General features: G+C 44.0%; 3 pseudogenes; 2 read left to right on the forward strand and 1 right to left on the reverse strand.

The window, feature by feature from the left end:
• Positions 1-41,491: 41,491 nt before the first annotated feature.
• Positions 41,492-41,610, reverse strand: LOC148522842 (5S ribosomal RNA; annotated as a pseudogene).
• Positions 41,611-47,806: 6,196 nt separating this feature from the next.
• Positions 47,807-47,925, forward strand: LOC148522843 (5S ribosomal RNA; annotated as a pseudogene).
• An 884-nt stretch (positions 47,926-48,809) lies between these two features.
• Positions 48,810-48,928, forward strand: LOC148522844 (5S ribosomal RNA; annotated as a pseudogene).
• Positions 48,929-72,089: the final 23,161 nt, after the last annotated feature.

Consider the following 72,089-nt stretch of genomic DNA (forward strand, 5'->3'; position numbering starts at 1 on the left):
AAAGGAAAATGTTGCACTTTACCTGTTACACCCATTGTTGGTACTGTCTCGTTGGTCACCTGTAAACTAACGGGAGCTTTTATCACTGACCTGGTCGCCCCTGTGTCTACAAGAAAAGGATATTCAGTACAAGCTACATCAACCATCATGACCCGTTCTTCCCTAGTACTTCCCGTTAACCTGACTATCTGTAGACTACAGGTATGACCTGACCCCTAGCATTGGCTACCATTCTCCAATAAAGCATTAACGGCCACAATTGGAGCTGGTGCTTGCTGGATATTTGCTGGTCTCTGTGCATATCCCTTATGGGGATATCCAGGTACTCTCTGGTTTGGGGGTCATACCCTTTTTACTCTGCAGGTTCTACTTAAATGTCCTGGCTGGTTACAATTAAAACATTCATGGATCGGATGAAGACACGGGTTGTTGTGAGGTTTGAGCAGGGGGAAGAGGTGGTGGATATGGGTAGGGATATGGAGGATAAGGGTATTGTGGGGGATATGAAGTTTTTGAGTAGTGTGGGAACTGTAGTTGTGTAGGGTTAGTAGAAAAGAGCTGTGTTTGCAGTTGCGTGGGATTAGTGAGGGCATATAACTGTTCAGGTGTAGGTGTGTGTGTAGATGCAAGTGCGTCTGTTGGTTGTGATGTTACCATCATTTCTTCCAGAGCTTGAATACTGAAGGTATAGCCCAGGCGCTGAAGAGTTAATGTATACTAAACAGATTCAATGTGGTTGTGTGGGGTAGTCAATCCCACTAAATAGAAAATGCATAAAAGATAGAGCAACCACAAATTCTGTTAGTAAAAATCACTCAAACCAGTAGCAACAATGTATATAGTAAAATAAGTTGTATCTTTATTAAGACAAAGCGACCAATGCTTAATGATTCAATTAGAACAATGAAACACACATGTAAATAATGAAATTACATATAAATGGTGGTTCCTAGAATGTATGAATGATAAGTCCCGGACTGTTAAATAAACATTTAATGAAACCCTCTGAAGAGCTCCTCCATGGACAAATATAATTTTTGAACTGTTGTTAATTAGTTCATCATCTGGTAATGAGGTCAAAATGTAATGAATGTATGTTGGTATTACCTTCCGTGTAGTTGGATCAGACCCAGATCTTTGTGTTTAGCCACAGTGTAATGATGGTTGCCGTGGCCGAGGATGGCTGGCCTCCTGATCTCAACCCAGCTGACGATGGAGATGCAGAGGGGAGTGGGTGGTCGCTCTAGTAATCCAGGTCCGGCATAGGGAGAGAGAGACAATGAACTCCGTGCTCTGTGAATTGGTGGGCCATCTGACCAAGGTGCACGCGCTCTACCCGGCTAGCAGGGAGACTTTGGAAGGATTGTGTAACGCCGCTCTGAAGCTCCGTGGCAGGAGAATATGGAACAGAGGGCTCTGCGTCCCGGATGAATGTGGAGGATGTTACACTGCAAGCTGATGTAAATGGCCCAGAGCTTGCCAAGCGCAGTGTATAAAACGTGCAGAGGGAGCCAGTGGTGAAAATCCAGGGATCAAAAGCCGGGTAGGTGTAGCGGTATCAAGCACCAACGCATTTCAACGTCCTTCTGACGCCTTTTTCAAGGTGAATGAGGCATTGCAAGTTTGGACAATTTAAGTACCTTCAGCAATTAATCAGCATTAAATACATATGAGTATAGTTAATTACTGGTTTGAGTGAAAAAGCAACAATTTGATCCTATTAAAGGGACACGGGCAACTAATAAAGCAGGAACTTTATAAAATCTATATCTAATGTTAAATAAAATTTAGGATATTCCTCCTATGTTCTAGGAATCTCTCTTTTAAACCTCTACGTGTTACTGTGCAGTTGTAGTGATGTTAGATATGTTGGTAGAACCATTAGAGGGGATAAAAGAGAGATTCCTAGAACATAGGAGGAATATCATAAAGAAAAACCTTTTACATAGTGTCTCCCGACACTTTATGGATAAACATAAGGGTGATATATGCTCCCTAAGAGTTATAGGAATAGAATCAATACCGCCTACTTCTAGACAAGAAGACAGATTTAGAACTCTATGTAGACGAGAAGTTTACTGGATCTTCAATCTTAATAGTCTCTACCCTGATGGTCTTAATGAGCAAATTGAACTAAATACTATTGTTTGATTCCATCAAGTGATATTCTTATTTTATTTTATTTATTTTTTATTCATATTAATTTTATTTAACATTAGATATAGATTTTATAGATATAAATAAATCTGTTGTTGATTGTTTCAATTTGCTATTTGTTACATTAAGATACATGTAATTAAGTTACTATCAATATGCTTCTTTTTACGCGTGTATATATGGATATATATGTGTGTGTGCCCACTTATGCATGTATATGTATGTATACACATATCTTCTTGTCTGTTCTCTTTCAGAATTATTGTTTTTATGTTCTTGTCTTTATCATTTAATATATGTATGTGCATTTAAAAAGTTCCTGCTTTATTAGTTGCCTGTGTCCCTTTAATAGGATCAAATTGTTGCTTTTTCACTCAAACCAGTAATTAACCATACTCATATGTATTTAATGCCGATTAATTGCTGAAGGTACTTAAATTGTCCAAACTTGCAATGCCTCATTCACCTTGAAAAAGGCGTCAGAAGGACGTTGAAATGCGTTGGTGCTTGATACCGCTACACCTACCCGGCTTTTGATCCCTGGATTTTCACCACTGGCTCTCTCTGCACGTTTTATACACTGCGCTTGGCAAGCTCTGAGCCATTTACATCAGCTTGCAGTGTAACATCCTCCATATTCATCCGGGACGCAGAGCCCTCTGTTCCATACTCTCCTGCAACGGAGCTTCAGAGCGGCGTTACACAATCCTTCCAAAGTCTCCCCGCTAGCCGAGTAGAGCGCGTGCACCTTGGTCAGACGGCCCACCAATTCACAGAGCACGGAGTTCATTGTCTCTCTCTCCCTATGCCGGACCTGGATTACTAGAGTGACCACCCACTCCCCTCTGCATCTCCATCGTCAGCTGGGTTGAGATCGGGAGGCCAGCCATCCTCAGCCACGGCAACCATCATTACACTGTGGCTAAGCACAAAGATCTGGGTCTGATCCAACTACACGGAAGGTAATACCGACATCTATTCATTACATTTTGACCTCATTACCCGATGATGAACTAATTAACAACAGTTCAAAAATTATATTTGTCCATGGAGGAGCTCTTCAGAGGGTTTCATTAAATGTTTATTTAACAGTCCGGGATTTATCATTCATAAATTCTAGGAACCACCATTTATATGTAATTTCATTATTTACATGTGTGTTTCATTGTTCTAATTGAATCATTAAGCATTGGTCGCTTTGTCTTAATAAAGATACAACTTATTTTACTATATACATTGTTGCTACTGGTTTGAGCATTTTTAATAACAGAATCTGTGGTTGCTTTATCTTTTAGAGCTTGAATACTGACAGCCATTAGTTTTTTGCTCTTGATCTCTGTCTTCTTTGAGATGTTCTTATCATGTTCTATGGCAGATTCTATGAGTGTATCTATTGTGACTCCCCTCCAGCCAGGTTGTGAGGTCTGAACCCGAGTCTTTAAGTTTTCCTTAAGACCGTCCATGAGTACCATGACTATCATTCCCCTGTGGTGAGTGCTATCTTTAATATCTTCTATCCCAGTGATCTGGGTGATAGCCTGCAGAGCCCAGTCACAATACTCTTCTGCAGATTCACTCTCCTTTTGCTTTATTGTGAAAATTTTGTTCCAGTTAACTACTACCGGAAAATAAATACCCAATTGAGTTACAATGCGGGAAATGTTACCTTGGTTTACTTGGTCCGTTAAGGGAATGTCACCATCCAATACACAATCCATGATAAATTTTGTCACGTCGGTATTGCGTAGTAGACAGGCCCTTAACACCACACGCCAATCTTTATTAGTTGGCTCATGAGAACTACCCAAATTCCTCAAAAATCTCTGACATTTGGCTAGTTCCTTTTTAGGATCGGGGAAATCATTTATGATGGAATTTAGTTCTGCTCTTGTCCAAGGACAATGCATTACCACTTCCCTCATGGGCACTACACCATTCGCATCTGCATTCCCATTCGGAACAGTTATTGTCCGAATGGGATGCAGACCAGTAGCGCTGCTACCTTTGACCGTGTTACTTGGCAGGGGGTTTAATCTGTTGCTGCTATGTATGCTATTAACAACTTCCTCTACGGGTACAGAGGGTGTTAGCACTTCCCTTGCTGTTACCATGGAGATGGCGGCACCACTCGTGATTGTCATGGCGTATCATCTATCATTTGCACAGCATGGGAAATGGCAGACATTACAATAGGCTCATCATCCACATCATGAACATTTTCTTTATAGTTGCTTAAGAGAGGATACAAATTGCTTGTTACATTTTCATGGGTATTTTTGATAACTGTACTTGCACCCCCATCCACATAAGGTGGTGGTGGTGCGCGTGAACTGCTGGCAATACCTTCCACAACACTACCTTGCTGCATGTGCGTGCCATTTTGCAGCTCGCCCGCATTGCAATTCAGCGTCGCAGATGTATTCTCTGGCAATGCGCTCGCAACGCTAGTTTGCGTCGCTTGCGCATTATTAAGCCACGCATCCCCTTCATGCTTCCACAACTTTAAACATTCATAATATTTGACCTTATTCTCTCTGGAGCACATCAGACTGATGTGATCCCGGACATTATCTAATACATATTTATCAAAACTACCAATTCTGGGAAACGGTCTAACACTCTTCATCGTCATTTTAAACCATACATCACAATACCTTATTGAATAAGTACCGTACTTACGGTCTCATTCAGACCCACTCACAAGTGCAGGATGCTCGCAAGCGGGTCAATGTTACCCCAATGCACATGCGCACGATGGAGGGAGCTCTGTCATGCGCATGCGCGAGACTCGGGTCTCGCACCAAAGGTGGCTGACAGCACGCTGATGGTGAATGACAGCATGGTGGGTGTGCCGGGGGCGTGGCTGCCAGATGGAGGTGTTCCCATGGGAACGCCTACCGTCTTGGTCCAGCCCCACTGACATCACTAGTGATGTCAGTGGGAGTGAGTTTGGCTCTGATAGAGCCAAAATCACTCCAGGGCTTGAGGCCATGAGACCCTACCGCAGGGTCTCGTCGCAAGCCTGATGGTCGCGATGGTCTTGACCATCGCGACCATCATAATGGATGCTCGCATAAGCTGTGGGTGGTAACCCACAGCTATGCGAGCATCCAAAAGGCCGCTCCACATTTAAATAGGACAGCCCTGATTCAGAGCGAGCGCTCTGGTCAGAGCGTCCGGCTCTGAATCAGGGCCTTAGTATGCATAATACGATGGGTCAATCCAAACGGCACTTCCATTAGCAGCACATCATTGTCTAACATGTCTATTGTTTACATGGCCCCCACTCTGAGACAATTAATATGTTTTTCAATAAAGATTTAAACTGGTGAAAGACAGTCAAGATATTTTCACTTGTGGACAATTTAACGGCAGCACCCACACACCTTTGAAGATTTGAAGAAGGCTACTCCACCCACCCGGATAAGATTTAAGAAGGCATCTTCCACACCTATGGAAGTTTAAGTTGGCTACTTCCATGCACATCTCTACAACAAAGACAACATGTACACCTGCTACTGTGTATAGAACGGTAAGCTGCTTACCGAGCAGCTAGCACTTAGCCCTTAAAGGTCATACGGTACCTCTAACTTTAGGGAACAAGTTACCCCTACCAACAAATACTCACTGTTACACACTTTTTTCCTGCGCAGAAAAATACACGTTAACCGAGATATTGACAACAATTGAAAAGAATGTAAATCTCAACGGCTTTGTTTAAACATGTGGCAGCACGACCGGAAGTATGTATACGCTATTGTGCAACCAGTCGCATACACAATAATGCGACTACCACACAACCGTATGACAATCTTTAGCTGTGTACACAAAAGTGAGTCTTTACTGTGCGCAAAACTGCGACTCAGCCGTGTGTTCAATACTGTGGCAACCCTTTAATTGTTAGATTCTATCAACAAAGGAAAACAAACTTTTTCCTCTCTTGTCCCTGGATTCTAGTCAGCGTCCTTGGCTCACACGAAAACGGGTAGCGATCTCTCAGCACCGAGCGGTTGCAGGTGAACCCTGCATGTGGCCACTCCACCCTTTGGTGAGAAATCGATAACCGTAAGTGCCGTGTGAGCGGGTAAGTGACTTCACTACGAGCCCCCAACTAACGATACTGCCTTTGAACCTCTATATACCCCTGCCTATACCTTCTAATATCCTTCCTATAAACCTCTAAGAATGACGCTATTTTGCATACGCAGTCATACAGTAAATAAAGACTCCAGACCTAGAACCTAAGCACAAAATATTATTCAAGTAAAAGTACAGCAGTTACACGCTATGATCCTCATATAATCTTAGCGCAAAGAGATTATACAGACCCAAGTACAATTATACATATGCAGCAATCTCTGGTCCAGATGTTAGGCATCAGCAAGAAACCCCTCGTCAATCAGCATTCAGCATGAAGACTAGGAACCCAGGGTCAGAGCACACATATTTATACCCCCCAGGATTAAACAACACAATAGAGAAGTTTGTTGTTAATACCATTGGTCCTAAAGGAGAGGGCATATGTTACAATGAATTTAACAGGTTGGTTCTAATAGACACAGTCCAGTCTCTAACAACTGGAGGTCTCTGGTTTCCCGCCTCATGCAAATCCTAACAGTTGTTCATATAATGTACATTTTGTTGCTTGAAGTCTCTGCGGTCCATAAGTTGAGAATGCATGTTGCGATCTCTCCATCGATATTACTGGAATACTGTTGAGAGAGTATGCATCAGTACAATACCAAACATGGCTTACTTATCACGTATAAAACCTTAGTTACGAAATAATCTTTATTTCATAGCAATTATAGTAAATGTGCATACTTGAATCTTATACCTTAAAGCTTATGGAACCTTGTATGTGAATATGTAATGTGTGAGTATGTGGGGTTTGATGTAAAGACGCTAGTTAACTTGGGGCAGATGCATGTGCATGAAGCTAATATTCAGCGTTTTCATACAGGATCTTATGCATTCGCTAATATGCGACTAGTTAACAGCGCAATTGTGCTTATTAATGTGTGTATGAGAAATGGTGAAAGATGCAATCGCATGATGCTAATAGTAATATCGCCACATGTACTAAAGTGTGAGTTTATCTAAAAATGGCGCTTAGGTAGCCATTCGCAAAATGGCGTATTGCGATCTCATTTCCAAGATGGCGTCTTGCTGTGATCCAATTTTAAACTGATCTTGTGTCAGCCAATTATCCAGCTTCGACAATATATATATATATATATATAGAAATAACGCCGGCACTCCACAGTGTAGTCAGTACCTGCCTGGGTGCCCTCTAATGGTGAGTGAACCAAGTATATAGGGAAAAACAGCGGCACGCTCAGGACTTGAAATATAAATGAGACTCACGACTCCCAGAGATCAGCGTCCTGACGCTGATCTCTGGGAGTCGTGAGTCTCATTTATATTTCAAGTCCTGAGAGTGCCGCTGTTTTTCCCTATATATATATATATATCAAATTCTAATATGTAAAAATAATTTTATCATCACTAAAAAAAATTAATTTCCAGCTATATATAAATATATTTCATTTGCTTCAAATATATAAAAATTAGTCATATCTGCGTTGGCTGCCATTACTTATGAATTCCTCTGTACTTTAAAACAAGCATTGTACATGTGTGACTTTAATGCCCAATTTTCACTGCAGATATGCTGCCGGGTGGACTTTATGATATGGGCAGCACAGACAGGGTTAATACAAGATACCTTTGATTACCATTTCTTCAAAAATAGAGAAAAATGAACATAAGTAAGTTTATAATTAGTAATATGAGAATTCAATGCTGGAGTGATATTCTTATTGAGATGGCCACCTTATAACTTAAGTTAATCTATTGTAATTTAGAATCCCAATTTTGGTTAATACTAGATCAAAGTAAACCTCTTAGAAACAACAAAATAATCTACTGTCAAGACTTCTAAGTAGCTTCAAGGGAAAAAAAACTGTTCTTATTAGCATATAGTAACTATTCTGGATTGAATTCCCAATCTCAATATTAACTGTAAACAAAGACATCTTACTTTCCTGAAATGCTCAATGATTAATACTGTACATTCCAAAATCATGAATAACCACCTAAGTATCTAAAATGTTAATAAGTGCTCTTTTATAGCAATGGAAAATAATTTTGCTTAACAACACACATTTTTCCTTTAAACCATTACCTTTTACATTAATCTCATCAATTTCAGTTATGGCTGAATTTACAGTGGGGTTAATTTTTTCTTCTTCAGAAACTTTACCTTAAAATTCCTTAACACAGGAAAAAAAATATTACTTGTTACATTTTTATTATTATTTTTATCGGCTGTGCCTTAACCTTCCACCGCATAGTGTGATAGAAGTGCACCTGCGCTATCTTGCATCGCGTGCATGCTATCTTAAACATGTGTTCCCCTTGTGCTGCCACAACTTTAAACAGTCATTGTATATTACTCGTTTTTTAGAGATTTCACCACACAGAGGCTATCTCTAACATTATTCCACACCTCCTCATCTAAACTGCCAATTTTAGGAAAAGGTTTCACACATCTCTTGGTCATCTTAACTCATACATCACAGTAAGCTGTTGCATACGCACCATACTTTGTATACATTATATGCCTTGCCGAACCTGTCGGTCCTCCCACAAGCAGCGCATCGTCGACCATTCCCAGCGTCTGCTTAGCACCCATCTGGGAAAATGCTAAGCATCTTATCACTACAGAATGTGGACTGGTGAACGATTCCAATAGAGCTACGTTCATGCACTCCTATCCCATTGTGCACAACCGGGCCACTAAACGTTGTGGACAGCGTGCACAACGAGGAACAGAATAAAGTCTATACGATTATACTGTCTTTCCGGACACCTTTAAGCCCTTGTCCAGTAGCTTACCCTTTTTGAGTACTCTCCCCTGTTAGAAGTTAACTGTTCCAATAACACTTACCCTTTCCAGTGATTTCCTCCACTACACCCCAAGTCACAATCGCGGTCTACCCAACTATGCGGTCCAGTCACAGTGTCCAGAGAACCTTACTGATCAATGGGCTCTGCGACTACTATTGGGGGCCGAATTTCGAAAACCCCTTGTTTTCTTCGAGGTACAAAATCCCTGTCCTCGCTGCAATACACCTGCTATGTGTACACACTCAGTAGCTTTCTGCCTTGTCAGACACGTACCGAGTCTTTAGGACCGACACACGGTAGCTAGCATAGGCCCCACACACAGTAGTAGCCTATTCACATTACAATCACACATCTGCTTTCATACACCTTTAGTTTTCTCCACAGAAAATAGAATTTTAGCTAGTATGGCAGTATGATTCAGAGGCTTTAAACAATATAATCACGCTATCAATACAACAATACTATCAGGATGATTGTTTGAACACCTTGCAGCAATACAGGAAATACACATACGCTATTCTGCGACTCACACTCTAGCGCCAAGACAGACAATGAAAGAAACAAACTTTTCTCTCCTGCCCCAGGTCCTAGACAGCACTCCTTAAAATCACACAATAACGGATATCGGTTTCACAACACTAGATGATACAGGTTTTGAACACAGTGCGTTCTTTCCTGTACATGGCGCCTTATTCCTCCCTTTGTTGAGAAATCGAGATCCACACGCTATTGTGCGAATCTTGGTAGCGTGACCTCCAAAACTATGAGCCCCCAATTATTGATACCCCTTAATCGCTATACCTAAATGTTGCTATTTAGTATATATATATATATATTAGGGGTGAGCGGGTTCGGATTTCTGAAATCCGAACCCTCCCGAGCCCCCCCGATCCGAGGCCGATCCGAGTCAGGCTCGACTTTTCCAGCCTGACTCGGATCTGAAATAGAGGCAAAACGTCATCATCCTGCCTTCCGGGTCTTGCGGGTTTTGGATCCTATATAAGGTACCCACGTCAGCGCCATTATCTCACTCGGCTGTGGACAGTGAAGAGGGAGGGTGGGAGTTAGGGCTGGCTGGGCTGTGTAGTGTAGTGTAGTGTAGTGCAGAGTAGTGTTGTGCTGTGTTGTGCTGCGCTGTGCTGCTGTTGTCCATAGGGGCTGTGTCCACTACTTCAGAGTCCATAGGGGCTGGCTGGACTGTGTTGTGCAGTCAGTTGTCCATAGGGGCTGTGTCTACTCCAAAGTCCTGTGCAGTGTCCCAGTCCTAAAGGGGTGCTGTAGTGTTGTCCAGGGGGTGCTCTGTCCATCAGGTGTGCTCCCTCCAAGTGCTAAAAAAAAATATATTTTTTCTGTGTTTGTGAATTGTGTGCGCAGTAGCCGCACGTGCATCAACAAAGTAGTGCCAAGTGTGCGCCTGTGTCATAAGTAAAGGGCCGGCTGGCTTGACCGTTAAAAGGTGCTGTAACCCCCAAAGTACACTCCAAACCAAATAAAAAATATTTTCTGTGTTTGTGAATTGTATGCGCAGTAGCCGCACGTGCATCAACAAAGTAGTGCCAAGCGTGCGCCTGTGTCATAAGTAAAGGGCCAGCTGGCTTGACCATTAAAGGGTGCTGTAACCCCCAAAGTACACTCCAAACCAAATAAAAAAATATTTTCTGTGATTGTGAATTGTGTGCGCAGTAGCCGCACGTGCATCAACAAAGTAGTGACAAGCGTGCGCCTGTGTCATAAGAAAAGGGCCGGCTGGCTTGACCATTAAAGGGTGCTGTAACCCCCAAAGTACACTCCAAACCAAATAAAAAAATATTTTCTGTGTTTGTTAATTGTGTGCGCAGTAGCCGCACGTGCAGCAACAAAGTAGTGCCAAGCGTGCGCCTGTGTCATAAGTAAAGGGCCGGCTGGCTTGACCGTTAAAAGGTGCTGTAACCCCCAAAGTACACTCCAAACCAAATAAAAAATATTTTCTGTGTTTGTGAATTGTGTGCGCAGTAGCCGCACGTGCATCAACAAAGTAGTGCCAAGCGTGCGCCTGTGTCATAAGTAAAGGGCCGGCTGGCTTGACCGTTAAAGGGTGCTGTAACCCCCAAAGTACACTCCAAACCAAATAAAAAAATATTTTCTGTGTTTGTGAATTGTGTGCGCAGTAGCCGCACGTGCATCAACAAAGTAGTGCCAAGCGTGCGCCTGTGTCATAAGTAAAGGGCCGGCTGGCTTGACCGTTAAAGGGTGCTGTAATCCCCAAGGTACACTCCAAACCAAATAAAAAAATATTTTCTGTGTTTGTGAATTGTATGCGCAGTAGCCGCACGTGCATCAACAAAGTAGTGCCAAGCGTGCGCCTGTGTCATAAGTAAAGGGCCAGCTGGCTTGACCATTAAAGGGTGCTGTAACCCCCAAAGTACACTCCAAACCAAATAAAAAAATATTTTCTGTGATTGTGAATTGTGTGCGCAGTAGCCGCACGTGCATCAACAAAGTAGTGCCAAGCGTGCGCCTGTGTCATAAGTAAAGGGCCGGCTGGCTTGACTGTTAAAGGGTGCTGTAACCCCCAAAGTACACTCCAAACCAAATAAAAAAATATTTTCTGTGTTTGTTAATTGTGTGCGCAGTAGCCGCACGTGCAGCAACAAAGTAGTGCCAAGCGTGCGCCTGTGTCATTAGTAAAGGGCCGGCTGGCTTGACCGTTAAAAGGTGCTGTAACCCCCAAAGTACACTCCAAACCAAATAAAAAATATTTTCTGTGTTTGTGAATTGTGTGCACTGTGGCTGCACGTGTATCAACAAAGGATCAGCGCCAAGCATGCGCCTGTGTCCCATAAGTAAAGAACCGGCTGGCTCATTTCTTAAAGGGTGGTGTAACCCACAAAGTGCACTACTCTCCAGCAAAAATAAAAAAATATTTTCTGGGTTTGTGTGCGCCTTAGCCGCATGTATACATCAAATCAATATAACATAAATGGAGGACCAAACTTTCTCCGATAAAAATAAAATAGAGAAAGATCAAGAACCACTTCCTCCTAGTGCTGAAGCTGCTGCCACTAGTCATGACATAGACGAAAACATGCCATCAACGTCGTCTGCCAAGGCCGATGCCCAATGTCATAGTAGAGGCCACATACAATCCCAAATGACAAAGTTCAGGAAAATGACCTTAAAAAAACATTTAAATCATCTGAAGAGAAACTTAAACTTGCAAATATGCCATTTATGACACGGAGTGGCAAGGAACGGCTAAGGTCTTTCCCTATGACTAGTGTGTGTCATACTAGTATGACTAGTATGTTCATGAATAGTGGTTCAGCTTCACATGACGATGGAAGCCCTCCTCCCGGTAAAAAAATCAAACGAGTTAAGCTGGCAAAAGCACAGCAAAGAACTGTGTGTTCTAAGAAGATATTACAAATCCCCAAGGAGAGTCCAAGTGTGGTTGCGATGCCTGACCTTCCCAGCACTAGACTGGAAGAGGTGGCTCTTTCCACCATTTGCACGCCCCCTGCTAATGCTGAAAGGAGCACCCACAGTCCACTTGCTGATATGCAAATTGAAGATGTCACTGTTGAAGTACAACAGGATGAGGATACTGGTGTAGCTGGCACTGAGGAGGAAGTTGGCAAGGAGGATTCTGATGGTGATGTGGTTTGTTTAAATCAGGCTCCGGGGGAGACAGTTGTTGTCCGTGGGATGAAAAAGACCATCACGGTCATGCCTGGGCAGAAGACCAAACATTCCACCACTTTGGTCTGACAATATTTCTATCCAAATCTGGACAACAACTATCTTGCCATATGTACCATATGTAAAGGTGAAATAAGTAGGGGTAGGGACGTTAACCACCTAGGAACATCCTCCATTATACGGCACCTGCAGCGCATTCATAAAAAGTTACTGTCAAGTTCAGAAACTTTGGCTAAGGCCATAAGCAGTCCAGGGACACCTAAATCCCGTTGTCCTGTTGTATCCAAGCGCCTGCAAACCACACCATCAACTCCCTCCTCATCAATTTCCTCCTTAGTCAGGATCGGAAGTAGTCCTGCAGGCCATGTCACTGGCATGACTGACTCTCCTATCCGGGATTCCTTCGGACGATCCTGCATTGCTACGCCTCCTGCTGCCGCTGCTGGTGTTGCTGCTGCTGGGAGTCATTCATCATCCCAGAGAGGAAGTAGAAACACCACTACTTTTACTAAACAATTGACCCTCCAACAGTCCTTAGCAAGGAGGATGAAGTACGACAGCAGTCATCCTGAAGCAAAACGTATAACTGAGGCCTTGACTGCTATGTTGGTGTTAGACGTGCGTCCGGTATCTGCCATTAGTGCAGTCGGATTTAGACAATTGATGGAGGTAGTGTGTCCTCAGTTCCAAATCCCATCTAGGTTCCACTTCACTAGGCAGGCGATACCGAGACTGTACAGAAACGTCAGAAAAAGTGTCCTCAGTATCCTGAAAAATGCCGTTGTACCCAATGTACACTTAACCACGGACATGTGGACAAGTTGAACAGGGCAGACTAAGGACTATATGACTGTGATAGCCCACTGGGTAGATGTGTCACCTTAAGCAGCAACAGCAGCAGCGTCACCAGTAGCAGCATCTCAGAAATGCCAGCTCGTTCCAAGGCAGGCTACGCTGTGTATCACCGGTTTCAGTAAGAGGCACACCGCTGACAACCTCTTAGAGAAACTGAGGGAAATAATCGCCCAGTGGCTTACCCCACTTAGACTCTGCTGGGGATTTGTGATATCTGACAATGCCACCAATATTGTGCGGGCATTACATCTGGGCAAATTCCAGCATGTCCCATGTTTTGCTCACACAATAAACTTGGTGGTGCAGAATTTTCTGAAAAGCGACAGGGGCGTGCAGGAGACGCTTTGGGTGGCCCGAAAAATTTCGGGCCACTTTCGCCATTCAGCAACTGCGTGCCGAAGACTGGAGCGCCAGCAAACACTCTGGAACCTGCCCTGCCATCACCTGAAGCAAGAGGTTGTGACGCGGTGGAACTCAACCCTCTATATGCTTCAGAGGATGGAGGAGCAGCAAAAGGCCATTCAAGCCTATACATCCACCTATGACATAGGCAAATGGAGGGGGTATGCACCTGACTCAAGTGCAGTGGAGAATGATTTCCGTGTTGTACAAGGTTCTCCAGCCCTTCGAACTTGCCACACGTGAAGTCAGTTCAGACAGTGCCAGCTTGAGTCAGGTCATTCCCCTCATCAGGCTTTTGCAGAAGCAGCTAGAGAAAGTGAAGGAGGAGTTAAGATGGAGCGATTCCGCTCGGCATGTGGGACTTGTGGATGAAGCCCTTCATTCGCTTTGCCAGGATTCCAGGGTGGTCAATCTGTTGAAATCAGACCACTACATTTTGGCCACCGTGCTCGATCCTAGGTTTAAAGCCTATGTGGTGTCTCTCTTTCCGGCCGACACAAGCCTGCAGAGGTGCAAAGACCTGCTGGTGAACACACTGTCAGCTGAAGCGGAACATGACACGTCAACAGCTCCATCTTCATTTTCTCCCACAACTGGGGCTGCCAGGAAAAAACTTAGCTATCCTAAGCAACCCGCTGGCAGTGATGCAGGGCATCTAGGAGTGACACTGCAGTGGCAGACAGGATGGCAGTTTGAAAAACTAGGCCCCAAACAGTACATAATTCAAAGAAAAAAAAGAGGTGCAAGATGGAATTGTACTTGGGCCCTCCCACCCTCCCTTATGTTGTATAAACAGGTCATTCACACTTTAACAAACCAAACATTTCAGCACCAGAGTCTGCCACACGACTGTGGCTGAAATGATTGGTTCGTTTGGGCCCCCACAAAACAAGCTGGCAATTAATCTGTCCCTGCACAAACTGGCTCTACGGAGGCAAGATGTCATCCTCATCCTCCTCATCCACCGATTCCTCACCCTCTTCAGTGTTGTGTACATCCTTATCCTCACAGAGTATTAATTCGTCCCCGCTGGAATCCACAACCACAGGTCCCTCTGTACGTTCTGGAGGCTGGTCTCCCTGGAAGAGTTGATAATTCATTTTATGAACATCATCTTCTCCACATTTTGTGGAAGCAACCTCCTACACCTTTCGCTGATAAGGTTCCTGGCTGCACTAAACACTCTTTCGGAGTACACACTGGAGGGGGGGCAACTCAGGTAAAATAGAGCCAGTTTGTACATTGCTTCTTTTTCCTGCCAGCACAGGTACGGACTGTCTGACATGCCTACTTGGATGCTGTCACCGATATAATCCTTTAACAGACAGACACACGCTTGTCGCTGCTGCTTTAAGGATGCAGGTGCGGCTACAGTCCACACATTTCACAAAGACTGAAAAAAATATATATATATTTTATTGTTTGTGGAGCGCACTTTGAGGGTTACACCACCCTTTAACAGACAGACGCACGCTTGTCGCTGCTGCTTTGAGGACAGTATCATCTGCAGTGACAGTAGACTTGTCAGAAATTGTTGGCACGTCCTTCAGTACTGACCAGATGTCCAAACCGGCCCTTGACTTATGACACAGGCGCACGCTTGGCGCTGCTACTGTGTTGATGCACATGCGGCTACATCGCACACAAGTCACAAACACATAAAAAAAATATTTTTTTATTTTTTGGAGCACTTTGAGGGTTACACCACCCTTTAACAGACAGACGTAAGCTTGTCGCTGCTGCTTTGAGGATGCAAGTGCGGCTACAGCCCACACAATTCACAAAGACAGAAAAAAAATAATTTTTTTTATTGTTTGTGGAGCGCACTTTGAGGGTTACACCACCCTTTAACAGACAGACGCATGCTTGTCGCTGCTGCTTTAAGGATGCAGGTGCGGCTACAGCCCACACATTTCACAAAGACAGAAAAAAAAGAAGAATATTTTTATTATTTGTGGAGCACACTTTGAGTGTGTCACCACCCTTTAACAGACAGACGCACGCTTGTCGCTGCTGCTTTAAGGATGCAGGTGTGGCTACAGCCCACACATTTCACAAAGACAGAAAAATAAAGAAGAATATTTTTATTGTTTGTGGAGCGCACTTTGAGGGTTACACCACCCTTTAACAGACAGATGCACACTTGTCGCTGCTGCTTTGAGGACAGTATCATATGCAGTGACAGTAGACTTGTCAGAAATTGTTGGCACGTCCTTCAGTCCGGACCAGATGTCCAAACCGGCCCTTGACTTATGACACAGGCGCACGCTTGGCGCTGCTACTGTGTTGATGCACGTGCGGCTACATCGCACACAAGTCACAAACACATAAAAAAAATATTTTTTTAATTTTTGGAGCACTTTGAGGGTTACACCACCCTTTAAAAGACAGACGTAAGCTTGTCGCTGCTGCTTTGAGGATGCAAGTGCGGCTACAGCCCACACAATTCACAAAGAGAAAAAAAAGGAGAATTTTTGTATTGTTTGTGGAGCGCACTTTGAGGGTTACACCAACCTCTAACAGACAGACGCACGCTTGTCGCTGCTGCTTTGAGGATGCAGGTGGAATCTAGACAGGATTTGGAACCAGGGACACACTACCTCCATCAATTGTCTAAATCCCACTGCACTAATGGCGGATACCGGACGCACGTCTAACACCAACAGTCAAGGCCTCAGTTATACGTTTTGCTTCAGGATGACTGCTGTCGTACTTCATCCTCATAGCTAGGGACTGTTGGAGGGTCAATTGTTTAGTAAAAGTAGTGGTGTTCCTACTTCCTCTCTGGGATGATGAACAACTCCCAGCAGCAGCAACAGCACTAGGAGGAAGTGGTTCTTGATCCTTCCCTATTTTATTTTTATCGGAGAAAGTTTGGTCCTCCATTTATGTTATATTGATATATAAGTGCGGCTAAGGCGCACACAAACACATAAAATATTTTTTTATTTTTGCTAGAGAGTAGTGCACTTTGTGGGTTACACCACCCTTTAAGAAATGAGCCAGCCGGCTCTTTACTTATGGGACACAGGCGCACGCTTGGCGCTGCTCCTTTGTTGATGCACGTGCAGCCACAGTGCACACAATTCACAAACACAGAAAATATTTTTTTATTTGGGTGGGAGTGTGCTTTGGGGGTTACAGCACCCTTTAATGGTCAAGCCAGCCGGCCCTTTACTTATGACACAGGCGCACGCTTGGCACTACTTTGTTGATGCACGTGCGGCTACTGCGCACACAATTCACAAACACAGAAAATATTTTTTTATTTGGTTTGGAGTGTACTTTGGGGGTTACAGCACCCTTTAACGGTCAAGCCAGCTGGCCCTTTACTTATGACACAGGCGCACACTTGGCACTACTTTGTTGATGCACGTGCAGCTACTGCGCACACAATTCACAAACACAGAAAAAATATTATTTTTTTTAGCACTTGGGGAAGCACCCCTGATGGACAGAGCACCCCCTGGACAACACTACAGCACCCCTTTAGGACTGGGACACTGCACAGGACTTTGGAGTGGACACTGCCCTTATGGACAACTGACTGCACAACACAGTCCAGCCAGCCCCTATGGACTTTGAAGTAGTGGACACAGCCCCTATGGACAACAGCAGCACAGCGCAGCACAGCACAGCACAACACTACTCTGCATTACACTACACTACACTACACAGCCCAGCCAGCCCTAACTCCCACCCTCCCTCTTCACTGTCCACAGCCGAGTGAGAAAATGGCGCCGACGCGGGTACCTTATATAGGATCCTAAACCCGCGAGACCCGTAAGGCGGGATGATGACGTTTTGCCTCGATTTCAGATCCGAGTCAGGCGGGAAAAGTCGAGCCTGACTCGGATCAGCCTCGGATCGGGGGGGCTCGGGGGGGTTCGGATTTCAGAAATCCGAACCCGCTCACCCCTAATATATATATATATATATATATATATATACAGTATATATATATATATATATATATATATATGCAAACACACACAGACATATGCATGGAACCTGTTTCTCACACACTTGACTAAACCTTGAATGTTATATACTGTATATATATATACACATCTGTGCACGTCGGATTGCGCTGACGCAAAGCATGCATCCGATTTACTCTTTACCAGGCAACAGACGACTAGATCGTCAGATAATAATTGCAAACAATCACATCCAATTATTTGACTTTGACACCCATTATACCACAGCTCACCTGCATTAAACACTTGAGTATACTGGGGATCCACTGGTACCTGTGCTTCACCCATGACCAGCCGGAGCAGAGTAAGTATGGTGCACCATACACTGTGTCACTGCAGACATTTGTTTAAGTTGGGAATGGGATGCCAGTGCTCGGGATCCCGGAGGTCAGAATGCCAATTCTGGCATCTCGACAGTGTTAGAATACCAACACCTGTCGGTAAGTATCCTAACCCTACCCCTATGCCTATCCCTCCCTTCCTGCACTCTAAACCTAACCTCACCCTAGTGCCTAACCTTAACCCTCACCCTTAGTGCCTGATTCTAACCCTTAACCCTCCCCCTAACCCCACTATGTCAAGATACCAGCACAGGGATTCTGACTGGTGTCAGGATTCCGGCACCGGCATTTTGAGCGCTGGCATCCCGACTGCCGGAATTTCAACTACCTCCTATTTGTACCCGGGACCAGGGGTATTACACTTGACTTAAGAAATCTTGGGGAAAATGGCACAGCCACTATATTCCTAGAGAGATGAGCATGCGCAGTAGACTCTGGCACGGTGCCAGAGTCTAATCTGTGCATGCGTTGTCACAAGGGGAGGACATGAGGAGGCAGGGCTGCCATCAGCAATTGTGGGGCCCGGGACTGACAAAATAGGCAGGGCCCCTGGGCCCCCATCCCCCCACTACCGCTAAAGGTGCATACACACGCAGTGATTTTTTGGACGACTGAACGATAACGATATCGTTATCATTCAGTCGTCAAAAAAATCGTTCAGTTTTTGCCCCAAAACGATGAACGATAACTACCAATGCGCGCTCCCATTTGTAGTTGGTAGTTAACATTCATCGGCCGAACCTCCCATCCAACCTGACAATATTGTAAGGTTGAACATGTTCGGGGATGAGGGAGGGAGCCCGGCACTGAACTAAATCGTTCTTGATTTCGTTCAGTGTTTGTGCTCAGTGTCATTAATGACACTGAGCACACATCTGCCAGGGACACACGGGACGATTTCATTCATGGAGCGAATCGTCCCGTGTGTATGCACTATAAGTCTCATTAATCATGACTTACCTTATCGCCTTGAAGAATGCTCCTTTCTTCTGGCTTCTTCTCATTCAGGTCTGGCTGTCGCTGCTCCTCTGACCTCTCCCTTCCAGCGGCGTGGCGTCATGAAGTCACGCGCTCCGACCGCAAAGTAGAAAAAAATATTAAACAAGAGCAGGGGCAAACAAAGGATTTTCTGAGGGGGGGGGTTCTAATATACTCTGTATGTATATATATATATACACACACAAACACCACAAAGAAATAGATGCAGTAAATGCAGTATTACTTGCTCCGATGCCCTCCTTGAAGGAGAGCTGCATCCCCACTGTGTACCAGACCTACGAGGCGGCACTCGGAGACAATGCAAATGTGATAAAGAAGCAATGTGGTTTATGATGATGATGACTATGCAATAAACCACATTGCTTCTTTATCATATTTGCACTGTCTCCGAGTGCCGCCTCGTAGGTCTGGTATATATATATATATATATATATATATACACACATATATATATATATATATATATATAATATATACAGTATATAGCAACATGCATACACATATATACACATTAGCACATACACACCAACACATACAGTACATACACATATATACACACTAACATACATACACATATATATATACACACCAGCACATACACACCAACATACACACATATACACACTAGCACATACAGACACATATATACACACTAGCAAAGCAAACACATATATACACACTAGCATATTCACACTAACACAGACACATAAATACTGTATATAAACACTAGCACATACACACTAAAGCATACAGACACATACATACGCATGCTAAAACACATACATACTTCTAACTTACACTTTGAAGCAACAGCAGCTTGGTAATGGGGGGCGGGCACCTTGCATCATTAGGCTCCGCCCCCCAGCGCGATGACGCGATTTGCGTCCGTGCGGGGGCGGGGCTTGTCACATAGGCTCCGCCCCCATTGTAATCAGCGTGAAGGGAATTATATCGGTCCATCGGAGGAGGGGAGCGGGCTCTCTGGTTGGAGCAGGTGCGCACACAAGTAGTGCAGGCCGGCAGGCTGTAGCAGCACCCCACCCCATTTTAACTCCAGGGGGTAGTGCAGGCTATACATTGGTGATAGAATAGGGTAGGAACTGGCACGGGCCCCCTCCCGTTCTGTCAGTGTCCGGGCCCGGGACTCCAGTCCCGGCAGTCCCCCCCTGATGGCGGCCCTGTGAGGAGGCACTTGGAGACTGCACACTGGCCACTCTAATAAGATACTCCTGGTTACACTTTCAACACGAATTGTGAGGTGAAGGCCTGATTGAGGCTGGTTTGCAAAGCTGCGTTCGCACGCACCCCGCTCACTGCGAAAATATGCTAATGAATGCAATCGCACGGCAACCAGAGCTCTATACCAAGATGCCCACCACTGTATAAAGCCGCCCACTTCCCATGACATGCGTCCGTGAAAACGACAGTAACATCAAGCAACATAGGAACCATCCGCACAGTTGTGGTTGACCTGACTGTATTGCAGAAACTGCTATACTTCCTGTCACCACCTAGACCTCTGCAAGTGTATGCTATCGCAGGGGTTTAATTATGCATGTCCCTGTAATGGTGTTTAAATGCCCAAACACACCTGCATTTCTCTGATCACCCCCCGCTACCACCCTTAAACGGTCACTTCTTTTCAACCACCATGTGAAGACTCTGCGCCTCACTGCGATCCCGATCACAGTGGCTGGTTCGCGCACGCACACTGCATCTTATACGCATGGCTAGAATGCAAACATTGGCTTGCTGCGCTCGAACGCAGCCTTGCGAACCAACCTGAATCAGGCCCTGAGTTTATCCCCTTGGGCCAAGTGATAGAGTACAGAAGGTGACATAAAACTAAAGTAAATGGCTGCCTCTGTGAAATCGATGAGATCCTTGGTGTGCCCAGCTGTTTCATAGCCATGCGCTCCGTGGAAGGGCGGGGCCTAGCCAGTTCACTGGTGCGACGCATAGTGCAGCTGCTTGCAATGCCAGGCAGGTGGCGGTAGCGCGCTGGGGCGGCCGATCAGCAGTGACGTAACATCACGTGCAGTCAGCGTGGGCAAGAGCCTGGCTACTGCAAGTACTCCCTGTACAGATACAGAGGAGCCAGTTCCAGGCGTCAGTGAGAGACAGATCCTCTTTTTGAACAGGTAAGTTCCAGTGGAAGAGGTGTGAAAAATGATTTTCTTTTTAAATTCAATATTTTTTTAATAAATTTTCCCATGTTAAAACAATAAGACAAGAACAATTATCTCAGGCAACATACAGAATACATACACATTGCACATCATAGGTGTTAACCGTACACTCTATACAGTTACATACCTAAACACAGAAACAGATCAAGGCAAAACAAAAACACAAAAAATAAATAAATATATAGATATAATAATATTTTCTTTCCTCCCCCCCACCTAAGTCAATAAAACTACAAAATGGACACAGTGGACGAATCTTAACCTGAGAAAATTGTAAAATATTTAGAATAAATCCCCTTATACCAGATTTTGTCAAACTTGTATTCCACTTTTCTGACCAAATATGAATACGTCTCATTGGCCAGGGTGGTATTTACTAATGATATCTATTGTTTAAACACTGGACCTTCCTGGGCCATCCACGTACGGGCTATACATACTTTAGCTAGGCTGCATAGATTCTCAATATATTGTTTAGTGTGTCTATCCGGCCCATTTTCATCAACTATGCCCAGTAAACAAACATTTGCTGAAAAAACAGCCCTCGGAACTCCAGTATCTGATATAGCCCCTAATATTTAAGTTCAGCAATATAGAACCTGTGGATAATCCCATACCAAATGTAAGAGAGTACAGTCATCGGCCCTACATTTAGGGCACTTAGGGGGGTATCCAATTAGCTGCGGTAACTTACCACAGCTAATTACCTCAACAGGGGCTATCCAATTAGGCCCAAAGCCGGAACTTATTAGGGATTTTGTTTTGCCTGCCTCAGGCAGGCAAAACCAAATCCCCCATAAGAAGGTGTTTTTCTCCCGATTGCGGCAGAGAAAATACATACAGTAGGTCCACGATTTTTCACGGATCCTATGTATTTTCGTGAGAAAAAGAGAAATTTTTCGTGGTTTAATAAACGGGGTTTAATTAGATAGCACGATAAAAAAATCGTCAAAAAATACCCGAACATTGGTGAAAAAACCTAGTTGTTTACGGACGAAATTTTTTTGGAGCTAATTGGATACCCCTTTAGAGTTTGTTCTACCGCCAAATTTATGTAAACGTATTGGAGTAATATATACCCTATGCAATACAAACAGTTGTATTTGTTGAAATAAATGGAAACCGTAGATACCTGTGGGTATTTCAATGCCATTTTCCATTCATCCTTGCATAGGGCCCCCAAATCATTCTCCCATTAGTTCTAAGATCCAATAACTCCTCTGAATGATAAGCATCCAGCAAAATGAATACAATTTGGATAAAGATCTACATGAATCAGTAGTCATTATATGCTTTTTTAAAGAGGAGTCAATAATATCTGGGGGACCCCCCGAAAATTGAGCAGACAAGGCATGCCTTAACTGAAGAAATCTAAAAAAATTAGCAGTGGGAATGCTAAACTCTCGTTGTAACTGGGAGAATGATTTCAACACCCCTGCAAAGTATAGGTGACCCATTGAGACCACTCCTCACTCACTCCAAACCTCATGGACCTGAATTCCCTCTAATTCGGGCAAAATCTTTGAGTGCAAAGAGTTGTATCCGTATCTAAGCCCACATCACCCAACAGCTTTCTAACATATTCCCAACTGGAGTCGCCTGGGCAATAAGAGGAATGTTATTACGAAACACCTTACCATTCAACAACATCTATAATGGTGTGTGAGAAATTTCTAGTTGTACAACCATTAATTTAGGCAATGGATCCAGATCTCTAATCCGCTGCCATAGGTGAGCCAAGTGGACGGCATAATAATATAAACGAAAATGGGGTAGCACAAGTCCACCCCATTTTCTAAGCCTTAGCCCAAATCAGAGATGAAAACAAACTATCTATCTAAAGATTGCTATTGGGAGATATACATAGGAAAATTACAAAAAACATACAATAGTTTAGGGAGTATAACCATCTTGATTAAATTAACTCAACCCATCATAGATGAGGGTAGTTTTATCCAGCTTCTCACCTTTGTTTTTAAATATTCCAAATGGGGTTTAACGTTCAACTGAATATAATCTTGAGATGTATTTGAGACCTAAATACTAGAGATGAGCAGGTCCGGTTCTCAGAGAACCGGACCGACCCGAACTTCCAGGTCCGAGGCAAGAACCAAGCTAGGCTCGGATTTTCCTGCGTGAGTTGGATCTCAAAACGAGGCAAAACATCATCCTCCTGCTGTCAGGTTCTCACGGGTTTTGGATTCTATAAAGGTCCTGGTGATCGGCGCCATTTTCACTCTGGGTGTGGATGGTGAAATGAACAGACATGTTGCTGTCACTGTCTGTGTCAGTGTGTTGACCAACTTGCCCTGTCGGGGTCTGGGGCTGAAGGCTGCTGCTGTGTTGTCTATAAAGGGGCTGGAGCTGCAGTATATAAAGGGGAGCTTCAGTGGGTGCTGCAGCTGCTCTGTCACTTGTCCAGTCAATCAAGGGGCTGCTGCTGTGTTATTATATTATACATAAGGGCTGCTGTTGTTATCATGTCCATCAAGGGGCTAGGGTTGAGAGTCATAAACGTGGGCTGTGATGTCCAGGGGGGGTGCTATGTCAATCAGGGGTGCTCTTCCCCAGTGTAAAAAAAAAATAAAAGTGCTTTTTTTGTGCATTAGCAACTTAGCTGTGCTATTATTGTTATTGTTTGGTGACACTGCAGGCTAGAACGCAGTTTATTGTCCACGTATTTTTGACTCTGCAGGTAGTCTGTTCCCACAGAAGCAGTGCTGTCTGTGTTGTTCATCAAGGGGCTGCTGCCTCATTCAGGGGTGCTCTAGAGTTAAAAAAAAGTGCTTTTTTTGTGTGTGTGCATTAGCAGTTTATGGTCCACATATTTGTGACGCTGCAGGTGGTCTGTCCGCACTTGGCAGGGGTGGTTTGTTGTCCATCAAAAAGGGGTGCTGTCTGTGTTGTTCATCAAGGGGCTGCTGCCTCATTCAGGGGTGCTCTTTCCCAGTGTCAAAAAAAATATTATTCGGTGACACTGCGGATCAGACCGCAGTGTCATTTTGTTGATTAGATTCTGGAGTATTTTTTATAAAAATCAACCGGGATTCCATCCAATCAAGGAGCCCTCAAGGGAAGGAGTGAATTACTCGTTACACTTCATCAGATGAGATCGGGTAATCCAAAGATTCCCTTGCTTTGCTAGATAAAACAGGAAGAGGAATTTTAGCTAGATATTCTGCCAAATCCTCTACACTACTTGTCAGTTTAGACTCATAAGGGGTCTGCTAGAAATTAACAAATACTTCCACTATATCTGGAGTCTGTTTTTGAATCTCACCACTTTCGTCTAGTAATTCTTCTACTGTATTTGACAGGCATTCCATCCTAGCTAGATGTGCAAGGTAGCTCCCAGACCTATCTGCCATAGCATACTGTGAATGGGCTGAAAATAAGATTCTGTATTGTGTTTTAGCTACTAAATAACTATTGCATTCTTTTTGTGCTGTAAGCCAGGCTAACATTACTGACTGTACCGAGAGACAAATATTTGAGTTCTAACTGCCTACACTTAAGGTGCCCATACACGGTGCAATTTGTATACGATGCAATCTCATATACGATTTCCCTTGAAATTCTTCCCGATTTGTGCCAACAAATGGTATGATTGTACAAACGAGCATACGATTAGATGTGTCGTAAAGCGATTGCAAATCAATTATGATATATCGTATGCAGCAAACAACCTCACGATGCATCTGCTGGAAACTCAATAGGGGAGGGCTTATCTAGGGGGTATAAAAGGCAGCATCCATTTTAGATCTGGGCACACTCTGCTCTGTGACTAGTGAGTCTTGGGGCAAAATTTACTAAGTGGCGGTTTGATGGTGGGTTCTATTCTATTTTAAACCCCGGGGGTTTGGTGGCGGTTTTGCAGCGGTTTCTAAATGACAGCCAGGAGCTGGCTGGCAACTTTTAGCCTGGGGGGCAAATGCATGCAGGTGGCCCTGGCAGTGGAGTAGCATGTAGCCAGGGTGCCCGGAGCACGTGCGTGCTACGGCGCCCCCCCCTCAAGTGTTCCAGGAAGGAGGCGGGTCCATATGGAATTAATGTAAAGTAAAAATAAAGATATGGGGCAGCCCACTGTAGTGGTGCCCATATGCAGTGCACCCTGTGCCCCAGGAGAAGGACCCCCTTATGCAGGCCTCCAGTAGTGCCCCCAGTAGTGATCCCCCTATGCAGTGCCCCTTATACAGTGCCCCCAGTAGTGGTCCCCCCTGTGCAGTGCCCTTTGTGCTCCCAGTAGTAAGCCCCTTATATATTGCCCCCAGTAGTGGTCCCTCCTGTGCAGTGCCCCTTGTGCCCTCAGTAGCAAGCCCCCTATGCAGTGCCCCCAGTAGTAGTCCATCCCCTTGTAGTGCCCCCAGTAGTGGTCTCCCCCTTGTAGTGCCCCCCCTTGTAGTGCCCCCCATGGTAATCCCCCTTGTAATAGCCCCCCCTTGTAGTGTCCCCAGTAGTGATCTCCACCTTGTAGTGCCCCCAGTATTGCTCTCCCCCTTGTAGTGCCACCAGTAGTGCCCGCCCCCCCAGTAGACACACATAATAAAAAATAAAACACTTACCTTAATCCCCACTCCCGCCGCCGCCATCCGCTCCTCCGTTCATCTTCCTGGGCCGGGCCGCTCTGCATTATGGGAGCAATGTCATGACATCTCTCCCATTACCCACTGCAGGAGCCGGAAGATGGAGCGGCTCCTGCAGTGGGCACAGCAGCAGTCAGTGAGAGTCTGACAGACTCTCATTGGCTGCCATTCATAACAAACACACAGCTGCCTGCGCCAGCGGCTGTGTGTTTGTCAGGCACTGTGTAGCGCTGACCGCACTCCATCCGGTCAGTGCTACACACGCAGTGCAGTCTGTAACACAGACTGCACTGCGTGTGTAGCACTGACCGGATGGAGGCCCATGGCCCGTATGGCGCTGCAGCCCGGGGGACACATGGCACCCTGCTCCCCGACCCAGCCTGCCACTGATGACAGCCCTGTTCTATTCTAAAATGTGTTTTGACAGCAGTTTTGCAGTGGTTTTGGTCTTAGTAAATCTGCAGATAGCAAAACCACCACCAAACCGCAGTCAAAACACATTTTAGAATAGAATAGAACAGGGCAGTTATTTAGAAACTGCTGCAAAACCGCCACCAAACCCCCGGGGTTTAGAACAGAATAGAACCCGCCGTCAAACCGCCACCAAACCACCGGGGTTTAGAACAGAATAGAACCTGCCGTCAAACTGCCGCTTAGTAAATTTTGCCCTTGGTCTTATACCCTGCTTAATGCTGTACATTGCTATTATGCTCTGCTTTGTTTTGGGCTTGCCTTTACCAAAGTGTGTTCTATACTGCATTCTGTGGTGATGGATTCCTATCGCTATAAGCTTCTGCTAGCCTATGGCTATTTGAAGCTCAAAGGTAATGAAGCTGAGGAGAGGAGGAGGGAGTCTCGCTCCCATATGCCCCTGCTGATGGAGATTAGGTAAAACAACCCAGATGATTATGGCAACTACCTGCGTGTGGATGATGCCACCTTCCAGGAGTTGCTGCATCTGGTGACCCCCTATATCCAGAGGCAGGACACCAGCATGATGAGGGCCATCCCAGCTGAGGAGAGGTTCATTGCTACCCTGAGGTACCTGGCTACAGGAAGGTCCTTTGAAGACCTGAAGTTTGGGACCCTCATTTGCCCACAGGCTTTGGGACACATCATCCCGGACACCTGTGATGCCATTGTCAATGTCCTGAAGTTCCACTAATTTAAGGTGAGTAAAAACACTACACATTTTTTTTCTGGGGAAAGAAAAACATTTTTTTTCAGAGATAAAAAATCAACCAACATGGCTGTAAATATCATTAAACATATTTTTACTTAAAAGCAAAACCAACATGGCTGCATTTTAATGTTTAACAAAACCAACATGGTTTTAAATATATAAAAACTGCTACTGTATATCAACAAGTTTTATCTCTCCCAAGTTTTATCTCTTTTATTCATGTTTACATTATGTTACACAGTATTTACTACAGTTCATATTATGCCACAGTAATGTCCATAGCTCACATTATGCAACAGTAGTGCCCCTTATACACATGCCATAGTAGTGCCCCTTATTGACATTAGGTGTCAGATCAGTCAGGTGTGACCTCATCAGACTCACTGCTCAGGCTTATCACAGTCACAGTCACATAACCCAGGCTATGAGCAGCAGCACCCAGCTCAGGTATCCCCTCAGCAGCAGGGACACAGCCTTCATGTTCTCTCCTCTGTGCAAACCAGGCTGGCTGATGTCAAGGCCAGGGTGGTAGGTAGAACCCACCTCAAAAGAGGAGAAACTGGGGGTGATGGTGGGAGGAGACTGCCTCCTGCTCCCTCTTTGATATTGCCCGTGGATCAACCCTTCCTCCCTTCTATTCAGTCTCAGAGCCGGATTAAGATCCCACGGGGCAGTACTGCCTCGGGGCTCCATATTAATGTATATATACTGTAAATCAGGCTTGCATACCCTCCAGATTTGGCCAGGAGCCTCCCAATTTTGGGTGCTGCTCCTGGCCCACTGGAAAGGCAGGCAAGCCTCTCGACATTCCCCAACCCTCCTGACCTCCCCACAGAATACACTAGAAATCCCCACAGCTGGGGGGCCAGTGACGCGATTCGCGCTGAAACACGTCATCATAGCCCCGCTCCCTGCTTCACAGTGTTGAAAATAGTGGCATTGTGAAGAGGTATCAAGGCCAATATGATGCGATCGTGCAGCCCCACCCCCGACTCTGCCCCCAACATGTCATAGTTGTCCGGACATGCCCCCCACTGTTAGCCGACAATCAGCTACCTCCCAGAAGGAGAGAGCTGATTGTCGGCAAGTATGCTGTAAATACATACAGTGTATACATTTCTCACACAGCTCTCCCCACTTAATTAGATCTTCCCCCTTCTCACACATATCTCCTCCCCTCAAACACACACAACCCCCGTTCATTCACACCCCACCACAGCTCTCCTCCTTACACAGCTCACCTCCCCTTACACAGCTCTCCCCCTCACTCAGCCTCTCCTTACATACAGTGCTCCCTCCTCACTCAGATCTCCCCCTTTACACACACAAACAGTTCTCCCCTTCTCACACAGACCAACCCCTGCGCACACTCATGCACACACAGCTCTTCCACTTAACAAAGCTCCTCTCCCTTCACACACACAGATCTCCTCCCCTCCTCCTTACTGTTGTAGATCAGCCATTCGACTGGGGGAGATCAGTTTGTCCATACTGAGGGTGTGGTGTGGACGGAGCTGCAAGTGTTGCTCCACCCACACCATGCCCCCTGCCTTGAGGCACTGATCTCTTTATGTGTTTCATACTCAGCTCAGCAGGTGCTCTTCCCTTCATTGGATGGCTGATCTCCAGCTCCCTGGCTGGAGCAGGTGCCTGGAGCAGATGCTCCACTGGAGCCACCCTTACTACTCCCCTGTTCAGATGACAGATTGAAGAGGCCAAGAAGCATATGGCGCAAGTCCAGATTAAGGCCCCAGAAAACAACAATCTGTCTTTGCACCATGCGTTAGTGACCCTGTCCAATCCACGTAATCCGAACCATATACCATGCAGTAGCTATTGGGAGAGATAAAACTTTGTTGATATTTAAAAAATTACTATAAATTTACAAATTGGGATGGCTCCTCATACTCCACCAAAATGGCTCTATAAAGAACCTTAGAGGATGTGGAGGGGTTGGCCAGTTTGGGAGTAAGTTAAGTGGGATGGGGTGATGGGTGGGATAAGTTTGGACTCAGTGGTGTGGCCTGGTATCTTGGAGGCAGGTAGGAATGGGATGTGGATTACCCATAATGTGGTTGCACCATTGTCAGGGGCAGAGGCTCATCGGTCAGCCTTGTTGTGGTGCCCAGCTGCTTAAATCTCCCCAGATCCCTGTCTAATAGATGATACTCTGGGCGTGGATTTGTTGGCATTCATCCATTTCCAGGAGACTACTTGCTATATGAATGCCCAGGTGGTCAAACATGTCCGGAGGCTTTTGTAGGGCCTGCTCAACTTGTTTAAGGAGCGGATCTGGCTGCGCCTGGGTCTTGCTCTGATATCTACGCCATCTTGAAGCAGGCTGAGTAAATTCAGCCTTGCTCTCACTTCTGGTGGCCATTTGTGGGCTAGTGGTGAGGTTGTGGTCTGGTGTTGTAGACTGCTGGAGAGAGAGAAAAGATTAATGTTAATAAATTGTTTTGTAATATTTTTTATTTATTTCTTTATTCTAGCTCCCAACAATGGTGGAGGAGTGGCAGACCATTGCTGAGGAATTCGAACGTAGGTGGAATTTCCCCAACTGCGGTGGAGCAATTGATGGCAAGCATATCTGCATTAACCCACCTGCTCTTGGTGGTGGTGAACGGCAATTATGAGTTTATTTTTGTTGATGTGGGCAATAATGGCTGTGCTTCAGATGGAAGGTCATTTAAACAAACCCTCTTCTATGAGAGACAACACCAACCATCTGAATTTGCCAACTACAGTAGAAAAAACGAAGCACGGCCTAAACTATGTTTTTGTGGCTGTTGAGGCGTTTGCTCTCCATGAATACTTGCTAAAGCCATATGTGCAAAGGGCATCTTCAACTTCCGTCTATCCAGGGCACAGAGGATAGTTGAAAATGCTGTTGGCATTCTCGGCAACTGTTTCCAAATTTTCCATATGGCTATAAATCTTCATGTGGACAAAATAGATTCAGTTCACTTGGCCTGCTGTGTCCTACACAATTTCCTCCACAAAACTTTAACTATACAACAGAGGACATTAGACAAAGATATGGCAGACAACCCGGACCATCCACAGGAGACATTGCAAATTCCCTCTGTGGCCCCATCTGCAGATTTGGATTCAACATGGACTGCACAGGCTAAAACGGTCAGGGAGCAATACCTGGCCTACTTTAATGGGGTGTTGGCAGTACCATGGCAGGAGGCCAGTATTTGCTAAGGTCATATAGACATTTGTGGACTATTGAACATTTGGCATGGTGTGTATGCACTATGGGGGTCATTCAGACCCACTCGCGAGCGGCAGTCCGCTCGCAAGTGGGTCGATGGTCCCCACTGCGCATGCGCACGATGGAGGGAGCTCCGTCGTGCGCATGCGTGAGACCCGACGAGCAAAGGACTTTCCTTCGCTCGGAGTGTCTCATCAAAGGGGGCGTGCTGTCGATGGTGACAGACAGCATGCCCCCTTTGGTGGGCATGCCGGGGGCGTGCCTGCCAGACGGAGGCGTTCCCAAGGGAACGCCTACCGTCTGAAGCCGGCCCCACTGACATCACTAGTGATATCAGTGGGAGTGATTTTGGCTCTGATAGAGCCAAAATCACTCCTGGCCTTGCGGTTGAGAAACCCAACCGCAGGCTTTTACTCGCAGTTCCGATGGACGCGATGGTCAAGACCATCGCGACCATCATTTTGCACGCTCGTATATGCTGTCGGTGGTGACCCACAGCTATACGAGCGTCCAGGAGGACGCTCCATATTAATGGAGGTGGGCCCTGATTCAGAGCGAGTGCTCTGGTCAGAGCGTCCGGCTCTGAATCAGGGCCTATATCTGTACTTACTGTTACAGACTGGGGTTTTTGTGGACCCGGGATGGAAACAGAAGTGGAAGCAGGAACAGATTTAAATTGGAAAGTTAGTTGTTTTATATGGATATTGGTAGACATGAAAATATACAGAGTCCCAATTTAAATAAACTTAGAACCGGGGTATGTGGATGATAGGTAACTGTCGTGGGAGAGATAAAGTCAACGTCCAGAAAGGTGGCAGAGATGTTTGAAGTGAAATACAGAAATGATGCAAATATGGTTGAATGAGATATCCTGATGTCCTGTAGGACGACTGAATGAGATATCCTGATATCCTGTTGAATGGATATCAGGATATCTTAGTTAGGTTGAATGGATATCAGGATATCAACAGGATCAGAACACAGGAGTGGGTAACCTGTGGGAGACTGAGCAGTCACCAATGGACTGGAAGTTCTGGGCTTGGTCAGAGCTGTGCTGGGAGGTCTGTAGTAGCTGACTTAGCTGACAGGAGGCAAAGGTAGCACTGGAACAGGAACAAGGCTTAGGAGCACAGGTAACTCTCTCACAGCAAGTTGTGAAACACATTGCATTGGCAACTACAGGGAGCTCCAAACCCCCTTAAGTACCCAGCAACAGAGTGTGAGTGTCTAGGAGAGATCACCCAATGCATCAGGATAGGCTCACTATGTCACATGCCCTGAGGCAAGATAGCTGTGCCCAGACACCTCCAGCATGGTGATGCTGATAGCCTTACCCCTGCCAGCAGGACCCACAGACATCAGACCCCCACGCACACCCATTGCCAGTCTCCAAGTACCAGCTCCCCCGCAGGAAGGGCCATGCCCCAGCATTCGCACTGGTAAGCACCGTAGGCTCCTGGGAAGAGTTACCCTGGTCATGACACTTAACACATCCAAAAAGGATGGTTGTTCTGTTTCTGCACTGTCCTCTTGCTGCTTCTCAGGGACACTCTCGACCATGAACACTTGGGAAGCTCTCTGCAGCTCCTGCTCATGCAGGAACTTGAGGAGGTCGAAGTACCACTAGGTACTGGTGTATACCTCATCTGCTTCCGCACCAGATGCCCACGACTCCTGCTATTTTCTATCATCTTTGACGTACACCATACGTAAATTCTGTATTTTAGCTTCCACCCACTTCGGGGAAGCCTCATCGTGGAATGGCTTGCTGAAAGTTACAAGCTCTTCAATTGCAGCATCTTTCTTGTATTTATGGCTGTAGTCGAGCCCCTTTATGTACCACAGACATTCATGGGCGTGATAGTACTTGAGAAAACCAATGACAGATTGGCGCTCTCTTGCACTGGTCATTTCTGTGGGAAAACAGAACAAAAATTGATTTTAAAATGTGAAAGTTTGAATGGTTTACCAGTTGAATTATTTTAAGTAGTTTATATGTTTTTAATGTTCAAATTAAATTTGAAAGTTTGAATGTTTTACAAGTTGAATTATTATAATTAGTTTATATTAGAGATGAGCGGGTCCGGTTCTCTGTGAATCGGACCCACCTGAACTTCCAGATCCAAGGCGAGAACTGAGCTAGGCTCAGGTTTCTCTGCCTGACTTGAATTAGAAAATGAGGCAAAACGCGTCATCCTCCCATGTCAGATTCTCTCGGGTTTTGTCTTATATAAAGGTCCCCGCGATCGCACCATTTTCACTCCAGCTGTAGAGATAGAAGCTAGCAGACGTAGTCAGTCACACTCAGTGTGTGTGTCCAGTTGTGGTCTTGGCCTGAAGGCTGCTGCTGTGTTGTCCACAAAGGGGCTTAGGCTGCAGTATATAAAGGAGAGCTTCTTGCAGTGGGTGCTGCAGCTGTTGTGTCACTTGTCCTGTCAATTAACTGTGGCTGCTGCTGTGTTTTTGTCCTGTCCATCAGGCTAGGGCTGCACTCCATAAAGTAGTGCTGTGTTGTCTAGGGGGGGTGCTCTGTCAATTATCAGTGCTCTTCCCCAATTAAAAAAAATAAAACTAATTTTTTTGTGTGTGTGTGCGTTAGCAAATTAGCTGCGCTATTATTGTACAGTGACACTGACGCAATTTATAGTCCACGTATTTGTGACTCTGCAGGTGGTCTGTCTGCACTCAGCAGGGGTGATTTGTTGTCTTTAAAAAAGGGGTGCTGTCTATGTTGTTCTTCAAGGGGCTGCTGCCTCATTCAGGGGTGCTCTTCCCGAGTGTGAAAAAAAAATTAAAGTGCTTTTTTTTGTGTGTGTGCGTTAGCAACTTAGCTGCACTATTATTGTTTGGTGACACTCCAGTCTATCATCCATGTATTGTGACACTATAAGTGGTAACGCAGTGTTATTTGTATTCATAAATAATTAATCTTGAGACACTGTAAGTGGTAGTGCAGTGTGTTATGCTTATTCATAAATAATTTAATCTTGTGACACTGTAAGTGGTAGCACAGTCTAATATTGAACTTTTCAATTCTTTCCTCAATTGTGAATAAATGATTAGTCTACATGCCAACTACAAGACCACAACAAAGTGCTAAATAACATGCATAAATATAAAACATAATGACATAATTGAAAGTGGCAGCGCAGTGTGTTATTCTTATTCATAAACAATTAATCTTTTGACACTGTAAGTGGTGGCACAGTGTGTTATTCTTATTCATAACTAATTAATCTTGTAATACTGAAAGTGGTAGCGCAGTGTGTTATTCTTATTCATAAATAATTAATCTTGCGACACTGTAAGTGGTAGCGCAATGTGTTATTCTTATTCATAAATAATTAATGTTGCGACACTGTAAGTGGTAGCGCAGTGTGTTATTCTTATTCATAAATAATCTTGTGACACTTTAAGTGGCAGCACAATGTGTGATTCTTTTCTTATTCATAAAAGTCATGTGACACTCTAGGTCAGGTATGGGGAACCTCAGGCCCATCATTTGGTCTGGCCCTCTGAGCTTTTTTCTGCTAGCCTCATCTGGCTAGCAGGGTGTCTAGAATGGCACTCTGCAGACAGAATCTATGTAGCAGTGCTGTCTGGAGCATCCTTAGGATGCTTTAGACGGTCACACTGCTGCCCTTACAGCTCCCCGGAGCATCCTCAGTTTGCTCTGGGCATTGCTGTAATCCCCTTCAATTGTGGCCCTGCCCCTGTGTGACATCACATGGAGGGGGCATGGCCTGCACCAGGCCCCTGAATAATGTTATATATATCAAAATGGCCCTCGGCAGAAATAAGGTTCCCAGCCCCTGCTGTAGGTAATTGATACCGCAGTGTAATATTTAAAATTGATGTGTGTGCTGCACCCCACGTCATTTGTGTTTGTTAATATTGAGAACAATCAGTTAAGACTTGAGAGGAGAGCAGGAACTACTTACTGGTGCTGCTGCCAGTGCCACCAGTCATGACAATACTAGTCCATCTACATCATCTTCTAAAGTCAATGCCCAAGGGCATACAGGGCTTAAGTCAGGGCATCTAAAATCAAGAACCAATCTTTCACAGTGGTAAAGTAGAAAACATCAAAGGGAAAGTTTGCTGCAGAAAGACAAAAAATTGGCAAAATGCCAGTTTCACCACATGAAGGGGCAAGAAAAGGCTAAGGCCTTGGCCTTTATTTATGACTGGTGGTTCTTCCTCTTAAGAAGATGCAAGCGCAAGTGAACATGCTGACATAGAAATCTAGGATGCTTCTGTGGAAGTCCACCAGGATGAGCTGGATATTTGTGTAGCTGATGCTAATGAGGATGTTGATGATGTTGATGATCAGGATGTTGATGATCAGAATGTTGATGATGAGGATGTTGTTGATGAGGATGTTGATTATGAGGATGTTGTTGATAAGGATGTTGTTTGTGTAAATTAGGGACCAGTGGATGAAACAGTTGTTGCCCATGATAAGGAAAAGCCCATTGTCATGCTGGGGCACAAGACAAAAAAACTTGGTTGTGTTGACTCATCTGCATCACCAGTGTTTTTTTTTGTGGAAAGTTTAGCTTTTTCTCGGCAGATGCACTTGCTGGAGAAACTGAAGGAGAAGCCACCGCTGCATCACAAGAGACTTGAGCTGACAATTTGCTTACCAACAGCGCTTTGAATCTGTTCACATCTGTGTTTGTTGGGAAGAAAGACACAATGTCTTCACCCCTTCTGGGATGAAAATCCACTCCCAGCAGCAGCACCAGCAAGCATAGCACTTAATGATTCTCAAGAAAGACACAACATAAGACTTAAACCTCCAATCTTAAATCTTGCATTTGCTCTGTTCAGCTTTTCCACATATCTGTGGTTAAGTGGACCATGGGTACAATGGCATTTTGGAGGCCACTAATTAATTTTTCTTGACTGTCCCTATATAGGTTGGGAAATGCTATTCTAGAGAAGTGGAATCTTTGCTTAGGATTGCTTAACAGTCAATTGTTTTTTAAAGCACTACTAGTAGTCTTCCTGGTCCTGTTCTGGGAAGAAAATTCACTCCCACCAGCAGCAGCAGCAGGCATAGCACTCAAGGATTCTCGAGAAAGACACAATGTAAGACTTAAACCTTAAATCTTAAAACTTGCGTTTGAACTGTTCAGCTTGTCTACATATCTGGACAGCAGGCATAGTGTTCAAGGATTATACTGGGGGCAAGGACTGATATGAATGAGTAAAATATTTTCTGTAAATGCCTCCCCTCCTCCCCTCCCCTCCTCACTCATAAATTTGCTTAAGAATCAAAAAATGTAATTAAATTTACAACTAATCAAATCTTTATTTCCCTACCTTCAACTACATACATACTCTAACTCCCACAGGCTGCTTTAATAATAAAAACATTTGTTTCCTGATGTGCCATGTTGGAAGTTTAACTGCCATGTGTTTGTGCCGCCCACTGCTTCAGCTTAGCTTAGTTAGCCAGCTAGCTTGGTGCAAATATTTTGCCTAAACTGGATGAAAACAATACTGTATTGTGAGCTGTGAGGTGGTCAAAATTGACTGGAAATGAGTAGAAATTTATGTTATTGAGGTTAGTATTACTGTAGGAACAAACAAATAAAAACTAATTATGTTATTTTAGCAGATTTTATCAATTTTTGAAAAAAAAAAATAAAGATCCAAAACCAAAACACGCAAGGGCAGTTTGGGCAAAACTAAATCCAGATCCAAAACACAAGGAGATACAGATCCAAACCCAAAATCAAAACATGGGGGTCAGTGCACATCACTCGTTTTTATGTTTTTAAAGGGTCTACAGTAAATAAATTTTTAAACCTGCATCAGTGTATTTTCATAGTACATTTGTTTTTTTAAACAATTGGGGACAACTTGCATTGTGCTATACTATCATAACATTGGCTGGGGCAGTGGGTACATTGCCGGTGTGGTGGATATTAACCATTGATGGGCTAGTACGTTGATGGCATTAGGTACATTGGTGGTGCAAGGGTTAATATACATTTGTGGCTCAGTGGTTATTATGCATTGGTTATGCACGGGTTAATATGCATTGGTGGTGCAGGGGTTGATATGCTCCAGTGGTGCAGGGGTTACTCACTTTTTTCACTGCAAACTCCACAAGATACACAATGCTGTTGCTTCTCTTCAGTTCTTCCATCATCTGTCACAAAATGGAGGAGGGGAGTGGCCAGGGACATCAGAAATCATACATCGCATCGTACATCAAGCAAAACACCATATGATGTGTGTCACTTCATTCCTTATATGTCCAAATATTACTGCAGGTTCAGTTGATCTGCGATGCTGATACACGACACGACACCATCTTAATCATATTGGCAAACTCTACTTTTTACATGATTGGCCATTCAAAAATGGTCAAATCGTGTAAAAAAATCACACCGTGTATGGACACCTTAAGATTCTAATTCTGTCTCCTGTTTTTTATAGGAAGATTTAAGTTCCACCACCACACGCTTAATAAGGGCACCCCTTACAAATTATTTAAAAGCATACCATACTATTTCCACACTAGTAGATACACTATTCACATCAAAATAGCCCTCTCAGGTTGCTTCCCAATTTAAACAAGCACCCATATGGGTTAACCAAAAAGGATTAAACTTCCAAAATTATTGGGCCTGATTCAGAGCCGGTCGCTATTTGCGCTTGCTCGTCCAGAAAATAGGGGTGGCTATTCAAATGAACCGTTCGCTGTTTGCGGTCTGTTCACGCCTCTAGGTCTGAATGAGCGAACAAAACTTGCGGTCGTTTTTTGGGAAACTACGCCCCCTGGCCGCTCGCATCCTATGTCATGTCCGCTATTTATTAGATTAATCGAGTACATCGAACAGGGTCTGAGCTGCTCGCTATTCTTGTGGTTGGTTTTTGCTATCACAATTTTGCGAGCAGTTCTGGCTAAAAAAAAACCCAGTGACATGGTCAATGATGCTGCTGTTTTAAATATGCACACCCATAAAACGCCGGTTTTGACCTTTAAGCAAGCCTGCGATCGGATCTCCACTCCCCGTTTTCAAGCACCTTCCGCTGTTACCACCCACATACGCCTCATCCTGTCACTCAAATTATCAGGCATTCGCTATTTTGCGAGCACATGAATTTCGGCCGCACTGACTGATTCGCGCATGCATATAACGATCCGTACGCATGCGCAGATGAGCGAACAACGGTCAGAACAAACGAGCAGCCGCTTACGAGTGGCTCTGAATCAGGCCCATTGTCCCTTCTGCATTCCTAAATCCAAGTCCATAACCAAAGGGGAATGGTCTGATATCCCTCTTGACTCATAACTAATTGCTACCACTCTAGGCACCAATTTAGCAGTAATGAGGGCAAGATCAATCCTAGATAGCAAACGATGAGTATATGAAAATCAGGAAAATATCTTCAATCCTGGGTTTCTCACCCTCCACACATCTATCAGTCCAATGTCTGCCACCACTGCCAAAAACTGGCTCCCTCTAGCAAAAAGGGAGCTGTCAGGACTGCAACTATTTCAGTACATAAAGATAGACTACTTTTGACAAAGTTCCACTGTGGTCATTGGAGGAGCTATCCTGCTTGCTGGCATGCTTTTCATTCAGGGGATAGAGTGTTAAAGTAATCATCTGTTTCCCAGATGTCGTCAGGTTGTGGGATTCCTAGATTGTTCATTATTTCAAACCTGATTCCATTTAGGTCACATGCGCTGAAACTTCCTATGGATCACAGACCTCTAGTATAAAGCCTGTTACTATCTGTGTCTCAGTGTCTGTGCAATGTTGCTTTCAGGTCTTTTCTTGGACTCCTGCCAGTTCCCCGTTGTGCCTGTGGATTGCTGTGGACTTTGTTGTATTCCAGATGAACTTCTGATGTCAGTCACCCACTGCACTACAGGGCCCAGCATTCATATTGCCTAAGTATTGCTGATTGCTCCATCACTGCATTTTCACTATTTTGCTGCACTATTTACCTTGCCTGTTGTCTTTCCATTCCTGTGGATATTGAACTCATCCTTATTACAGTTGTCAACTGCACCATTACAGTGTCATCTCTGCATCACGGGGCTCAATCCCGCTCTGAACCCTAGCCACACTACAGGACCCAACCCTGCTACAATCTTCTCTGCATCACGGGGCTCAACCCCGCTACAATCTTCTCTGTATCACGGGGCTCATCCCCACTACAATCTTCTCCACATTCCGGGGCTCAACCCCACAACAATCTTCTCCACATTCCGGGGCTCGACCACGCTACAATCTTCTCTGTATCACGGGGCTCAACCCCACAACAATCTTCTCCACATTCCGGGGCTCGACCCCGCTACAATCTTCTCTGCATCACAGGGCTCAACCCCGCTACAATCTTCTCTGCATCCCAGGGCTCAACCCCGCTACAATCTTCTCCGCATCATGGGGCTCAACCCCACTACAATCCATTCTGCATCATGGGGCTCCGAACTCAAGCCACGCCGCAGGGCTCAACCCTGTCCTGGAATCTCATTGTCTTACAGGGTTTAACCCTGCTCCGACTTCACTACTCCACAAGGCTCAAGTTTGCTTCATCTCTCACTGTACCGCAGGGCTCAGTCTTGACCCGGAACTATATTATTCTGCAGGGCCCGCTCTGCTCCGGATTTCCATTACTACAGGGTTTTACCCTGGCAAAGGTCCTTAATGTCATCCTGAGGTGTTAGCCTCATTCTGGACTTGGGGTTCCCTACCACATTAGTTCGTACAAGCTAAAGACTGCTTATATATGTTTGGGGATTCTCTCCTATACATATTATTGCATATGTGAACCTCTGTGATGTTTGAGACTTTATTTGAGACCTTGCTGTTTATAATCCTTATGTGAATAAATTCTATTTTACTTTTATCCTGTGCTACTGAGTTTCATGGAAAGGTCATTCCTAAGATCACCCCAGTTTATTGTGCCTAGTAGGCCTGCCTCCCCCAGGAGTCTCAAGTGTCGGCAGCCGTGACAGGATCCAGTGTTTAGCTTCCAACAGTCCAACAAGAAATCCATCACATTATTTAAGACCCCAATGCAGACAACAGATGTAACTGGAAACTGAGCCAGAAATTGAGCAGCTTTTTTAACTATTTCATGAGTATAAGGTGGAGTTACATAAATAGTCAGTATAAGCAGTGGCATAGAATTAACCTGGCATTGAATAAATACATATCATCCCCCTATATCCATTTGCAAAGTCTCCATACTGTAAAAAACTGTTTTCCTTATAAGAATAGAAATCCCTCGTGATACCGTTGTATAAGAGGAATGAAATGCCCCACCCAACCCAAGATTTTTATATTGACATCTGCTTACCGTCTACTAATACCCATTTTACACTGGGCTAAAATCTAAAATCCCGGGTTATTGCACATGAGTGAGCATGAACCTGGGATTTTGCCTAGTGTAAAAAGGTCTTTTTAAAAAAAAACATTTTCAGGCACCCGGTAATTCAAGCCAGGTAGCTAGCAGTGTTTAACATGGGAGCTACCCTGCTTGAATGTCAGTGAAAACTAGCTGCCGTGGCTGTGCTGACCTTGTGTATCTCATCCATCGCTCCGCCCACCCACCTATTTTTGGAGTTCCTGTGTCTTTCTAATTACAGAGGACATGACAAGTGAGGTAAGCCCAGCGCCGCCTGTCCAGCATAAAGGCAGGGGGAGGGGAGTAGCACAGCAGCAACATTAGCATTAGCATTGCTGGCAAATGGCTCACATACTCGCATGACCAGACTTCAGTGGTGCTATTTGGTGCCAAACACCATATTAATATATATATATATAAACAAATTGCTCCAGCAGCACTCCTCTCCAAGCCATATATATGTGTATTGTGAATGATCTCAGCGACTGGTTTTGACAAGCCGCCCTATCTTTCTTTTGAGTTTTATAGACCAGTGTGTTTCACTTTCTTATTTTAATATAAGTGTCTGCTCTAACAACAGTGAGTTGGCAATGGCTAGTTACCACATTAAAACATAAAACCAATAAAGTTGATGAGTGAGTGACAACAGTGCCTATACACTTCATATATTTATAATAAAATTGTGCAAAGAACAATCAATATAAAGTTTCTAGTGCATGGAGTACTTTTGCCCCATTTGTTCATTAGTATCCAGTCTACTGGCTGCTCCTATTTGGTGTGTGAGTGTCATGTGGCACGTCACATCCACCCTCGGGTGTCCATCCTGGCATCATCCATGTGGTTCTTCCCCGTTACTTCCACTTTCCCGTCCACGTGGTGCTTTCACGTCGCTTCTGCCCAGAGTCCATGGTCAGTATTTCCGCCCTTGCTTCTCCCACAATGGTCGCCATCTTGCTTCTCCCGTCGTGGTCGCCATCTTGTTGTGGTTGCCATCTTGGTACTCCCACATTCTCACTGGTGTGATCTCCATGATGCGGTCACCATTGTTTCTCCAACGGCTGTCACCATCTTGTTATTTGCGGTTGCATTCTTGGTACTCCCAAGGGTTCTCTCTGAGTGATCTCTGATTTTCTGTCCTATTACGGCCACCATCTTTGTATTCCTAAAGCTTCTTCTGACTACTTCAAAGGAGGATTTCGAGAACTTTGTAATTCATTCCTATAAAATAGAACTTTATTATTCTTTCAGATTTAACATTCATATGATGGAATTCATTGATCAAAATATGACTATGCTTATTGTAATAAAGGAGATTTTTTTTGTTATTTATTTAATTAGTCAGTCCTTGTTTGTTTTAGAAAAAGTACGTATATTATTTATATTATCTATATTAAAATTGATGCTCCTACGATAATGTGAAGTATCACATATCAGTCTCTCGCTTTTTGTGCCAAGTATCAGTCTCTCACTTTTTGTGCCAAGAAATAAGCACTGGGTTATATATATCCAAGTCCACTAGTTGTAGGTAAGTGGTTGTTTTGATAAATGGAAGTCATTCATCTTCTCATAAATGTTTCACATAAGGATTGTGTTCAAAGGTAATTTATCTTAGATCTACAGAACCTGGTCTTCCCAGGAGGTCACCCATCCAAGTACTGACCAATCCCATCTGAACTTAACTTCCAAGATCAGATGAGATTGGGTGTTCTACGGATGGTGTGAATGTAGATACCATGTTAAACACTGTTTCACTTTATAGTGATGTAATCCTCAGGAAGAATCTTCGGATGTCCTTGAATCCCGGTGATGTCAGTGTTCTGGATTCGAGCATCCCTTCCATTTCTTTTTGATAGTTTCTTGGATGGTTTCTTTTAGAGTATATACGGATTGTGGTCAGTGTAACTTATCTACAGAACCTGGTCTTCCCAGGGGGTCACCCATCCAAGTACTGACCAGGCCCATCTGAGCTTAACTTCCAAGAATTTGGATGTTCTACGGAGGGTATGAGAGTAGATACCTTGTTAGGAACTGTCTCACAACCTAATATTGTAATCCGTAAGAGAGATCTTCAGATGAATGGTGCAATCTCGTAGCTGTCATTAAATCCTAGTGGTGTCAATGTTCTTAATTCAAAAATCCAAAACATTTCTCTTTTTGATAATTTCTTGGCTAAGTCTCCCCCTCTCTCTCCTAGGGTGACTTGTTCTATTGGTTTAAATGTTAGATCCTCCGGATTGGAGTTGTGACATAATAGAAAGAGTTTTGAAACTGCATGACCTTCCAATTTACTCCTGATATTCCTTATATGTCCTTGTATGCGTAGTTTTAATGTCCTCATTGTTTTTCTGATATATTTCATACCACACGTACACTCCAATAGGTAGATTATTGATGTTGAGTTGCAAGTCATATATTGTTTAATTTTGTATTCTTTTGTGTTTTCTGATTTTGTGAAGGTTCTTCTTTGTGGATGTAGGAATTTGCATACATTACATCTCCCGCATTTATAGCTTCCAGTACATTGTAGGGTTTGATGTTTATTAATTATATTGCCATCTGTTGGCATGCTTGGGGCTATTGTGTCTTTTATGCTTCTTGCCTTTCTAAACACTACTGAAGGTCTAGGAGGAATTATGTCCTTCAGGATGGGATCCATCTGTAAAATGTGCCAGTGTTTAGTCAGGGTTTTCTTGATGAGGTTTTCTTGGTTGTTATATGTGGTGATAAAGGGAGGCATATCTTTAGTACTATCATTTTTATCTCTGTATGTTAATAATTCAGTTCTATCCATTTGTGTGGTCCTTGTTGCTGCTTCTGAAAGTAATTCATCAGGGTATCCCTTTTCTCGAAATCTATCTGCATATAGATTTATTTGATCTTCTGATGTTTTTGCTTCAATACAATTCCGTTTAATTCTAAGGAATTGTGAGCATGGGATGTTATTTTTCCATTTTTTCAAATGTCCGCTTTTGTAGAGTAAATAGCTGTTCGTATCAACTTTCTTTATAACATTTTTTGTAATTATTTTGTCTCCTTGATGTGTAAGAATTAGGTCCAGAAATTCAATGAATTGATCACTGATATTATAGGTGACTTTTAAATTCATCCTATTATTCATGATATAAGTAAAAAATCTCTCAAAGCATTCTTTCGTCCCATTCCATATAATTAAAATGTCATCAATGTATCTCTTATAAAAAATGACATGTTCTCTAAAAGGATTATTTTTATACATGTGATTCTTTTCCCAGCTCCCCATAAATAAGTTGGCTAAGCTGTGTGCAAAGATGGTCCCCATTGCGGTGCCACAAATCTTTGTATAAAATTGATTTAAACATTTTCAATTGTTGTGGTTCAAAATAAAAATCATAAGATCACATATAAAATCCTTGTGTGGTGGGTCTATCATAGTATCTGCTTCTAAGAAATCTCTGCATCCCTCAACTCCTTTATTATGCTCAATACAAGTATACAGTGATTGTACGTCTATGGTCACCCACATACATGACTCTTTCCACTCTAAGGGTTCAATCATTTGGAGTACATTTGTGGTATACTTTACATTTGAGTCCAGTTCTTTTACATATTTGTATAGAAAAATGTCCACATACTCAGATAGATGTTATGTTAGCGAATCTATCCCATAAATAATAGGCCTACCAGGGGCTTCACTTAGGGACTTGTGTATCTTTGGAAGGAAGTAGAAGATGGGGTTTGTGGAACTAGTCTGGAATAAGTATTGGAATTCATCCTTTGTTAAGACATCTTTATGTAGGCCATGTACCAGAAGTTTTCTTAATTCATCTATATATTCTACTAGTGGTTCCTCGGTAAGTTTCACATATGAGACTTCATCATCCAGTAGTCTATTGGCTTCTTTTAAGTAGTATGACCTGTCCATAATGACTAGTCCCCCCCTTTTATCAGCTTATTTTATAACTATTTCTGTATTTTGTTGTAAGTTTTTTAATGCTTCGATCGGATACTATTTAGACTTGCATTTCAATGCAGATTTAGAATATTTTTCATTGTAGTTATTAATAATGGCACTATCTTTCTGTCGTTTTAGTGTAATATTTTGTACAAATTTATTAAGATCTATAAAGGTCTAAAATTTATTTGTGTTATTTGTAGGAGCAAAATTCAGACATCGATTTAAAAGCAAAATTTCTGGGTTACTGATAAATGTTTTGATAAATTAAATATGCCTTTCTTTTCTGTTTTTACTGGCCATATCTCCTTTTTTGGCTTCTCCCTCCTGCTGCCCCGTTTTCCTCTTAGTCTCTTATATTTCTTTTGAGGGGGGATGCTAATCTGGCTGTCTCTCTGAAGAATGTTCTTTTTGGATTCCTATTTATATGTTCTGTACTTGGGGATAAAAAACTCTCACTGTCACTGCCAGAATCCAGACGTTGTAGGGTAGAGAATCTGTTTCTGATTTTGATGCTTTCATGATTAGGGGAGTTGTTGTGTCTTGCATCTAGTTTCCTTTTGTATGGTGGCGCACCCCAATTTCTTTGTTCATAGCTATATTTTGATTGAGGCTATAAGTTGTTAGATGTAGCAAACCTACTCCAGTTTTTCACTTTGTTTGTATCATTATGTTTTTTGTCCCTTAGAAATTACTTTTCTTTACCTCTCATGACTTCCTCTTCAATATTTTCCAATTGTTTGTTTAACACTTTCTCATTTATTTTGTAATCCTCCTTTTCTTTAGATGTTTCCATCTGTTTTTCTTTATTCTTAATGTCATTTTTCAGTCCCTGTAAGATTACCTCTTTTTCCTGTATAATGAGTTTCATTAGGTTTAATGAGCATTGATATAATACGCTGTCCCATTCCTTGGTAAATTCAGGTCTATCCAGACCGAATGTAGGGTTTTTAAGGATTCTCAGTACTCTTGGTATTCTGTTAACTGAAATGTAGTGCTCCAAACATTTAATGTCCCGGCATGCTTTTATTTCCTTAATGATAAGTCTTTAAATATCTCAAAACATATTATCAATATTTTCTGTTGGAGCATTTTCTTGGGGTATTGTGTTACTTTCATTAAAGATCTTTTGGCATATATCGCTCCTTTTATTAAGATGATCTGTATTTCTAAACATTTTTCAAAGAAAAGTCAGTGCTTGTTACTACCGTCAGCTGAGAACAAATAGCCAAGTAACAAATGTGTATTGTGAATGATCTCAGTGACTGGTTTTGACAAGCCTCCCTATCTTTCTTTGAGTTTTATAGACCAGTGTGTTGCACTTTCTTATTTTAATATAAGTGTCTGCTCTAACAACAGTGAGTTGGTAATGGCTAGTTACCACATTAAAAACATAAAACCAATGAAGTTGATGAGTGAGTGACAACAGTGCCTATACACTTCATATATTTATACTAAAATTGTGCAAAGAACAATCAATATAACGTGTCTAGTGCATATGTGCAGGTGCATAATAAAAACTAAACCATGAGGTAATGCCCAATGCAATAATTTCAATGATTATATAAGTATTTGTGTCTTAAGAAATATTGGAATTCATCCTTTGTTAAGACATCATTATGTAGGCCATGTACCAGAAGTTTTCTTAATTCATCTATATATTCTTCTAGTGGGTCCTTGGAAAGTTTCACATATGAGACTTCATCATCCAGTAGTCTATTGGCTTTTTTTAAGTAGTATGTCCTGTCCATAATGACTAGTTATCAGCTTCTTTTATAACTATTTCTGTATTTTGTTGTAAGTTTTTTAATGCTTCCTTTTCCTTATTCTTTAAATTATACATTTGTGTTGGTAGAATATCTGTGTCAATCAATCCATTGAATTTCTGTACCTAATTCTTACACATCAAGGAGACAAAATTATTACAAAAACATTTATAAAGAAGGTTGATACAAACAGCTATTTACACTACAAAAGCGGACATTTGAAAAAATGAAAAAATAACATCCCAAGCTCACAATTCCTTAGAATTAAACGGAATTGTTGTGAAAAAGGGATACCCTGATGAATTACTTTCAGAAGCAGCAACAAGGACCACACAAATGGATAGAACTGAATTATTAACATACAGAGATAAAAATGATAGTACTAAAGATATGCCTCCCTTTATCACCACATATAACAACCAAGAAAACCTCATCAAGAAAACCCTGACTAAACACTGGCACATTTTACAGATGGATCCCATCCTGAAGGACATAATTCCTCCTAGACCTTCAGTAGTGTTTAGAAAGGCAAGAAGCATAAAAGACACAATAGCCCCAAGCATGCCAACAGATGGCAATATAATTAATAAACATCAAACCCTACAATGTACTGGAAGCTATAAATGCGGGAGATGTAATGTATGCAAATTCCTACATCCACAAAGAAGAACCTTCACAAAATCAGAAAACACAAAAGAATACAAAATTAAACAATATATGACTTGCAACTCAACATTAATCATCTACCTATTGGAGTGTACGTGCGGTATGAAATATGTCAGAAAAACAAAGAGGACTTTAAAACGATTCATACAAGAACATATAAGGAATATCAGGAATAAATTGGAAGGTCATGCAGTTTCAAAACACTTTCTATTATGTCACAACTCCAATCCGGAGGATCTAACATTTAAACCAATGGAACAAGTCACCCTAGGAGAGAGAGGGGGAGACTTAGCCAAAAAATTATCAAAAAGAGAAATGTTTTGGATTTTTGAATTAAGAACATTGACACCACTAGGATTTAATGACAGCTACGAGATTGCACCATTCATCTGTAGATCTCTCCTAAGGATTGCAATATTAGGTTGTGAAACAGTTCCTAACATTGTATCTACACTCTTACCATCCGTATAACACCCAAATTCTTGGAAGTTAAGGTCGGATGGGCCTGGTCAGTACTTGGATGGGTGACCCCCTGGGAAGACCAGGTTCTGTAGATAAGTTAAACTGAACACAATCCATATATACTCTCAAAGAAACCATCCAAGAAACTATCAAAAAGAAATGGAAGGGATGCTCGAATCAAGAACACTGACATCACTGGGATTCAAGGACATCTGAAGATTCTTCCCGAGGATAACATCACTAGAAAGTGCAACAGTGTTTAACATGGTATCAAAGGTTATAAAAAATATATAAGAAAACATTTAATGTACATATATAATAACAGACAATTGTTAAAAGTAGGTATATACGTAAAGGCAAGACAAGGAAATATGAATATATAGAAAAAAATTGGTACTTCTTAAAACAAAAAAGAGGTAGATCATATATTTATCTTAATGGCGTAATCAGACCCAGTTCATGGAGGCAAGAATAGTGCAAGCCCCAATGCGTTTCATCAGTAATCAGACTTCATCAAAGGGATGCATCAATCTGATGAGGTATCCTGGCTTATATACCCCACTAACAGGAACAATTGGCATTCAATTATGTTTGTGATGTTATTTCCTGTAGCACTTATTTAGCTTATAGTACTGATACAATTCTACAATAGCTATCTCTATTGTCTATAATAATTAACCTGTAAAGATTTTTACATAAATCCTATTAAAAAAGGGGATTCTATATCTCCTCCGTAGTACATGGTATCAAAATTGGGTATTATTTCTGCCCATACATGGAGTACTTCAGCACCATTTCCTGTAGCACTTAATTAGCTTACAGTACTGATACAATTCTACAATATCTATCTCTATTGTCTATAATAATTAGCGTGAAAGGTCAGTACTTGGATGGGTGACCCCCTGGGAAGACCAGGTTCTGTAGATAAGTTACACTGAACACAATCCATATATACTCTAAAAGAAACCATCCAAGAAACTATCAAAAAGAAATGGAAGGGATGCTTGAATCAAAAACACTGACATCACCGGGATTCAAGGACATTTTAAGATTCTTCCTGAGGATTACATCACTAGGACATGAAACAGTGTTTAACATGGTATCTACATTCACACCATCTGTAGAACACCCAATCTCATCTGATCTTGGAAGTTAAGTTTGGATGGGCTTGGTCAGTACTTGGATAGGTGACCTCCTGGGAAGACCAGGTTCTGTAGATCTAAGATAAGTTACACTGAACACAATCCTTATTTATCAAAACATGAACTCAGTAACCCAGAAATTTTGCTTTTAAATCGAGGTCTGAATTTTGCTCCTACAAATAACACAAATAAATTTCAGATCTTTATAGATCTTAATAAATTTGTACGAAATATTACACTAAAACGACATTTCTTAAAGAAAGATAGTGCCATTATTAATAACTGCAATGAAAAATATTCTAATTCTGGATTAAAATGCAAGTCTAAAAATTATCTGATCGAATCAAAAGGAAGCCATCTTAGCAAGTTCTATGAATTAGTCAAAAAAGATCTACGTGACACAGATATTCTACCAACACATATGTATAATTTAAAGAATAAGGAAAAGGAAGCATTAAAAAGCTTACAACAAAATACAGAAATAGTTATAAAATAAGCTGATAACTAGTCATTATGGACAGGACATACTACTTAAAAAAAGCCAATAGACTACTGGATGATGAAGTCTCATATGTGAAACTTACCAAGGACCCACTAGAAGGATATATAGATGAATTAAGAAAACTTCTGGTACATGGCCTACATAAAGATGTCTTAACAAAGGATGAATTCCAATACTTATTCCAGACTAGTCCCACAAACCCCAACTTCTACATCAGACTAGTCCCACAAACCCCATCTCAGTACTTGGATGGGTGACCCCCTGGGAAGACCAGGTTCTGTAGATAAGTTATTCTAAACAAAATCCATATATACTCTAAAAGAAACCATCCAAGAAACTGTCAAAAAGAAATGGAAGGGATGCTCGAATCAAGAACACTGACATCACTGGGATTCAAGGACATCTGAAGATTCTTCCCGAGGATAACATTACTAGGACGTGAAACAGTGTTTAACATGGTATCTACATTCACATCATCCGTAGAACACCCAATCTCTTTTGATCTTGGAAGTTAAGTTCGGATGGGCTTGGTCAGTACTTGGATGGGTGACCTCATGGGAAGACCAGGTTCTGTAGATCTAAGATAAGTTACACTGAACACAATCCTTATGTGGAACATTTATGAGAAGATGAATGACTTCCATTTATCAAAACAACAACTTACCTACCACTAGTGGACTTGGATAAATATAACCCTGTGCTTATTTCTTGGCACAAAAAGCGAGAGACTAATACTTGGCACAAAAAGCGAGAGACTGATATGTGATACATCACATTATCGTAGGAGCATCAATTATAATATAGATAATATAAATAATATACATACTTTTTCTAAAACAAACAAGGACTGACTATTTAGGCAGCACAGACGGTGTAATGGTTAGCGTTACTGCCTCACAGCAATGAGGTCATGGGTTCAATTCCCACCATGGCCCTAACTGTGTGGAGTTTGTATATTCTCCCTGTGCTTGCGTGGGTTTCCTCCGGGTACTCCGGTTTCCTCCCACACTCCAAAAATATACTGGTAGGTTAATTGGCTCCCCTCAAAATTGACCATAAGTATGTATGTGTGTGAGCATGTGTTAGGGAATATAGATTGTAAGCTCCACTGGGGCAGGGACAGATGTGAATGGCCAAATATTCTCTCTGTAAAGCGCTGCGGAATATGTGTGCGCTATATAAATAACTGGTAATAAATAAATAATAAAAATAAATAATTAAATAAATAACAAAAAAAATCTCCTTTATTACAATGGGCATAATCATATTTTGATCAATGAATTCCATCATATGAATGTTAAATCTTAAAGAATAATAAAGTTCTTTTTTATAGGAATGAATTACAAACTTCTCGAAATCCTCCTTTGAAGAAGCTCAGGGTACAGATAATGTCGACAGATAATGTCGATGATAATGTCGACGTTTCGAGACCCTAAGGTCTTTTCATCAGGACTGAACATACCAGTATGATATGTACAGTCCTGATGAAAAGACCTTAAGGTCTTGAAATGTCAACGTTATCTGTACCCATATATTTTCTTATTTAAACACCAATTGATTTATTTTTCTACTGGGAGTGCCGCCTATCTTTTTTCTTATCGTTGTGGTGCTGCCATGTACCAGTATAGGAAAATGTTCTGTACATTTATATATATATATATATATGAGTGTATACATGTGCAACTATATATATATACTGTATGTCTGTATCGATTTATATATGTATATATATATATATATATGTGTGTGTATCTATATGTGTATATACATATATATATATATATATATGTGTGTATATACTGTATATATATATGTGTGTATATTTATATATGATATGAAGCAGTTATTAATATAGCACACACACATTCTGCTGCACTTTACATATAATATTTGTCCATTTTCATCTGACTCTGCACCGGTATTGCTTATAATGTATGGGCCTGATTCATTACGGATTGCGATTGCAGATGCAATTATGCACGCAGATCTGCTGTGAAAATATGCAGTGGCATAGAGAGCCCTGCCATGCTCAGGTGAAGAGGGGGGTGTGTCCTAATCATGGGAAGTGTGATCAATCCCCCTTGAGCAAAAAAAAAAAACACGCGCACTGTGATCGCTCCCCCCCACAGGCATAGGAGATTGCTGTGGCTGCTGATCAGCAGCAACAACCGTTTCCCACTGCAGCTCAGCCTACGCTGTTGCTGGGCTGCTATGATGGAGGGAGAAAGGGAGGGGGGTGGCCCAGACCCAGGCACCTCTGGAAGCCCAGGCCCGGGTAAATAGTACCTGCCCCCCCTCTTTGTGCACCTGAAAATATGCTAGTGAATGCAATCGCAATGTCGTTGCACTGTCGGCATAGCGACACCCACTACCACTATCTCACATCCATAATACCTTGCAGTCCTGTGTATACATCGAGAACATCGAGTAACATCGGCCCCTCACACACAATTACAACAGGTCTAACCTTACTCATAAATTGCTAACCTCGACGCAAGCAGTGAGTACTCAAGCTGCATATGCCATTGCACAAATTGTACTATATCCAATCCATCTTATTACTGTTATTACACCCCTCACTCACTGACTGTTATATTACTGTTCCACCTTCACTGAATGTACCATAACCCCATCCTTCTAATTCCCATTATTAGTTACACCACTCAATGGTCTATTCATCATCACTTCATTTCTACAAAAGTAGGTGAAAATGCACATTTTCACCTGTAATTGTAGAAATTAAGATTTCGGGCAATTCATCAAGAAGGTAAAGAAGGAGATATCACAGATACCTCCTACATACCTTCCTCTTGCGGAATGGCCCGCTGTCCCCATACCCTAGTATCTAGGGGTGAGCGGGTTCGGATTTCTGAAATCTGAACCCCCCCGAGCCCCCCGGATCCGAGGCCGATCCGAGTCAGGCTCGACTTTTCCCGCCTGACTTGGATCTGAAATCGAGGCAAAACGTCATCGTCCCGCCTTACGGGTCTCGTGGGTTTTGGATTCTATATAAGGTACCCGCGTCAGCGCCATTTTCTCATTCGGCTGTGGACAGTGAAGAGGGAGGGTGGGAGTTAGGGCTGGCTGGGCTGTATAGTGTAGTGTAGTGTAGTGTTGTGCTGTGCTGCTGTTGTCCATAGGGGCTGTGTCCACTACTCCAAAGTCCATAGGGGCTGGCTGGACTGTGTTGTGCAGTCAGATGTCCATAGGGGCTGTGTCCACTCCAAAGTCCTGTGCAGTGTCCCAGTCCTAAAGGGGTGCTGTAGTGTTGTCCAGGGGGTGCTCTGTTCATCAGGGGTGCTCCCCCAAGGTGCAAAAAAAAATACATTTTTTTCTGTGTTTGTGAATTATGTGCGCAGTAGCCACACGTGCATCAAAAAAGTAGCACCAAGCGAGCGCCTGTGTCATAAGTAAAGGGTCGGCTGGCTCATACGTTGAAGGGTGCTGTAACCCCCAAAGTGCACTCCAAATAATATATTTTTTTTCTGTGTTTGTGAATTGTGTGCGCAGTAGCCGCACGTGCATCAACAAAGTAGCGCCAAGCGTGCGCCTGTGTCATAAGTAAAGGGCTGGCTGGCTTGACCGTTAAAGGGTGCTGTAACCCCCAAAGTGCACTCCAAACAAAATAAAAAGTTATTTTCTGTGTTTGTTAATAGTGGGTCTCATTCAGACCCGCTCGCGAGTGCTGTACACTCGCAAGCGGGTCGATGTTACCCAAATGCGCATGCGCATGACGGAGGCGCATCCGTCGTGCGCATGCGTGAGACCCGGCGAGCGACGGGGAAGCCGTCGCTATGGGTCTCGCACCAAAGGTGGCGTGCTGTCGATGGTGAGTGACAGCACGCCCCCTTTGGTGGGTGTGTCAGTGGCGTGGCTGCCCAGACGGAGGCGTTCCCATGGTCCGGCACCACTGACATCACTAGTGATGTCAGTGGGAGTGTTTTTGGCTCTTATAGAGCCAAAAGCACTCCTGGGCTTGCGTCAGCGAGACCCTACCGCAGGGTCTCATCGCAAGCCCGATGGTCGCGATGGTCTTGACCATCGCGACCATCTTTTTGGCCGCTTGCAAAAGCTGTGGGTGGTCACCCACAGCTATGCGAGTGGCCAGGAGGGCGCTCCATTTTAAGCTAGGCCGGCCCTGATTCAGAGCGAGCGCTATGGTCAGAGCGTCTGGCTCTGAATCAGGCCCTGTGTGCACTGTGGCCGCACGGTTATCAACAAAGTAGCGTCAAGTGTGCGCCTGTGTCATACGTAAAGGGCCGGCTGGCTTGACCGTTAAAGGGTGCTGTAACCCCCAAAGTGCACTCCAAACAAAATAAAAAAAAATATTATTTTTTTTGTGTTTGTGAATGGTGTGCACAGTAGCCGCACGTACATCAACAAAGTAGTGCCAAGCGTGTGTCTGTGTCATAAGTAAAGGGTCGGCTGGCTTGACCGTTAAAGGGTGCTGTAACCCCCAAAGTGCACTCCAAAAAAAAAAATATATATATATTTTTTTTGTGTTTGTGAATGGTGTGCACAGTAGCCGCACGTGCATCAACAAACTAGCACCAAGCGTGCGTCTGTGTCATAAGTAATGGGTCAGCTGGCTTGACCGTTAAAGGGTGCTGTAACCCCCAAAGTGCACTCCAAACAAAATAAAAAAATATTTTCTGTGTTTGTGAATTGTAGCCCTGATTCAGAGCCGGACGCTCTGACAGAGCGCTCGCTCTGAATCAGGGCCGTCCCTCCTACTTTTTGAAGCGGCCTCCTGGCCGCTCGCATAGCTGTGGGTGCCAACCCACAGCTATAGCGAGCAGTCCAAAATGATGGTCGCGATGGTCAAGACCATCTATCAGAGCCAAAAGCACTCCCACTGACATCACTAGTGATGTCAGAGGGGCCAGCCCCAGATGGTAGGCGTTCCCATGGGAACGCCTCCATCTGGGCAGCCACGCCCATGGCACGTGCACCAAAGGGGGCGTGCTGTCAATCACCATCGACAGCATGCCCCCTTTGGTGCGAGACCCATAACGATGGCTTGGCCATCGTTATTCGGGTCTCACGCATGTGCACGATGGAGCCGCCTCCGTCGTGCGCATTCGCAATTGTGCCACATCGACCCACTTGCGAGTGCTCAGCGCTCGCAAGCGGGTCTGAATCAGGCCCTGTGTGCACTGTGGCCGCACGGTTATCAACAAAGGAGCACCAAGCGTGCGTCTGTCTGTTAAAGGGTGGTGTAACCCCCAAAGTACACTCCAACAAAAATAAAATATTTTCTTCTGTTTGTGAATTGTCTGCACTGTACGTGCATCCTCAAAGCAGCAGCGCCAAGCGTGCATCTGTCTGTTAAAGGGTGGTGTGACCCTCAAAGTGCGCTCCACAAAAATTAAAAATTCTTTTTTTTCCTGTCTTTGTGAATAGTGTGCACTGTAGCTGCACGTGCCTCAACAAAGGAGCAGCGCCAAGCGTGTGCCTGTGTCCCATAAGTAAAGAGCCGGCTGGCTCATTTCTTAAAGGGTGGTGTAACCCACAAAATGCACTAGTCTCCAACAATAATAAAAAATAATTTTCTGTGTTTGTGTGCACCTTAGCAGCACGTATATATCAATATAACATAAATGGAGGACCAAACTTTCTCCGAATAAAATAAAACAGGGAAAGATCAAGAACCACTTCCTCCTACTACTGAAGCTGCTGCCACTAGTCATGACATAGACGATAACATGCCTTCAACGTCGTCTGCCATGGCCGATGCCCAATGTCATAGTAGAGGGCATATACAATCCCAAATGACAAAGTTCAGGAAAATTACCTTAAAAAAAACATTTAAATCATCTGAGGAGAAACATAAACTTGCCAATATGCCTTTTACGACACAGAGTGGCAAGGAATGGCTAAGGTCTATCCCTATGTTCATGACTAGTGGTTCAGCTTCACATGACGATGGAAGCCCTCATCCCGCTAAAAAAAATCAAACGAGTTAAGCTGGCAAAAGCACAGCGAAGAACTGTGCATTCTAAGAAGATATCACAAATCCCCAAGGAGAGTCCAAGTGTGGTGGCGGTTGCGATGCCTGACCTTCCCAGCACTGGATGGGAAGAGGTGGCTCCTTCCACCATTTGCATGCCCTCTGCAAGTGCTGAAAGGAGCACCCACAGTCCACTTGCTGATATGCAAATTGAAGATGTTACTGTTGAAGTACAACAGGATGAGGATACTGGTGTAGCTAGCGCTGAGGAGGAAGTTGGCATGGAGGATTCTGATGGTGATGTGGTTTGTTTATATCAGGCTCCGGGGGAGACAGTTGTCCGTGGGATGAAAAAGCCCATCACGGTCATGCCTGGGCAGAAGACCAAACATTCCACCTCTTTGGTCTGGCAATATTTCTATCCAAATCCGGACAACAACTGTCTTGCCATATGTACCTTATGTAAAGGTGAAATAAGTAGGGGTAGGGATGTTAACCACCTAGGAACATCCTCCCTTATACATCACCAGCAGCGCATTCATAAAAAGTTACTGTCAAGTTCAGAAACTTTGGCTAAGACCGTAAGCAGTCCAGGGACACCTAAATCCCTTTGTCCTGTTGTATCCAAGCACCTGCAAACCACACCGTCAACTCCCTCCTCATCAATTTCCTCCTTAGTCAGGATCAGAAATAGTCCTGCAGGCCATGTCACTGGCATGACTGACTCTCCTATCCGGGATTCCTCCGGAGGATCCTGCATTGCTACGCCTACTGCTGCCGCTGCTGCTGTTGCTGCAGCTGGGAGTCATTCATTATCCCAGAGAGGAAGTAGGAACACCACTACTTTTACTAAACAATTGACCCTCCAACAGTCCTTAGCGAGGAGGATGAAGTACGACAGCAGTTATCCTGAAGCAAAACGTATAACTGAGGCCTTGACTGCTATGTTGGTGTTAGACGTGCGTCCGGTGTCCACCATTGGTGCAGAGGGATTTAGACAATTGATGGAGGTAGTTGTGTCCCCGGTTCCAAATCCCATCTAGATTCCACTTCACTAGGCAGGCGATACCGAGACTGTACAGAAACGTCAGAAAAAGTGTCCTCAGTGTCCTGAAAAATGCGGTTGTACCCAATGTCCACTTAACTACGGACATGTGGACAAGTGGAACAGGGCAGACTAAGGACTATATGACTGTGACAGCACACTGGGTAGATGTATCACCATACGCAGCAACAACAGCAGCATCACCAGTAGCAGCATCTCAGAAATGCCAGCTCATTCCAAGGCAGGCTACGCTGTGTATCACTGGTTTCAGTAAGAGGCACACCGCCGACAACCTCTTAGAGAAACTGAGGGAAATCATCACCCAGTGGCTTACCCCACTTAGACTCTCCTGAGATTTGTGATATCTGACAACGCCACCAATATTGTGCAGGCATTACATCTGGGAAAATTCCAGCACGTCCCATGTTTTGCTCACACAATAAACTTGGTGGTGCAGAATTTTCTGAAAAGCGACAGGGGCATGCAGGAGACGCTTTGGGTGGCCCGAAAAATTTCTGGCCACTTTCGCCATTCAGCGATTGCGTGCCGAAGACTGGAGCACCAGCAAACACTCTTGAAACTGCCCCACCATCACCTAAAGCAAGAGGTTGTGACGCGGTGGAACTCAACCCTCTATATGCTTCAGAGGATGGAGGAGCAGCAAAAGGCCATTCAAGCCTATACATCCACCTATGACATAGGCAAAGGAGGGGGTATGCACCTGACTCAAGCACAGTGGAGAATGATTTCCGTGTTGTGCAAGGTTCTCCAGCCCTTCGAACTTGCCACACGTGAAGTCAGTTCAGACAGTGCCAGCTTGAGTCAGGTCATTCCCCTCATCAGGCTTTTGCAGAAGCAGCTAGAGAAAGTGAAGGAGGAGTTAAGATGGAGCGATTCCGCTCGGCATGTGGGACTTGTGGATGAAGCCCTTCATTCGCTTTGCCAGGATTCCAGGGTGGTCAATCTGTTGAAATCAGACCACTACATTTTGGCCACCATGCTCGATCCTATGGTTAAAGTCTATGTGGTGTCTCTCTTTCTGGCCGACACAAGCCTGCAGAGGTTCAAAGACCTGCTGGTGAAAACACTGTCAGCTGAAGCGGAAGGTGACACGTCAACAGCTCCTTCTTCATTTTCTCCCGCAACTGGGGCTGCCAGGAAAAAACTTAGGTATCCTAAGCAACCCACTAGCGGTGATGCAGGGCAGGCAGGACCAAGTTTGGACATCTGGTCTGGACTGAAGGACCTGGCAACAATTTCTGACATGTCTACTATCACTACATATGATACTGTCACCATTGACAGAATGGTGGAGGATTACATCTGTGACAGCATCCAAGTAGACATGTCAGACAGTCCGTACCTGTACTGGCAGGAAAAAGAGGCAATTTGGAGGCCCCTGTACAAACTGGCTCTATTTTACCAGGTTGCTTTCACAAAATGTGGAGAAGATGATGTTCATAAAAATTAATTATCAACTCTTCCAGGGAGACCAGCCTCCAGAACGTACAGAGGGACCTGTGGTGGTGGATTCCAGTGGGGACTAATTAATACTCTGTGAGGATGAGGATGTACACAACACTGAAGAGGATGAGGAATCGGTGGATGAGGAGGATGAGGACGACATCTTGCCTCCGTAGAGCCAGTTTGTGCAGGGACAGATTAATTGCTAGCTTGTTTGTGGGGGCCCAAACGAACCAATCATTTCAGCCACAGTCGTGAGGCAGACCCTGGCGCTGAAATGATTGGTTTGTTAAAGTGTGCATGTGACACAGCAGCATCTCCTCGTTCAGTTTCAGTGGCGGCAAGGCAAAAACTAAATTTTCCTAAGAGAACCACTACTGGTGATGCATTTTGGAGTCCCTTACACAAACTGGCTTTGCTTTACTTAAGTTGCCCACCCTCCAGTGTGTACTCTGGAAGATTTTTCATCGCAGCCGGGAACCTTGTCAGTGATCAGCGTAGGAGGTTACTTCCCCAAAATTCTGATAAGATGATGTTCCACGAGGAAGACCTTTACCAGCAATTCAGTAAAAAAAATATAGAGGAGCCTGTAATGGTGGATTCCAGTGGGGACGAATTAATATTGTGTGAAGAAGAGGATATACACACTGATGGGGATCATGATGATGATGACAACATCTGATATTACCTATTTTGTAAATGTAAAGCCAGTTTGTGTATGGGATCATTTCCACCAATGTCCACTGCGCATTGGCAGCTTGTTTTGTGAGGGTCCAAACAAACCAATAATTTCAGCCACAACTGGCAGTCCTTGTCGCTGAAGTGATTATTTTGTTAAACTGTGAATGTCCTGTTTCATATATACAACATAAGGGTGGGTGGGAGGGCCCAAGGACAATTCCATCTTGCACCTCTTTTTTTTCTTTGCATTATGTACTGTTTGGGGCCTAGTTTTTCAAACTGCCATCCTGTCTGCCACTGCAGTGTCACTCCTAGATGGGCCACGTGTTTGTGCCGCCCACATGTATCGCTTAGCATAGTCATCCAGCTACCTCGGTGCAACCTTTTGGACATAAAAACACTATTGTGAGGTGTGAGGTGTTCAGAATAGACTGGAAATGAGTGGAAATTAAGGTTATTGAGGTTAATAATAGCATAGGAGCAGAAAAAAACACAAATTCTGTGATTTTTGCTGTTTTTATGCTTTTTTAAAAAAAAAATACATATCCAAAACACAAAACCCAGAACCCAAAACACGGAAGGGTGGTTTTTGCAAAACCAATCCAGATCCAAAACATGAAGAAAGATCCAGATCCAAAACAAAACACAAAACACGAAAAGTTGCCGGTGCACACCCCTACTAGTATCACAGATATCTCCTGCTTACCTTCCTCTCGCGGAATGGCCCACTGTCCTTATACACTAGTATGGGGACAGAACTCATCAAGCTCCAAAAATACAGTATATCCAGGGCTTGACTGCAGGAGTATTCACCATCTTCAGATGCTCCTGTACTCACCTCTCACCCTGCTCCTTCCCTATGGGATCCCTCTGCCCCTGTCTGACTCCTTCCACCTGACATTGGGGCTCTAGTGCACATGTGTGACCTGTAGGTCATGCATGTGCACTTGGCTCACTTGTCTAGACAGCTGATTTTCGGATCAGCTGTCTCCGCGCAGGGGCAATGATGTATTGCTCCGGTGCTGGCAGCGTGTAGGAATGTTAATTATCGGGGTCTGATAAAAATTAACATAATAAATAGAGCCCAAAGTAAGTTACTGGGTGTTTCTATGAAATATAGGACACAATACATGAAAATTAAAATGTATCACAGCAGATGCCAAGACATTTTCAACTTAATTTCTTTCTACTGATGAACTTAATGCAACTGTCACAGTAACTTCAGATGATATAGTTAACGTTAGTGAGTGACTGATTCTATGTTGAATATGATGGAAAGAGTTACTCACATGAGATCAAGGATATCAGATTTGGTCAGAGATGTACTAAGTGATAAATTTGATAGTGATAAACTACCAGCCGCTCAGCACCTGACTAATTACGGATCGCTATTGCTAAAGCATACGCAGACAGACGATTACTGTGTATTGCAAATGCATCGCAGTGCGTGAAGGCACCACTGCAATCACACTGCGATCAAGGAGACCATGCAGAGCAATTGCAGAGTGATTGAAAGGTAGTTAGCATTTGGGGGTGGTCAGAGAAACGCAGGCATGCCTGACTTTTTGAACACCGTTGTATGGGCATGCATAAATTAGCCATAGTGATTGCATACGCAGCTTGAGTATTCACTGCGTACAATGAGGTTAGCAATTTCTAAGTAAGGTCAGGGCTGCTGTAATGCTGCGGGAGTGGCTGATGGTACTCAATGTTGCCATTGTTTTTAATGGAGGTTTGCAATGTGTTACGGATGTGAGATAGTGGTAGTGGGAGGCAGTGAGTGTCTCTATGCTGGCAGTGTGTTGCATTGGGATAGCAATCATTAGCATATTTTCACAACAGACTGTAATGTGCAACCCGTAATTGCATATTACGGAGCTGTGATCGCAATAGCGATCCATAATGAATCAGGCCCAGTGTTTAAAAATGACAGTTAGGAGCTGATTGGTTGGCAGTTTATCACTCTCCAATTTATCACTTTCTAGAGCTTAGTACATCTGCTCCCTAGGGCTCTATTCATCATCACTTAATTTCTACAAAAGCAGGTGAAAATTAAAAATTTCACCTGCAATTGTAGAAATTAAGTTTCGTGCCATTCATCAAAGATATCACAGATTTCTCTTGCTTACCTTTCTGTCCCGGAATGGCCCGCTGTCCCCATACACTAGTATGGGGAAAGTATTCATCAAACTCCGAAAATACAATATTTTCATAGCTTAACTGCGGGAGCATTCGCCATCTTCAGATGGCGAGTGTTCCCGCACACCGCTCCTTCCCTATGGTAAGGAATCCCAGGTCACAAAGAGAGATCCTTTCAGATCCCTCCGCCCCTGTGCAGTTCCTCCCGCCAGATGCCAGGGCTCTTGTGCGCATGCGTGACCTGTAGGGCACGCATGCGCACCAGCTACACTGCGCCGAAAGGAGCAGTGAAAAGATTCACTGCTCCAAAGAAAGGAGCAGTGAAAAGTAACAGGGAGACAGCTGATTTTCTGAATTGTATGAATTATAGTCAGTACCAGGGTGGTAACCAGAATTTAGTTTGTAGTTTTCACTTATCTGGTTTGTAGTAGGATTCACTCACCCCAGTGAGCGGGATTTAGAGTCAGTTGATCGGTCTCCCCAGTCTGTCTCATCACTACTTACTGGAGACAGAGGAGAGCCTGTCATTACATACCGGTTAACAGCCTGTCCCCACACGGCCATCCATCAGAGTTACAGTCTGGACACTGCCCTCTGCACATACTGAGATGTGATCGGGAGGAATATTACAAGTACACCCACGGATGGGTGTGTCCTAGGACATTGGCAACACTGATTAATTTTCAATTTTTAATCATTATACATGTGATGTATATCATGTTGGTTTAAGATCTTTTCTTTGTGAGATTCATGTGATAATTTTATCTCGTTTGTATAGGGAAAAGGGGATGAGGATATCCTAAGCACGGGTAGGACTACTGACAGAATCACTTGTATAGTAGATGTATTCCAAAATAAGTATAGTATGTGGGTCAAAATCCCAAGAAGTCTCTCTATGGAGGTGCACCCTCTAGAGTTGTATTATATGATAATTTTATCTCCACCAATTATATTTTGTTGTCAATTATTACTTAGTTTTATAACAATTCAATTGAACTCAATGTTTCATTAAATGTTTCAAATGCCTTTTGCGCTCCCACCTTTTGTATCTTTTATTCTCCATTTTTGTGAGCTGTATTTAGAATTAGAGCTATATTTCACCACAGCGCCCTTTATTTCTGTATTCTGAACAATTATACTGAGTGTAGCTGGCCCCATTCCCTATAATACCCATACATTGTTTATGAATTAATTACTAATTGCCACTTGGTATATAGTCAGCTCTCCACTTTGCTATCTAAAATCCTGTATATAAGATTGCTGGCTCTAACCAGCAGCCTGGCTCCACCCCCTGACCACAGAAGATGGCCACCGCAGCAGCACTAGCCGGCGCCATAGCAGGCTCCTGGCCCGCGCATCTGTGCAGCCCCTTCCTGCACCCTGAAGCCCAGCTGTTTGCAGCCCAAGTTCAGGACACAGCCGTAGCGGCACACTAACAGGGGACATAGGAGAAACCACGCTTGCCTCACCAGATCACCGGGAAGACAGGCGCGGCTGCCCATAAGGGGCAGAAGGGACCATAGTAGGTAAGAGGGACAGGAGGGGCCCAGGCAGGCACCACCCCAATCAGGCTGCATCAGACAGACAGGCGGTGACAGCACTGGGAGTGAGACATAGAAAGAGAGAATGAGAGACAGGAGGAAGCTGGGAGGGAGGACGGGATCACACAGAGAGAAAAAGTGAATTAGAATTAAAGATGAGCGGGTCCGGTTCTCAGAGAACTGGACCCACCCGAACATTGCAATTTCGAGTTGGATCCAAGACCGTCTTGGGTTTTTCCCACCTGACTTGGGTCTCAAAACAAGGCAAAACATCATCCTCCCGCTGTCAGATTGAAGCTGATGAACTGATGGCAGCACGGGAACTGATTGGTGTGGCTAAGAAGCTGTATGGAGGTTTGATGAACAGATGGCAGCCCAGGGGCTGCTTAGTGCAGCTGGAAAGCCGTATGGAGGTTTGATGAACAGATGGCAACAGGGGCCTGCCTGCAGTGGCTGGGAAGCCATATGGAGGTTCAAAGAACAGATGGCAGCACGGGGGCTGCTTGGTGTGGCTGGGAATCCATATGGAGGATTGATGAACAGATGGCAGCACGAGGGCTGCTTGGTGTGGCTTGGAAGCCGTATGGAGGCTTGATGGACAGATGGCAGCGCGGGGACTGCTAGGTGCGGCTGGGAAGCCATATGGAAGAAGTATCACAAAGAAAAGCAGGAACAACCTGACTATGCAGGCAAGCCGAGGGCACTAACAGATACTCTATAGTCGGTACACACCTCACATGCCAAGACAAATTCATGCACATCTTTGGTCAAAGATGGCCACCAAACAGAGTGGGAGAGTAATTCTAAAGTCTTATGCCTGGATGACCAGAAACTCGACAAGCGTGAAAATCCAGAAGAACTGCTCTTCTAAACTTCTCTGGAACAAACAATCTATCAGAAGGCTTCTCTGGAGGTGATTCCGATTGACATGTCCAAATAAGATCTGCCAGATTTCGGGTGAGAGCACAATGGAAAAAAGAGTCAGGAATGATAGCTTCATCTGACCTGGAAGTCTGTTGTATGGGTCCAAAACTCCTGGATAGGGCGTCAGCATTGATGTTCTTTGAACCCGGTCGGAAAGAGACGAGGAAATTGAACTGGGTAAAAAATAATGCCCAACGTGCTTGCTGGGAATTCAACCTTTTTGCGGACTGAATGTAGGACAGGTTCTTGTGGTCAGTAAGAACCAAAATTTGGTGTTTGGCCCCCTCTAGCCATTGTCTCCAATCCTTGAAAGCCCATTTAATAGCTAGCAACTCTCGATTTCCTACATCGTAATTGAATTCAGCAGAGGAAAATTTGCGAGAGAAGAATGCACACGGGTGCAACTTACTATCTGCAGGGTCTTTCTGAGACAAAATGGCTCCACTACTACTTCAAAGGCATCTACCTCTAAAATAAAAGGAAGGTCAGGAACAGGATGTCGAAGAACAGGTGCCTGAGTGAAAGCGACTTTGAGGGTTTTGAAAGACTGGATCATCTCCATTGACCAATTTAAAGTATCTGCTCTGTTCTTGGTCAGATTTACAATGGGTGCCACAATGCTGGAAAAAGATTTAATCAATCAGCGATAATAATTTGAAAAGCCGAGGAACCGCTGGATGGCTTTAAGAGAAGTTGGTTGTCTCACTTAAGTATCGCCTCAACTTCTCCCTGATCCATTGAAAATCCTTGGGGCGAGATGGTATATCCCGAAAAGAAACTTGAGTGACATCAAAGTCAAATTTTTCGAACTTGGCGTACAGATGGTTCTCCTGCAATTTTTGAAGAACCTGACGTACATGCTGATGACGTTTATCCAGTGATTGGGAAAAGATTAGAATGTTGTCCAGATAAACGACCACGAAAACCCCCAAAAACTCACAAAGGATGTCGTTAATCAGGTCCTGAAAAACAGCTGGGCATTAGATAAGCCAAAAGGCATGACCAGGTACTCATAATGTGAGTACTGAATGACGTTTTCCACTCGTCCCCACTCTTGATTTGAATCAGGTCGTATGCTCCGTGGAGATCAATCTTGGAGAAGACATTAGCCTGATGCAGCTGGTCAAGCAGTACCGGAATGAGAGGTAACGGGTATGATTTTTTTACCATAATGTTGTTGAGTCCTCTGTAATCAATACAGGGACAAAGAGACCCATCCTTTTTTCCTATGAAGAGAAAAACCAGCTCCCAGTGGTGATTTTGAGGAACGGATGAATCCTTTAGCCAAGGCATCCTCGATGTACTCTCTCATAGCTTTTTCCTCCGGTACTGAAAGGGAATACAACCAGCCTTTTGGTAATTTGGCATCTGGAATCAAATTGATAGCACAGTTGTAAGACCTATGTGGAGGAAAAACATCTACAAGTTTTTTGGATAAAACATCACCGTAATCCCGGTACTGAAGTGGAATGGCTGGAGATGTCTCAGCAACTGTAGACCGAATGGGCATGGTCAAGTAACGATTCTGACATGACTGACTCCATTTGATTATCTCACCAGTTTGCCAATTAATCACAGGCTTGTGATCCCTAAGCCATGGAAGACCAAAAACGACTGGGGCCAAGGGACAATGAAGGAGATAAAAGACAGAGTCTCCAAGTATAAAAAACCTACCGAAAAATGGAGAGGAGGCGCCTTAAACATCACATGACCTGATAAAATCAAACCTCCATCCAGACCACAGATAGGAATTTATTATTCCAAAGGGACAGCTGGTACTCCCAGATTGCAAAAGAAAAGAAAATCCATAAAATTGCCTGCCACCCCGCTATCAAGGAAGGCTGAAGTGGACAAAGTGCAATTAGCTGGATGACTGCTGGGACTAAAACAGAATTCTTGAAGGAAATGGATTCCAGGCCTACGTGTAAATCCTCCCAAACACTTAGGCCTTGACTTTTACTGGTCTGAGCGGACAGTTATTCACAGTGTGCCCCTTGTCACCACAATACATACAGAGTTTAAGAGACTGAAAGAGTAAACTAAAGATTACATGACTGTGACAGCCTACTGAGTAGGTGTATTGCCTCCAACAGTGCAAACAGCAACAGCAGCAGCGGCATCTGACAAATGCCAGCTCATTCAGAGGCAGGCTACTCTGTGTATCAGAGGTTTCACTAAGAGGCATACCGCTGAGAACCTCTTAGAAAAACTTAGGGAAATCATTGCAAAATGGCTTAGCCCGCTTGGACTCTCCTCTGGATTTGTGACTTTTGACAATGCCACCAATATTGTGAGAGCATTACATGTGGGTGAATTAGAACATGTCCTATGTTTTGTTTACACAATTAATTTGGTGGTGCAATTTTTAAAAAAAAACTGTCAGGGGCATGCAGGAGATGCTCTTTGTGGCCTGAAAGATTTCGGGACATTTTCGACATTCAGCAACTGTGTTTCAAAGATTGCAGCACTAGCTAGTACTGTTGAATTTGCCCTCCCATCAGCTGGAACAAGAGGTAGTAACTAGGTGGAATTCTGCCCTCTATATGCTTCAGCAGAAGGAGGAGCAGCAAAAGGACATCCAAGGCTACACAATGGCCTAGTCAAGCCAAGTGGAGAATAATTTTGTGTTATGCAAGGTTCTCAAACCCTTTGAACTTTCCACATGTGAAGTTAGTTCATACACTGCCAGCGTGAGTAAGGTAATTCTCCTAATCAGACTTTGGGAAATAGTTCTAAATTGTATTTTACAGTGGAACTAGAGGTGCCAGCATGCCTGCCCTTTGGTACTTGTGGAACTGCAAGTGCCAGCAGGCAGCCGGCACCCGTACCCCCACTGTAAAATAAATAAATAACCACAACACTCACACACTGTGCATAGTATAACTTTATTACATACCTATAGCCACTAACTGTAGAGAGGCTGCTGATTGGCTCTGGCTCCTGACTGACTGACCAGCCCAAGTGTGAACTATTAGGCCCGGAGCCAATCAGCGGCCGCTCGGCAGTGAGTGGCTGCTGTTTGACTGCTGGCTCCTGACAGTTCACAATGAGCAGTCAGGAGCTGGTTAGCTGTGTATGTGGTCACACACATACACTGCTAATGTAAGTGTCTGGTCCGGGTGCCACTTTGTTTTTTTGCCAAGACCTGGGGATGCTACGGAGACCAGCGCCAGGAAGGAGGTGAGTATTTTTTATTTTTTCAGGTACTCCCAGTGGATTCTACGGGACAAGGGGACAGACCAGCTGTCAACAGGTAGCTATGTGTGAGTGAGGTAGGTAGGTATGTAATAAAGTTGTACTATACACGGTGTGTGAGTGTTGTTGTTATTTAACGACAGTGGAGTTATGGGTGCTGGCCACCTGCTGGCTCTTATAGTTCCACAAGTGCCAAAGGGCAGGCATGCTGGCACCTGTAGTTCCACTGTAAAATACAATAGTTTAGAATTATTTCCACATTATTACCCCCGTACCCACAACCCAGGTTCCCACCTCCCCTGAGATCCCCAGCTTGGGCTGACTGGTTTGGGTTGTTAATGATTTGGCTGGGCTGACCCAGTGATAGGGTCTAGTGGGTGTGGCATTACACCCCAGTCGGTGTGGGTCCACTGCTGGTTTTAATTATAGGGAGACCCCTTCACATTTTTTTCCCCCTATATTTAAAACCAGGACTAGCCATGCAGCCAGGTGCTGGTTCCTAAATTATGGGGGAACCCTACATGTTCTTTCCCCAATAATTTTAGGAACCAGTACTGGCTGTGCAGTCCGAGGCTGTTTATGTGTTTTGGGGGGGAGACCCTACATAATTTTTTATACATTTAACCCTTTTTTTATAGGTAGACCACACAAGCAGCCTTCACATATCTCACTGATATGTGCAGGCTGCTTGTTTGGGAGAGGTTGGCAGACAGAAGACACTGCAATCTCTGGGGAGTAATCTCATCTAAACTTGCTACTCGGGGGAAAAATCTCAATCTGCTTCACCATCAGCCAACTCACTCTCAGCTAAACTCACTTCTTTGTAAATTTGAGAGTTTAAAAATGGTAAACTCACCTCAGATTTAGCAAGGCAAATTGAGTTTAAAAAAAACAAACTCGACCAAACTCAAATCTTAGTAAATTTACCTCTTATGGGTCATGGGTCAAAACTTAAAAGTCACAAGGAAGGAACCAGAATTCAGTTATAGGTAAGGCAGCATCCATCCTTAAGGAGCAGGCATGTAAGTAGCAGCCAGGTGAGAAGTAGGCAGATAGGGAACAGCCAGGTGAGCAACAGGCAGATAAGAAGCAGTCAGGTAAGGAGCAGACCAGTAATGGCGGGTACGCACTAGACAATGTGTGTACCCAGTCGACATATCATGCGGTTGTTTAACACTGCATGATTTGGTGAACGACCACACATATGTGGTTCACCAGCCACCTCCACAAGCATGGGGTCATTCATCAAGGTTGTGGATAAAAGATAGACAGTTAAAAGCTTGACAATGAGTAGATAGACACCAGATGTTAGACAGGCAATAGGTAGACAGGGACAAAAGTCAACAGGGATAAAAGGTCAACACAGAAAAGGTCAACATGGAAGAAGGTTGATGGGTGTAAATGGTCAACACACAAATGGTTGACATATGTTTTTTTCTAACCCTGTTCTTCACCCTAACCTTAATCCTCCGCTTGGTGCCTAAACCTAACCCTCCCTCCTGGTGCCTAACCATAACAATCGAGGTAGGTGCCTGACTCTAACCATCCGGTAAGTCCATAACCCTCCATCTGGGTGCCTAACCCTAACCATCAGGGTAAGTGCCTAACCCTAACCATTGGGGAAAGTGCCTAACCCTAACCAGCTTGTAAGTGCCTAACCCTAACAAAAAAGTGTTGACCATTTGCATGGTGACCATTTTTCATGTCGACCTTTTGTCCCCGATGACCTTTTGCCATGTAGACCTATTGCCTGTCCAACATCTGGCGTCTATCTAGACATTGTGAACCTTTTAACTGTCTATCTATAGTACGTATACCATTCATCAAATTGACAGATTGAGCAGCATGAAGGCTTGATCTTTTCATGCGAAGAACGACCCTTTGGGAGCGCAGATCGCCAGTCATAGTGCATACACACTTGCTGACATGGACGATATATCAGCCTGATCCACTGGATCAGGCGACATATTGTCTAATATGTACCCAGCTTACGATTCAGTCAATTAAGGAGCAGCCAGGTAAAAAAAAAACAGGATATCAATGTATCAAGATACAACAGAGCAGACTGTATTCATGGGCAGGCCCGCCAAGAGCCGCGGCGGGCCTGGGTAACAGGGGGCGAGGCCTAATCACGGGAGGTGTGGCCATGCCTCCTTCAGGAAAAATAAATATATATTTTCAGCACCGCACTGGCGAGGGGGGCGCTCTGAGACCCCTGGCCTGGCGCAAAGCCAGGTTGTGTGATCAGTGTGATTGCTCCCCCCCACAGGCATAGGAGACTGCTGTGGCTGCTGCTCAGCAGCCACGAGCAGTCTCCCACTGCAGCTCAGCACACACTGTGTGCTGGGTTGCTGTGAGGGAGGGGGGGTGGCATTGGACCCAGGCCCCCGCTGGGCCCCTTCAGGTAGCCAGGGCCCGGGTAATTTGTATCTGCGCCCCCCCCTCTCGGCACCCCTGTTCATGGGTGTATGGGGACAAGTGGGCAGGTGGAAAGAGGAGGAGAGGAAGATGCAGACTTCATCTCCAGTGGTGAGATAGTGGGCGAGAAAGCAGAAAGGGCAGGAAATCAGTTAAGGGAAGTAGCAGTGGAAGGAGGGCTGGAGAGAGGAGATAGCTTAGAGGAGATACCTCTGTTCTTGTTTGTTTATGTACTTGCTGTAACTGCAATACTAGACCAGATAAGTGACTTTCATTTGACTTACTCCCTTGCTTTATTCTAGCTCTTTTGGGGTCTATTCAACATCACTTATTTTATACAAAAACAGGTGAAAATTTAAATTTTCACCTACTTTTGTATAAATTAAGTATCGGGGCAATTCATCATAAAGGTAATGCAGGAGATATCATTGATATCTCCTGCTTACCTTCAACCCTGAAAGACTAGTATGTAGACCTTAATTCAGGGGTCTTCAAACTTGGCCCTCCAGCTGCTGTGGAACTACACATCCCAGCATGCACTGCCACCTTTTTGATATAACAGCATGCTAAAACTATGTGCAGTGCATGCTGGGATGTGTAGTTCCACAGCATCTGGAGGGCCAAGTTTGAAGACCCCTGCCTTAATTCATCAAGCTCCTAAAAATACAATCTTTTCAGTGCTTGACTGCAGAAACATTTGCCATCTTCAGGTGGTGCTTGTTCCAGCACCCTGCTCATTTCCTAAGGATAAGAAGAGGGATCCATTCGGATCCTGCCGCCACTGCCTGGCTCCTTATGCCGGATGCCAGGGCTTTGTGCGCCTGTGTGAACCCTAGTTCACAAAAGCGCACTAGCACTGCCGAGTCAGACTCAGCATTGCTAATTTTCACTGCTACGGAAGTAGCAGTGAATGATTCAGATCAGCTGTCTCCACGCCTGAGCAATGGTGAATTGCACTGGCGCTCGCATCAAGATAGAATTTTAATTATCAATAGTTAACATAATAATTAGGCCTCTTTGTCTCTTTCCACTATTCCCTCCATATTGGGTCTGTTCCATCTCATTTTCCTTTCCTCTCCTACAGATGTGTCCTCATACACTATTGCCTTAGTCGCGCCAAACAGCCTTTCTCAGCTTTCCAGGTCCTATGTAACTCAACTTTCGCCGAGCTTCTTTTTCACTCTATGTACATTTTAAACATTTGGATGCAACAAAACCGCTTAATGAGCCTGCATTAAATAATTTGATATGCAACACCTGTACAGTACATCTGTGTGCACATGAGTCTGAATCTATCCGAAGTGCTTTGATGCAGCAGCCACTGATTTTTTTCCCAAGTTGTTTCATCTGCGACTTTGTACATATTTAAAAATAATTCCTGTGTAGTTAATGTTGCAGCCTGCAGTCTCCGGTACAGATTGAGTGGTGTTTTGTTGTGTCTATAGTGTGAATAAGATGCAACTTTAAAGAAAAAATGGATACGCTACACCACATAGCATATTGAGGCTTGGTGTACGAGGACACATCTTCTTCCTTCCTCCAGTCCTGCATTCCCATCCATTCCTCTTTCACCATGTCTCATCCCCTCTGCTCCATGATAACCCCACCCCCTAATGCTGCCAATTGTGCTATGGCGCCTCCTGTTCTAGTCTCAATGCAGCAAGTCCCTGCAATTTTCTCCCTCTTGACAACCATGTTCACAGGAACAAAGCATAAGTGTCATACTGCCCTCCCCATCCCAATACATTCTGTCTCCTCCACCATCCCTTTTTTCCAGATAGGCTTTGTATCCCCTCCTCTTCCTGTGCTTTTTCAGGGAGGTGTTGCCCAACCCTGAGTATTTAGGGGTCTATTTAGTAAACTTTGTTAAAGTTAACGGTGATAAGGTACCAGCCAATCAGCTCCTAACTGTCATTTTTCAAACAGCCTGTGACATGGAAGTTAGAAGCTGATTGACTGGTACCTTATCACCGTTCACTTTATCTCCTAACAAAGCTTAGATAATAGACCCCTTAGCCCCCTACCCCATTACTCTCCTTTCCCTTTACCTTGACCCTTATGTTCAGATCTTGTAGGCCCTGGGTTCTTCTCTGGCTGTACCTTTCATTGCAGACTCCCTCATATTTATTCTTTTTCTGACTCTTATCCATCACTGCACCCCCATTCTTTATCTCTGTTTGGGCCCACCCAGGGTGTTTCCTGGCCATTATACGCTTCGGTCCCTCCTTTGGTGGTCCCCTCCACCATTGTTCCACAGCTACATGGCTACTATCCCTATTTCCTTTGTAGGTCTCGCCTCCAGCACCTTCCTCCTTCCAGGTAAATCCTTCTGCAAATTTGGTTCTTGCAAAAGATGGCTGCTCTGTGGCATATATTCAGGCTGTAGATGAATAGATGATGATGGGTGTTATGGTTGCGAATGTAGCAGTGTATATTATCCATGCCCTGTATTGTATTGTATTGTACTGTAAGTCACTGTAAATCTAATTTATGTACTTTGTAAGGCGCTGCGGAACACTTGTGGTGCCATATAAATAAACGATAATAATAATAATAATGGTGATGATATTCAGTATTACGACAGACTGATCCTTATTGTTGTTTGAGTGATTACACTGGATGGACAGCAGATGGCGATGTTATGTAGTGTTGGTGTGTTATCACTCTGTAAATTGGGTCTGATTCAGGTTGATTCACAAGGCTGCATTTGTACACAGCCAGACTGCATTTGCATTCTGCGCATGGATCGCAGTGCGCGACTCAGCCGCTGCAATCGGGATTTGATCGCAGTAAGCACGCAGTCCCATTACACAGTGATTGACAGGAAGTGACCTTTTGGGGATGGAGAGGGGGAGTGGTCGGGTGAACGTATGCATGCCTGTGCGTTTGAACGCAGTTACAGGGGCGTGCATAATTAAGCCCCTACGATTGTATACGTGACAGGAAGTTTAGCAATTTGTGTGGCAGGTCATGGTCAACCACAACTGTGCGTATGGGTTCAATGTTACTTGATGTTACAGATGTTTTCGCTGACTTGCGGATGCATGTCATGGGAAGTGGGCAGGCTTTATACAGTGAAGGGCATCTTGGTATAGTGCTGCGGTTGCCGTGTGATTGCATTCATTAGCACATTTTTGCAGCGAGTGGGTGTGTGCGAACGCATCATTGAGAACCAACCCGAATCAGACCCATAGTACTTGTACTCTATTGTTACCGGAATGTTCCAGATGAAGATGAAGTAATGATGTTGCTCATGTATACCTGTATGCTTATAACCAGTTTATTATAAATAGTTTTACCACAAAGAGAGCTTCCCAGTGTACTGTATGCCTACTGACAGTCTATGGATGAGAAGTATTTGATATGTTAACTAACACCTCTGCCAACAGGTTAAGGGCTCAGACACCCACAGGCCCAGGCACCCCCAGACAAAAGCATAAGGAACCCAGGAGCTCATAGAGACCCACTCGCTTATCTGCGTTCGTTCGCTGCCTTAAGGAAAGAAAATATGCAAATGATGTGATCGCACACTAAGGTATGAGGACGCCTCCTATGTCTGAACGTGTGATCTCCGGGTGAAGTTAGATGCCCACTAAAGACGCCCACTTTCAGATGTCATCTCCAGGAAGTGTATGAAAACATTGGTACCATCAGGCGACATCGAACCACCACGCAGTACTTAATGTAGATTCTAGGCTACCGCAAGCACTGCGATCACCGCTGCCTTTATTACTCTTGTATGATGCGTCAGCTGAAGCTATGTCTTAGTTATTCACACCTTTAAGTTGGTGTAAAAATGCCCAGCCACGCACACCCCTTTTACACAGACCTGCCCCAGTCACCACCCACAGCCGCCCCATTCTGTCACTCAAACTAGCGCTGTGGCAATATGCAGAGAGCGATCGTCTCCCGATCGCAGTGACTGGTTCGCGCACGCACACTGTGACTTATACGGATGCGCAGTTTACAACAATCGCCCAGCTGCAAGCGAACACAGCCTAGCGAACGGGTCAGAATCGAGCCCCCAGAGACCCAGTTACAAGGACCCAGGGACAAAATATATATATCTGAGATAAAAATCTCCACAGCAGCAGTAGGTGACCAAGGGGGAAATGTACTAAGCCTTGGAGAGTGATAGAGTGGAGAGTGATAAAGTACCAACCAATCAGCTCCTAACTGCCATGTTACACTGTGTTTGAATAAATGACAGTTAGGAGCTGATTGGTTGGTACTTTATCTCTCTCCACTTTATAACTCTCCAAGGTTTAGTACATCTCTACCCCAATGTTATACCTCAAAGGGAATAAATATATACAAACCAGGAAGAGATGGCAAGCAGCACAGGCCTGAGGCTAGCATTAGCCAAGCTGTCTAATAAAAACT

The sequence above is a fragment of the Taudactylus pleione genome, unplaced genomic scaffold, assembly GCF_031769625.1.
Source record: "Taudactylus pleione unplaced genomic scaffold, aTauple2 ptg000138l, whole genome shotgun sequence".
NCBI lineage: Eukaryota > Metazoa > Chordata > Amphibia > Anura > Myobatrachidae > Taudactylus > Taudactylus pleione.